Below are 63077 nucleotides of genomic sequence, written 5' to 3'. Positions count from 1 at the left end.
TTTTTTACAAAATATATATCTATAATACTAGTATATATACTCATGGATTAAATATCCTAATAAACTATACAATAAATAGTAGTGCATGGTATGGATTCAAACCTTGTTAAGTCCCTGGTAGTTGCTTTACTGCTTTGGAAAAGGTAACTTTCTATATTTAAAATTGTTTGCATTAAAGTCATAGTCAATTAGCCAAAAATCTTTTTTTTATTTTTTCAACTTTATTTTAAGCATTTAAATTTGTATCAACAGGACATAGTTTACATGAATAATCCATAATGTGCTATTATTAATTTTTAATTACAAAATGTATTGTAATTCACATTGTAAAATGTGGTGCAACGTTATAGTTATTCAATGGTATGGGACAATTTATTCTTTGCAAAAAAATATCAGTCAGTTGTTATTTAGAGGAGAGTATTTAATAATACTCTCCTCTAAATAAAAAAACTCCTACAATATTTAAATAGTTTACAAGATTCTTCATTGTGACTATTTTAACCTTTGAAAAGAATTTAAAGTAGTTCAAAAGAATTTAAAGTACTCTATGTTGCTATACTTCTACTGAATGTTGCAATAAATACTTTTACTGAATGTAATAAAAACTACTGTTTAATGTTAAAAAACAAAGTTCAAAGTGCAACTAGAATGTTACAACACTGTTACATATGTTTTATATAATATTTATATACTATTATCTGTGTGTATGTAATTATATATGTGTGTGTGTGTATATATATATATATATATATATGTATGTATATATATATATACATACTATTACTAATAGTATGTATATGTATGTATGTCATACATACAGCATACATACATACATACATATATATATATATATATATATATATATATATATATATATATATATATATATATATATATATATATATATCAGGGCTTGTGATGAAGCGAGCGCGATCGCGCTCCGCTCTTAAAACGCGCCCGTGAACGGTATTTTCAAACGTTCTAGGCGCGATAAACAACGCTCGTTCAGCTTATAACGAGCGTATAAAACAACGCTCGTCCAATAGTTCGGGATTATTTTTTATTTTTATAAAATATTTAAAAAAGATTTTTATTAAAGATATTCTGTTATCAAAGCACTGATATAAAATATAAAAAGCACAACGTCGTTCTCTTTTGCACTAACGTAATGAGTGAGCAGTTTAAAGTTGTTAATAGTCACTAATTTCAATAATGGAATGTGCACGTGGAAACACAATGTGAATACAAAAATGCGCAAATAAAATAAGAATAGAAAATTAGAAAACCATTATAAGAAAATTGAAACTGCAGAGTATTTTTAATCTTGTGAAAATATCAAGTAAGATTTATTTGATTTATTGTTTGTAATATTCCACACATCGTTTATAATAAAAATAGATATTAATAATAGAGTAATTTTTAAAATTAGTTTTTGTTCATAGTATAGGTTTTTTATTAACTATTATTTATTTTAACTCAAATTTAAAAGGATTCTGTTGTTTAGAATGTTTGCAATCAAGGACATTCGAAAAGGAAACAAAGTAATGATGTTAATATTTATTAAATGGAAAGTTATTATTCTTATTTATTATTATTTCAAATTATTCTTGCGTTATTTTTTTAAGATAAAAAAACGTAATTTAAAAAAGAAATTTTTGAAAAAAGTTAAATAATTAATTTGAATAAAAAATATCAAACAATATAAAAACCATTAATCGTTAATTAAGTTTACAGCGTAACATTTTAAAATACATATATCAAAACAACAAAGCGAAATGAAGTCACTAAATTATACTTCAATACTAAATTAATAAGAAGTTGCGTTTTTGTTTGATATTATTTTTTTATAACATAAATAGTTAAAAATAAAATCGCGATCTGACAATTCACAAGAAGTTTGGAAGTATAAAAATCTGCTTCGTTGAAGAAGTTTCATAAGTGTGATACTAATTCAAACATTTTTTGACGAAAGAATTATGTAACAAATAAAAAAAGACATAAAAAATAAAAAGCTTTTTATGAGCATCACCTTCAGCAATTTTCATGATCGCGCTCGCGGATGTTATCTCGAGCGCATATAATCACGCTCTATGAAAACATATTCTAATTTTACAAGCGCGATATAACACGCTTGACGATTTTCTTCATCACAAGCCCTGATATATATAGGCTTAAGGTACAACATAGGCAATAGATATAGAGTTTTTCTCAAATAATATTTCATTTAATCATAGCATTTCAGGCTTCATTAAAACAACTTATAAATTAGAACATCAACAGAAAAATTAAGTATTTTTATAACAAACCTGTGGCATTTTATTAACAATTGTTTTAAATATAACATATTATTTATTTTATTTTATATATATTTTTTGTGGTTTTTATTTTTCTTATAAATACAAGTATTTTATACTTCAGTTATTATATTTCATTCTGTTTTTTTTTAAATTAAATATAAAGAACTCTGTCAAAAAGTTATAATATCTTCTATTATGGAAAGATTAGACATTCCTGATTATACTTGGTTAGAAAAGGCAAAAGAAAGTAATGAGCAATTAAAAAAGTACAGTCTTACCAATAACTGGGAGAGATATATATTTAAATTGCAAACTGGTAAAATAAGAACTTACCTTTATTTTGGTAATGAAAAAGTATTCTATGGATCCATGTTTTTTTCTGTCAAAGAACAAGCTGCTAAATGGTCTGTAACATACGGTCCATGGTCAAACAATGGAGCAGGGTATATTAAGTTTATTTAAGATATATAATATTTATTGACTTTTTTTATAAAGTTTTAAAACATTTTAATTTAGTTTGAAAAAGTATTTTTGTTAATATTTAATATTCAAAATAGTTCATGGAAGTCTTATTGCTACCCATCATGATGCAATAACTGGTATTTTAACTGAAAATTGTTTTGGTTCATGTCTAACTGCTAGTCTTAATGTCAATTACAAAAGGTATCTTATGTTTTGTTTGCAAAAGGTTCTTATCATACGTTTTGTTTATAAATGTTTATCTGTTAAGTCCACTTCTTTATATATTTTTATTTCACTATTTTTAAGAAACATTAATTGGGTTTAAACCATTATTTTTAAATAGTGACAATTTACATATACTTTTTTGTTATTTTTTAAACTTTTAAAAATAAGAACGCAAAATATTTGAAGCTGTGAACTTTTTTTTAAAAAAATCAATTAGCAAGACTGTACTGTATTAAAAAGTGTTTTTAGAATGTAACAACAAGGATCTTGTTGAACTAAATTTTACATATTTGTGTAAGAGTGTTAGGAGTAATCCATAAATGGTGTCAGTAAATATAGGGGGGGGGGGGGGAGGGAGTGCTGGAAAGTTTGACACTAATTAACAATGGGGAGGGGGTGTTGAGGCCAAAATGATGTCAATATAAATTATTTTTTTAGTTTTAATGAGCAGATTTTAATGGTATTTACATCTACTAAATGGTATAGAAATGATGTTTTGTTTATGGGGAAATTGATATTAAATGCGGGGAATTTGGTATTATATTTTATGAAATTATTTATTATATAAGATTATAAATTAGTATAATAAGTTCCTCAGAGACATTAAATAAATAGCAACTTCTAACATAAAATAAAAATTACTATTGTTTTATTAATATATTACCATTTGACTGCGAATCAAATTATGTTAGAAATATTAACTCTTTGTATATAAAATTCACAATCGTTATTCGCTCCGTAGCAGATTATAAAATGTGGTTCAAAGTAAACTCATAAAAGTAAACTCATAAATTTGTCATTTTTTGAAATTAAGTTGTTGTTATTTCAAATACGAAACTCTAATTGCTCTCTAGTTGATTGTAAAATGGGATGCAATGCAAACACATAAAGTCTATTGAAAATTTGAAACGCTAATTTCTCCCTAGCGGGTTGAAGAAACTCTTTTAAAAAGCTTGAGCAAAATCATTATTCTGATTGTGATCTAAACAATACTAATAAATCGATATTAAAATATGGATAAAACCGCATTACTTAACTTATTGATGGTCTCGTATGGAAATGCTCATCCCGATAAAAAAAAGGCTAATATTCAGAAAGAAGTCCATAGTATATGGAATTCATTAAAAGAAGAGAAACTGGTGCATAAGGATCTTGAGTCAAGAGTAATGTATTTAATCAATTTATTTAATGAAAAGGCAATGAAGTTCAAGAGGAAGCAATTATCATTTTGGGCCAATACTCCAAAACAGTCTGCCCCCACGTATACTCCACTTGAATTTGATAAGAATTCCTCACAGTTTGTTGAGCCCACCAATGAGCGATCTGTGATTGATGATCAACAAAGTGCATGAGTTTGTTAACCACGAAAAATCAAAAAAATGCAAGAACAGTGGCTCAAGATCGACTCAATTCTGAGATTGCAGCTTTAAATTGTGAAGTTGCTGAACTGAAGACTAGAGAGAGAAGTGAATTCATTGCTGAAGCTGAAGAGGATGATTTGAAAAAGAAAAAGAAGAAACTAGCTCATCTATGTAAAGAACTGGCCAAAAAAAAGTATGATCAAGCTCAACAGAAGATAACTAAAGAACTGAAAAAAGCTAGAATGGAGGAAATCTGCTTGGAGCATCCAGAAGTCAAAGAAAAACTAAAAATCAGAAAGAAACCTGGTCGACCGTCATTAGAAGTAGATCAACCTCTTCTTTTGAAGGTGATTATGGATATTGCTCTTCATGGTTTGTCCGCTGATGAAAGACGTCGATCAGAGGTTCTTCGAGTAATGATAGCTTAGCTATGTTTGTTAATATTGTATTTGTTAGAATTTTACTCTTAATTAGTACTTGCACTATTGTAAATATCCTTGAAATGTTAACAACTAATTTCAGGATTTGGTTTGAATATAATTTACGAAACAAATCCCGTTTTCTGTAAAAAAGTTAATTATATCCAAACATATTTCTTTATTATTTAGAGCATTAAAACTCTCGAAGAATTGACATCCGAAATGAAAAAAATTGGATTTGCAATCAGCAATCAATTCTTCCGCACAAACATTACGGAACTCATCTTGATACTAAAAGTAATTACATTGACAAAAGTTAATTTGTAAAAATATTAATATAATTTTTAACCTATAATAATCAACATATCTTTTTAAATCAGGCAGGACAATAGATGAAAATTCAGAAAAACAGAACTTTGGTTTTGCTGGACAGGCTTTGGCTGATATTTTGTCTGATCTACAAGTTGACAGGTATCCAACCATTGCAGAGTATATTGATCCAGACAAATCAGAGCTAGAGTCAAGGAGCCTTTTATTACAAGATCAATGTTGAACTGCCGATCATCTTCGTACAAGTCAATATTTTACTCAAGTTGTGAAATGTGAAAATCGTTCTTGTTGTGGGACTATTAGAAGCTCTTACTTTACTCTAATTAGAGCAAGATTTCTTCTGCCACCTGTCCCTGTCAACCAAATGAGAGACGGGCTCAAAGCAGTAGATGTCTCAGAAGGAGCACAAGAATTGTTTCCATCATCCGTCTTTATGCTCATTGCATCAAACATTGAAAGTATTCTTCCTCGTACTGCCAAAGGATTTCCAGTTTTGCTGTATGATGCGTTTTGTCCATCAATTCAGTCTAGCCTAGCTGATAGAATCTGTAAAAAGTGCAATATCTACTTTTCCTCTCAAGCTATGTTGAAAAGCACGCTTGTAACCATTCTTCTGCTATAACACTCCCTCTAATCAAAAGTGTCCAACCTGTTCGCATCGCTGACAATATGTCAGACAGAATTTTTGGCAGTCATTGCCTTGCGGAAGTGTTCGGAAACTGCTGAATGGTTAGATGAAAATGAAGTTGACGTATTTGATTGTACCTCAAGAATACAATATCCTTTTAGAGCTCGGAGAGCATTCACTACCTATTGTTTCAATTGATGATCACTTCAACAACCCATGGGAAGATTATATTAAAGATATATAATACTATTTGCTTAGTTGATTATTTAATGAGATATCGACTATTATATAATATAATTTGATGAGATCTACTATTATATAAATGTATAATTTAGTCAGAAAAAAAATCAATGGTTTTTAAGCATTTTTATTGTTTTTTAGGGGGAGAATACACAAAAACTGACATCATATATAACGGGGGTTGGCCAAAAATTGACAGTTTAACAAAGGGGAGTCAAAAAATTGAATAAAAAAAAACACTGTCATCATTTATGGATGACCCCTTATATTGCATCACCTAACAGCTTAAACAAAAGAATGAGGAGTGCTTTTTTGAGACATTAAAGTTTACTGGCTGATGTTTATGTACCAAGAATATATTAAAACTTGAGGGCCTTTGGCACAACGTACGTAAAAAAGGTGTGTTTTATGTACATAAGTGCAAACTAATGGTAACTAGGAGACAGAGTAGTGAGGGTCAAAGCTATATTTTTAAACAAATTTTTTTTTATTAAAATTAACAACAAAAATTTTTGACAAATTTAAATTTGTTTTGTAATTAGTATATAAATATACAACAAATAAAAATGAAAATAATAAATAAAAATTGTAACTCTTTTTTAAAATCTTTATTTTTTGTTAATTTTTTGTTGTTTTTTTTTTTTTCGTTGTTGTTATTTTTGTGGTTGTTATTTTTTTGTTGTTATTGTTATTTTTTTTTGTTGTTGTTGTTGTTCTTATTTTTTATTGTTGTTGTTATTTTTTGTTGTTGTTGTTATTTTTAAAATCTGATTTGAAAAAATCAGATTTTAAAGATGAAAGCAAGTTTAAGAGGTTTTCATATACAAAATTTTAAAAACAAATTATAAATGTGAAGTCAAAAATACAAATGACATATACAAAACTACATAAACCACTTCAAAAAGCATATTCTTGACAAGTTTTGATATGCATTAACTCATAATAAGTTACATTAAGAACTCTTATTTAGAAACATAAGTATGTCTAAAATTTATGAGAGGAAAGGATTAATATATATTTTTTTGTTATTCTTGTATTTTTTTTTATTATTAAACATACTGAATTACGGAATACTGCATACTGGGTTGCTACTTTTTTTAGTAGTAATTTTTTTTTTCTTGTTTTGTTTTAGTCCTATGCCAGTCGGATCAACATTTTTGTTTGAGTGCAAGGTTGTAAAAGTGAAAGGGAGAAAATTTTTTCTTGAAAGTAAAGTAATTAGCTTTGAAACTAACAAATTGGTAGGTGATGCATCTGCTTTATTTATATTGGTTGACAAGGAATCATTCTTGTAGCAAAGTTAAAAACAAAACTGCATGAATTCAAAAATTGAAATTGATAACAAATTTTTCAAAAACTAGTATCAGCCTGTGCTTCTGTTAAAGAAAGTATTATTTTATTTTACAAATACTCTATTTGTTAAACGTTTTTAACTAGGTTTTAAAAAAGTTGTTTAAATATATGTGTGTGTTTATGTTTATGTGTGTGTATGTGTGAGTATATTGCAAGTATAAATGCTAAGAACCCAAGTATATTATGTAATTTTAAAGTACAGTCCATTAAACTCTTAGTAATTCACTTATGATATAAATCAATATATGTAATTGTGTGGGGATGCCTATATATATATATGTATATATATTTATATATATATATTTATATATATATATATGTATATATATATATATATGTGTGTGTGTATATATATATATATATATATATATATATATATATATATATATATATATATATATATATATATATATATATATATACATATATATATATACATATATATATATATATATATATATATATATATATATATATATATATATATATATATATATATATATATATATATATATATATATATATATGTATGTATGTATATATATGTATATATATATATATATATATGTATATATATATATATACATATATATGTATATATACATACATACATACGTTTATATCGATCTACTGCATATTTAGGTATGCAAATTAAATTATTTTTAAGTAAGTTCTTAACTTAATCCAATGACCCTTACACCTATAGTTGAAAAACGTTTTTCTCAGAAAAAGCTAAACCTAATAGGTTCCTAATCTATTTAAGCGTATTATTTTGTGTTTAATTTAGAAAACTTATAAATCAACAATTACATGAAAGTATACAATATCACAACAATATATATATATATATACAACATCAAAAAATAACATGAAAGTTTAGTAAAATTTAGTTGTGCACGTTTATAATTAAATGTGTCAAGTAAAATATAAATTATTGTTTTTTACTATTTTTTTATGGTTTGTAGTTTTATTTATAGTACAAGTATTTAATATTGCATTGCATTTGTTTTAAATCAAACTTAAATAGTTCTGTCAAAAAATTATATTATCCTTCACTATGGAAAGATTAGACATTCCTGATTATACTTGGTCAGAAAAAGCTAAAGAGAGTAATTTATTATTAGAGAAGTATGCCCAAAGTAATAATTGGGAGAGATTTATATTTAAAAAACAAACTGGTGAAATAAAAACTTACTTTAACTTTGGTAATGAAAAAATCTTTTACGGATCCATGTATTTTTCTGTCAAAGAACAGGCTGCTAAATGGTCTGCAACATATGGACCATGGTCAAACAATGGATCAGGGTATATTATATTTATTGAATATATTATGTTTATTCAATGTTTTTATTATATTTATTGAATACTTTCAAATTTTTTTTATTTAATTTGTTTAAAATAATATTTTAAATAATAAAATTTAGTATTATGCATTTAATATTTATATATTATTCATTATAAACAATTTTTAAATAAAGAAAAAAATATTTCTTTTTCTTTTTTATAAGAATAGTTCATGGAGGTCTTATTGCAACTCATCACGATGAAATAACTGGTATTTTAGCTGAAAGGTGTTTTGGACCATGTTTAACTGCTAGTCTTAATATCAATTACAAAAGGTATCTTATGTTTTGTTTTAAAAGTTTCTAGTTGGATAGATCCATTTCATAATCTTTATGTATTTATATTTCACTAAGATTCCAATAAGAACACTAAATATAAAATAGTAGGACAAATATAAAGTCTTTGCAGCAAATGCTTTACATTGTTTTTAATATCCTCTGAAGGCATTTTAATGTTGTTTTTTTTATCAATGTTCATACTTAAATAAAGATAATTTTATCGGAAGCGATAAAATTATGGCTGATTTTTTTATACTGTTTGGTTTATTAGAATACTTTCATCATCAGAAGTACTTTTTCAGGGCGTTAATGTTTATGGTCAGATGTTCATGTACCAATGATATATAATAACTCAAGGACTTTAATTACAAAAAGAAACAAAAAATAAAATGATGTTGAAAAATGGTGTAAAGTGGGGGAGGTGGTGATGGTTAAAACAATTTTATATTTTAAAGTTAACAACAACAAAAATTGTTTTGAAAATTTTTAAATTGTTTTGTGATAAACCTAAAATTTCACTAATTTTATTGTCATATTTTCATTTTAATTTAATATTGCTATTTTTTCAATTCTAACTTGAAGTGTCACAATTACAAACTACTTTAGTTTTTAGCAATGCCTGCCAACTCGGCTAAAAATCCATATATTTATGTTTAATTGGCTGTACATTTGGTTATGGGATGTCTTGCGGAACCATATTATAAACAACATAAATTTATTGTCTACTAAATATGTTGTATATTATAATATTATTGAATTTTGCTTTTTAAGAACAAAGTTACTTTTTAAAACACTTATAATATTAAGTATGCCAGCCTTTTGTTCAGTCATCAGTTGTGTGAAAAGAATGTTGGAAGTAATATCTTCTTTTAGATTTCCAAATGATATGTAAGTAATTGTTAATAAAATCAAGTTTATTAAATAACTAATATATCTAAAATTTTTAGAAGCCTTGAAAACAATGTTAAATGTTATGACGTATAAATTTATACATTGTTTGATGCAAATAATTTCACTAAACTAATTAGGTTTAACCTATTATTTAGATGCAAACTTTAGAAAACTTTTGGATGCAAGCGTAATTTGTCGAGATTAAGTTCTTCACGTGATTTTGTATCGAGGTCTTGATTTCGATACAAAATCATGTGAAGAACTTAATCTTAACTATACTATTTGTAGTGAACATGTTAATTCTTCCCAATACTATCTTGCCAATAATGGTGGTAAAAGAGCACTATTAAATTTAAAGAGAAAACAGCCCACAAACAGACTTCATTTACAAAAACTAAATTTGAATTAAATTAAATGTTAAAAATAGTAGTACAAATAATCTAAATTTATCTTATTTATCTTAAGTTAGGATTTTTATAGGTTTTTTTATTGACTTGAAAAATAACTCAAGAATTTAAAGTTGGTTGATTTATCTAAAAAAAAATTTAACTTACACCCAACTTAAAAATCAATTACGTATGAATAATCGTGTTAAAAAAGAAAACGGGCTGTTATAGATAAAATTTTAGCTTTAAGGATCATGTATTGTGATACACAAGCTTTCAAAATGTTTACAAGAGTTTTTTTAATACCTGCCATAAGCACTATTTTAATATTTCTTAAAAAATCTTTTGGAACCCTAGAATCTGGGTCTTCCAATAAGGCAAATAAGGCCTTACTAAAAATGCGAGTAAATACCATGAAAAAATTGGACAGAATTTTTAGGATATTAGAGTTGTATTATTAGAGCTCTCTAAATTTTAGAATATTTATTATTAAATCAACAAATGTCACCATCAAACTACAGGGGCAAAAATTTATATAATATTTGATCCACCACATCTCATAAAAAATGTTAGAAATTATTTAATAAAACATGACATTTTATCTGATGGTAAAATAATATTGTGGAAGCATCTGCAAAACCTTTTTGATTTGGCCAAGGCTAATGTTGTTCGACTTGTGCCAAAATTGACAGATCGTCATTTAGATCCAGGATGTGAGGACCCAGTCATGTGAGTAAAATTAGCAACAAAAAATTTTAGTTGTCAAATTTGGTTGACTACTTTGACTGAATATGCTTCTGAAAAGGAGTCGTCCACAAATTAAGTCTTTGGTGGGGTAGGCGATTTTGTAACGATTTGTTACGAGGGGGAGGGGGGGTCTCGATTTTGTGACGCAACATTTTTTTTTTAGTTTTAAATCTAGAGAAGACTTTCTTTTAGTTAAAAGAGTATCGGACCAAACCAAAAGACAAAACCCTCAGTTGATGTATCTACATGTTGATTGTAAAATCAGCTACGCCTAAATCTTACTTAATTGATGTGAACGGAGTAGTTACAGCCTGTTACGGCTGTAAAAGTCAATGTGCAGTGCACTTTCTGCGCTTTGACTTTATATGGTCTAAGTGCGGAACTTTATTTAGTTGGTGCACAAAAGTGTTCAGCAACAAAAAAAAAAAAAAAAACCTTTGTGCACTAAGTAAAAAAAATTAAAATAATATCGATACCGAGAGGCGAAACTGGAACCCTCGGTTTTCAAGCCTGAAGCAGAATCCACTCGGCCAGGCTAAAGTTGCGTAGTGTGAGAAAATTATATTCATAAAATAATATTTTTGAGTGTATAATATGCTGTTATGTGTTAAAATGTATTATATATTATTTTGCATGTATTATATATTGGAAGAATAGCTTTTTAAAATTGGTATCATGTTTAGGATAGCGAAATTAATTTATACAATTTTACACGGAACTATTGGGGTGAAAAAAAGACTGAAAAGTACTAATTAATTAACTCAAAAAAGCTCGGAAAGTTATAAACATTATATTTAAAATCGTTTTGTATTTTGTAAAATTACCGAATACCGTGATAACGTGATTTAAAAGATTAATGCAAAACATATTTTTATCAAATTTTAACTGCGTTAACGTAGTAATATAGCTGTTATGAAATAGTTTTAAAATAATTTTAGTTTATAAAAGAGAAGTTTTTTTTATGGGAAGCCCTCTGGTAAGAGAATAATGCAAAAGTTTTTTATTTCACTGAGAGTTGTGTACTGTTATGATTACTTGGTCCCGCAAGACATCCCTAATGCTTTGCGGCTAAAATTACATACATTTATCGGGAGTCGGCAGGCATTGGTGTTTAGGTCATTAAAAACATGCACAAAAAATTCGGGTAAATTTTAAAAAAAGCTTACGTTACCTTTCAAATTCTTAAAATGTTTTTCACTTTGGTATATGGTAGTATTCATGGCTTAATAATATTCATTTTAAATAAATCTTAAAATATAATTCTAAAAATTAAGTCTTGAATTCCAAATATATTTTTTTCATTAAAAAATTTTACATTTATTTTTTGTAAAAAAAGATTTCAACAAAAATTACAATATATCTTAGTACAGACCTTTAAAATATCAACTAATATTTATAACTGCGTACTTAAGTTTAGACTGCAAATATTATTAATATTTATAACTGCGTACTTAAGTTTAGACTGCAAATATTATTTAATCATTCTTGGTGAATAGAAAAAGCTTTTGTATATGATAACTAACATAAGAAGAAACTGAAAACTGTTTTAAGCATTAAACATTTCTCTTCTTTTTTTTTTTAAATTATCGATTTTGAAATTTATGGAGTGAGAAGGCTGTATATTTTTGTTGTTGTTTTTCTTTTGCTTTTTTATTGTTATTTAATGTTATTATTTTTATTATATTAATGTTATTAATTTAATTATAAATTTTATTGTTATTTATTTTCTAAACAAATTTTTTTAGTTGTTTTGTAACTGAGTTGTAGTTTGTTTTTTTTAGTCCTATGCCGGTTGGATCAACGTTTTTGTTTGAGTGCAAAGTTGTAAAAGTGGAAGGGCGAAAAATATTTCTTGAGAATAAAATAATTAGTTTTGAAAGTAACAAAGTGGTAGGTGACGCCTCTGCTTTATATGTTTTGGTAGATAAGGAGTCATCCTTGTAGGATGAAAGTTGAAAAAAAACTACACGTAATTAGGCAATATTGAATTAGTTAAATTTTTTTTAAAGTGTACTGCTATCTGCTGCGTCTATGCTGTGAAAAATGTTTTTATTTATTAAATGTTTTTAAGTTTTAAAATAGTTGCTTTGAATATACTTTTGTATTATTAAAATGTAAAAGCTAAGTATCATATGTTGTGTTATTTATATTATAATTAGGCTATCTATTAAACTCAAAAATTAAACTCAAGTGATTCAAACTAATTCACTAGTAATAGGACTTTGTGTGTGTGTATCGTAGATAAACTAACTAGATAAAAAACGTTACAGAACCAGTCCAAATACGACAACAGTATTCCATACAGTAACGAATAAGAGATTGTAGAAAATGGAATCATGAGTAAGAAAATGGAGAGCACGATAAAGAGAAGCAATCTTAGGAAATGCTAACTTAGCAATCGATTGTATATATGGTTTCTATGAAAAGTCAGTATACTGACCTCTCACTGAATCTTCTTCTTTATGCCTTCTTGGATTATCGTTCATTATAATGAGCGATAATCCAAGAAGGCGTAAAGAAGAGGATTCAGTGATAGTCCTTCCTAGCATATGCTTCTTCCCAAGCAATATTTCAGATATGCTTGATTTGACGTGTTAGACTGCTAAAAAAAAATTTAAATGTGACATTCCAATTTTTTTTATTTATTTTAAACATGAGAAATAACATTTTTTTTAAAAAATTGTCTTTATGTTGTTTTTTACCTTCCTAGCAATATTCCTTATTCCTAGTAATATGCTTCATCCCAAGCAATAAGCTTTCTTCCTAGCAATATCTTTCCCTCCTAGCAATATGCCTGCTTCCTAGTAATATGCTGCTTATATCTTTACTCAAACGCAATCTTTTTATCTGATGATTGTTTGTATTTCACACATGTAATACATTGTTTTTTTGGGGGGTGAAAATACCTGAGGTTCTTTTGTATATAAATTTGTTTAAAGGTCTCCTTTGACGTTTTCGATAATACTTTTAGTACTGCATATACATTATATTATTGCTGTACATTATATTAGAGAGGCAGCTATGCATATATTAGCGCATAGATAAAATCCTGTGTAACCGCTCCCATTGTTAGTTAGTGCTTCATGTGGTTTTTTTACAAAATTTATGTCATTTTATTTTTTTTTCTATTTGAAGAATTTTTGCAGCCTCTTGGGTCTTTTTTAGTAAAATCCCTGTAATCATTGCGATTATCAAATGCATTTAAAATTCCAATTTTAGAAGTACATAATGCGGAAGAAAAAAACTGTTTCCAAACCCCTTCTGTAGTTTTTTTTTATCTTTCTTACATCCAAAGTTATTTTACTCATGCTAATGTTTCGTGGGCAAGTACACAGAAATCCCAATTGAATACTCTTTATATAAGTCAAAAGCATGCATCAAGATTAGACACAAGAGCAACAGCAAACAAAATTCTCGCAATCCTCAATTTCCTACTGAGGTGTGTACCTGTATAACAAAGTAATATCCGAAAATATTGGACTCACAGCATTAAATAATCCTGCGACCTTGAAAAAAAAAGAAGTTAAAACATCTTATACTTAATATCAACAATTATATCGACATGTATTAAACTTACCAACAAGATTAATACTAAAATATTTATGTATTATACTGACTATATTGTTTAACCACCTTTAACTATATATAAAAATTGATTAGATTTTATTTAAAGTTTTTGTTAAAAATAAAAGAATCGATTTAAGATTCCATTTAAAGAGGTACTCGGTGATAAGACTTTATAGTCTTCTTCGAGTTTTCTTTTCAACATTATGTTTATATTTGAAGAAACAATAGTTTTCATTTAAGAAATAATATTAATTTAACGTTATACTTTGTTAAATTTGTTAAGTTAAGTATTCTAATGTTATGTTATATATTTTGCACTTAATGAAGTGTAAATATATTGTAAAGAAGTTGTAAGAAAGAAAAAAATTTTTTTTTTGCCGACTAACTTATCTATTAAGAGAAAAAAAAAGGTCCGACATTTGCCGACTGCCAACTATAGATCCAATTTTGCCGACTCCAGTGTCCAATTTGAGATGGTTCATACCCTTATTTTTAGTCAAAAATCCAAAAAACTTTTTTTGGCTTTTTGTTATGCAAAATTTTATAATAAATTCAACTATATTATTGGAATTTATAAAAATATTGAATATGTTGACTAAAAATCATTTTTATGCAACCCTATAAAAATCACACCCCTTAGCAACACCATAGCGACGACTCCTTAATATTGAAATAAATTTCATTACAAGCATGAAAACTTGCATTATCAAGTTGGAAAAAGTGTTATTGAAACTGAAAAAGCAAGATAATACTCATTTAAAATCCATACTTTAAAATAACATTTTTTCCCACGTGAAATTAGAGTTTAATTTACAGTCTTTACATTTGCCAAGTGATTCTCAGTTGTTTATTGCTATTGTTGTTATATATTCCAAAAAAAAAAAAATCAAGGGTTTTTAATTTTAGAGGAAATTAATAAAAGTATGCCTAGATAAACTCTTTCAAAACATAAAAGAACGTTCTGTGGTAACCAACACACTGCAGATCTTCCAAAAAAAAAAATTTAATTAATAATGCTACGAAAATGGACAACCAAAGGATAACATTAATGAATAATAAGTGCACTAAAAAGGGAACTAAGAGAAAAAAGAAACTGAGAGCTATTAGGAAAAGATTTGTGAATGAAGAAAAGCAAAGTGAAACTATACCAGCATATGCAGCTTATTAATTGTTTTATTGCATTTTTTTCTTTGTTTTTTAGTTTTAACCTATTTTCTTTTTTTAATTATTTTCAGATTTATATTTTAAATATCTTTCGCTCTGATAGTCCAAATGGTTTAAAGCTTTCAGGGTATAATTATAATGGTATTTTGAAGGAGTTGAAGCAGAACCAAGGCAAAATTTTCAAAAATGTAGATTTAATAGCTTTTTTTGTATACACCCCTATTGAATTTTTGACTTTTTTTACAATTTTTGTAATTATTTTTCTAAAACAAGTACGAAATTTCTGGATCTGCTTCAACTCCTGTAAAACTACCTAATGATAACCTTAAAATTTTAGGTTCAAAAAGTAAGTCTTTCATGCTTAGTCTCAAATTTAAGTTTCGATTTTTTAAGCATAAAAGTATGAATAAACGAGGCAAAAATATATACATATTTTTATTTGTTTTTTTAATGGAAATTATTCATTGATTTGTATAGGTTAACTAAAAAAAGCACTTAAAAAAACTAGTTCTCTTTGAAATTTAAGAACCATCTTGGCGACTAATAAAATTCGTTAGGGAGGCTAGACCCCCCCCCCCCTCCTCCTATTTTACCTCATTTTAACTTAAACGATGTCTTTGTTATATACTAAAGTTGCTTCCTCGCTGTATTATTCTACTGTATTATTTCTAAAAAAAAGGAAAATTGCATTGTATTATTTAGAACGATGGATAAATTTAATAAAAGTATTTTATTTTATTTTTAATGGCTACCTATAACAATTTCTTGTAAATCATATCTCACAGCTTTATTATTTGCCAGCAACTTCTTGGTGAGAGGTCCGTCAAATGTAAAAAAAAATTATAAAATATTAATGTTGATATGCAGCATTTGGTTTAAACAAGACAATGTCCAAGAAAAGAAATACAAATTAGTGTATTATTTTTACCTATAACAAAATCTTTCAAAGTCATTTGTTTATCATAATCAAAATAATTTTAGATTTCCCAATCATGTTTCATCATTAGCATCATCAGCCCAATCATGCTTCACTCCATCAGGCTGAAAGGCTATATCATCTACAATACAAAAACGATAGCTCTAGTGTTTGTTAAGTTTGTCAACAATAAAGTTCAAGTAAAATTTAAAAAAAAGTTAAACTGCTTAAATTAAAAGTTAAATTTACTCATAACATTTTGCAATCTCACGCGTTGATTATAATGAATCCAGTTTACTTGTCCAATCGTTTTCTTTATAATGACCTTAATGGAAGCCAATGCTGTATATAATAAAAAAAATCATGATATGCCTCCTTACTTAAATCATGGTAATATTCAGTTCAAAAAAGATAATGGATCATAAAGGAACGAATGTCAATTTTTTCGTAATCTTGCTTTCTTCTTTCAAATTTATTTATGTTTCTGAGTGGTGTTTGCCAATACGCTTTTAAGTTGAATCATTGCATTGTGTAACCATTTTTGAAAGACTTGATGCTCATACATGATAAAAAAACTTGATGCTCATACATGATAAAAACACTGTTATGCTACGGCCACCGGTCAATCCACCTATTCAATTTATAGGTTGTATCATAGTTTGTTCGATCGCAAGATCGATACAAAATTTAGTCCTATTTGCTTTGTTTTTTGCACAGTATGGTTGCGATTACAAATTCTTTATTCAAGATGCATTTCACGAAATTTTTAAAATTTATGCAAATACAATCGGGCAACATTTGCGTAATAAATGTGTCCTATTGTTGCAAGCAAATTTAGCATTTTTGATAGAAAATCCAGGTGCAGCTTCCAATGCCTTTTCTGCAAAAATAAATTCTTTAGCAATACTGATATTGTACAAAAGCCGTATTTTAAATTTTTTTATACTTTCTTTCAATTTTGACTTAAGTTTAACTTTTGAACAATTTGTTTGATAATGCCAAACTTTAACAATTCATTTAGCGTCTCCTTACCAGATTTCCAACGGTAAGCGCGTTCGTAAAATTACTGCAAATCTTCGAATTCCACTTTATTTTGTTCTTTAATTTTTTTAACAAATAATGATACCAATGCTGACTCAAAATGTTATCTTTGGTCTTGCAATTGTTTATCCTGACATCATTAAGCATAATTTTCTGAATATACCTTCATGCAAAGATCATCAAGACTTGTACTTTTTTGTACTAATTCTACCTGGAGAACTCATTACCCAACTAGCACACGTACATTGAGCCAGCGTATGTAAAACCATTGCAAAAGTTGGCATTTTATCATATTTTTTATGACCTAAACCCAACTTTGATCCGATGTTATGTATTCTGTAAATTTTTTCATAACGATTACTCCGTTCCATAAAATGTACCTTTTCCTGGTAATATTTAAATATTGTGGTTAACATTATAACCTAAACATTGCTTGAATTCAATTTTTTGTGCTATCATTGTTTTTATTTCTTTTATATATTTATTTTAAGATTTAATGAAAGATTTAAACCCGGCAAATCTATATATACCGAGTACCCGGAAAAACCGGCAAAATTTTCCAAGCCAGATACTGAGCCTATTTATATTTGGGGTACTAGGGAAAACTGTCAGTTCTCCAGGGTAACTAATATATTTGCGTACCTAGTTTACAGCTTAGATAATTACGGCGGTTTTCCCTTGAACTCAGCATATATAGAAGTGTCGGTTGACTTGGTTGACTGTATGTCCTGGAAAAATGGCTACAAAATCGGGACTATACCGGGTGCTCTGCACATCTTTATTTTACGCAAGGACAGATTATGGATTGTTTAGGAGACAAAATTTTTATCAGATAGATAAATGATATCTGCCCAAGTACCAACATAAAGAAACCCACAAAAGCCAGCCTAAAAGTAGTGCAAAGAAACAGTTAACAGAGTTTTTGACCTGTACCCTCGATAAATGATAATAGAAAAAGATGCGTAGCATCTACTAAGGAGGCATAAATAAAAACTCATGGTTAGAAATAAGGAGATCAGGCATTTATTATCATAAACAGGAAACAATATAACACAGATTTACGACTACGCCAGCATATTAAATGAAAAAGAGGTTTGAGAAGACTTTTTACAAGACAGAAGCTGGATGTTAAAATTTGCTTAAGATGAGAATTTTTATTGAGACATTCTCATTAGCCTATACTCAAAGAAGGGTCACAAAGCAGGGAAATGTTTTTTAGCAGAAGTAACTTTTCCTTTGTAGCGTTTCTATGGGAGAAATGCCACGAGCCCCACAGGAGCTAAGGCCCCGACTTGAGGTGGAAAATAAAGCTTGTAAAGAACCATTATTTAATATAAATTTGAGTTCTAAAAACCGAGACGTAATAAATACGTATAAATATATTACTTGGTTCACAGATTTATTAGACGTTACCGTACCCGGCTACCAACCACATCGCAAAGACAGAGACAAGAGGGGCGGTGGAGTTTTACACAAGAGACGATATCATAGTCAGCTCAACTCAACATCAATTGAGCAAATCTGGCGAAAAATAAAACTGGGTCAAGAATCATTTCTCCTCGGCTGCTTATATCGTCCACACGACGAAAATGATCAAGTTTTTACTCAGTGTATCACATCAATCACTACCGCTCAACAGATACTGCCTAATATAAACTGCTCTGCAATGCTACTGAATGGTGACTTTAATTTTAGCCATACGTCTTATGAGTCTATTGAAGTTAACGGCGGAATTGCAACTGTTGCTCACGTGAGAGGTGAGCATCAAGGCGACATCAGGTTCCAGAAGTGCCTTGATGAATGTCACTTAACTCAGCTTATCACATTCCCAACCTACCGTTGTTGTCGACACGTCGAGCCTACTAGCACACTCGATCTTATTATAACAAATGAGCCAGACCGTGTAATCTTCATTAAACAAGACGATTCTCTTGGTGACACTCCAATGGGCCAAACACACTGCTTCATCCAAGGTCAATTTGCTGTTGCATGCCTCAACAACTCGCCTACTTTGCCGCTAAAACCTCGACTCACTTGGAGTTGAGCAAACTACGCAGCAATATCAGCACATATTGCAGCTGTTGAATGGGAAACAGTATTCACTGGACTAAATGCAAACGATGAGTACCAGCTTCTAGCAAACGTGTATAATGAAGCCACTAACCTACACATTCCGTCAACTACCACTCCCTTTACAGAAAAACAGAAGCAATGGGTAACACCAGAACTTGTTGAGGCAGTCAAAGCTAAACTCACCTCTTGGGCCAAATACATTAATGCAGGTCGAGATATGCACAAATGTCTCAAAATATCGCATCGCACTGCCTGCAAAAAAGTTAAAAAAAATGGTCAAAGCTGGTAGGCAGAAGTACAAAGAGCTACTCGTCAGGGATTCCGAAAGCAACCCTAAACGCTTACATGCATATGTAAGAAGCAAGCAGAACGTCAGTAACAACATTACATTGCTTGAAACAGTCAATAGCAACATCACAACCGATACCGGCGATATAAGCGCATCGTTAAATAACTATTTTCAATCAGTCTTTGTTTTAGAGCCCGAAGGTTCAATGCCAGGCTTTGAAAGTCGTACTGAAGCAGTTTGTGTCATCGATCCAGAAAGTTTCTCTATTGATATAGTACAAAAATGCCTAAACAAACTTGATGAAAGAAAATCAACCGGCTACGATGGATTGCATCCAAGAGTCCTTAGTAAATGTTCAGCTACCTTTGCCAAGCCTCTTTCGCTTATCTATAATATTTGCAACTGGTGTAGTTCCTGAATTATGGAAAAAATTGAATGTAATACCTATTTTCAAGAAGGGGAATAGGCTTAAAGCATCCAACTACCGGCCAGTCTCGCTCACTTCCATACCTTGCAAAATTATGGAAAGTATTTTACAAAAAAGAATAATGGAACACTGCGTTGCTAATGGCTTAATTTCTCCAAATCAGCATGGCCATGTTCATCGTAAGGGAAGTGTATCGAACCTTTTAGAAACTCAGGATATCATGACGGAAGCAACTCACTGCAGACACGCTGTAGAAGTCATTTACACAGACTTTGCAAAGGCGTTTGACAAAGTACCACATAAACGCCTTCTTCATAAGCTGAGAGCGTAGGGTATTCAAGGCGCTCTTCTTGACTGGATCGCAGCTTGGCTAAGCAATCGATGTCAACGAGTGGTTATAAACGGCATTACTTCTGAATGGAAAACAGTCACTAGTGGAGTGCCTCAAGGCTCGGTCTTAGGCCCATTGCTATTCGTAATCTTTGTAAACGACCTGCCGGACAGTATTACTCATCATATGAAACTGTTTGCCGACGACAGCAAAATAATAGGGATAATTAAAAAAGAGTCAGACAACATCACTCTCCAAGATGACGTTGACAGAGCAGTGAAATGGTCACATATTTGGCTCTTGCATTTCAACGTAGAGAAATGGAAAGTAATGCATGTTGGGCGCGGATGTAATAAGTCAACGTACAAATACTCAATGTAAACGTCGACGGCACCCGTCGTCGTCTCGAAGAAACCGCAATTGAAAGAGACCTTGGTGTGATGGTCTCGAATGACCTTAACGTTAGACCGCAAATAGAGTCAGCCGCATCAGTAGCAAATAGAGTGCTAGGGCGACTCAAAAAAACATTTCGCAGTTGCAGTTTTTATTTATGGCGCACTCTGTATCTCACTTACATTCGCCCCCATCTTGAGTTTGCTGTACAAGCCCGGTCACCGCATTTTAAATCAGACATTGCCATTCTCGAGCAAGTCCAACATCGAGCAACAAAAACAATATCGAATATTAAACACATGACCTATGAAGATCGACTCCAACGGCTCGGTTTAACAACTCTTGAAGAACGCCGCAAAAGAGCAGATCTTATCGAGCAATTCAAAATCACTCGTAAACTCGAGCTTGTTAGTTTTGTCGTCCCGCAAAAAATTTAAAAAAGTAAAGATAAGTATATTCTAAGAGGCCACAACCATAAACTAGAACGTCAGATTGTAAAAAACTGCGAGGAACGGTATAACTTTTTTTCAAATAGAACTGTCGCCCCATGGAATGCGCTTTCGCAAGAAGCAGTGAACGCTCAATCAATCAACGCTTTCAAAAACAACATAAGAAAGTAACTTTATAGATACAATTGCTGCTTTGTCTGTAGCTTTTGTATCTCCATGTTCGTCAGCATAGGGGGGCCTGGTGTAGCACCTCTTCATCAAATTATAAATAAATTATTGTCTTTGTATTTGATCACTGAAAAAAAAAAAAAAAAAAACTTTATAAGTATTTAAAGTATTTTGCATTTATTTTGCTTTTAAGTACTTTGTAAAAGCTTTTTATTGTTAAGCTTTTCATTTTTTAATAAATTTTCAGATTTTTTAAGAGATTTTCAGAAAGCTTTTATATTTGTTTGAATATTGTTTTTAAAAAGATTATATAAGTTCATCGCATTAAAAAACCATATTATTGTTATTTAATTGTTATCTGTTTATCGTTTTAAACTTCCCACTGTTGGTTGCACTGAGGAAGTCACTAATTATTTCATTTTTTTAATATTAATAGAATTACAGATTAGTTGTATTATATAATTATATATGATTTATGATGTATATGATTTTATATTTAGATTAGAATTAAAAGCAAAGTAAGGTTAGATGTGAAAGTTAGATATAATTATATCTAGTTCTAGAAAATATCTGAGAAGAAGCCAAAAACAATAATGGAAGAAGATATCTAAAGAAAAAAATTGAAAAAGTTTCCTAAAATCAGCGAATACTTTATGAATAATGACTATTGATAAAAAAGCAAGTAAAATTTGCTCCCTAAAAATTGGATATAACTAAAAGTTATAGTATACCAGATACAGGGCTCGCCGCTAGTGTATATTCAGTTCTAAAACAACAACAACGAGGTGAAAGTCAAAGGGAATTATACTTTAGTGTGAACAAATTTGCATTTTCACCATATATAACTGATAAAGTGATATGGTGATGAAGTCGCAAATTTGAATCTTCACCATATATAACGGATAAAGTGAAATAGTGATGAAGTTTCAAATTTGTAAAACTTGAAAGTACTTGCAATTCAACGTGTTATTTAACCTTTCGTAACCACAAAGACAAACTGCGGATAGCAATGATACAAATTCCGGAGGAAATTTTTTAAGTATTGATGAGTTATTAACAAAACTTTAGTACTGTTAAGTAAACCAAACGGCTATATAAAATACATATGTTCGAAAAAACAAAATAAGCATATTTCTGCTCTAATTTTTAAAATAGAAAGTACACTCAAAAGTGAAATAAATGCCACACCGTTTTTTTTAAGACCTTTTTAGCCCCGTCCTCGGCAAGTGACAAAACCCGCCTTTGCAACTCAAGATATTTCAAAAACAGATCAAATGTATCAACATAAGTATCAAAGGTAATGTCAAAACAAATTATTTTATGTATAAGTGGCAAGGGTTAGGGTTTAGAAGTGTTTTCTAAGGACGATAATAGCTATTCTCCTAATATTGTCAGTTAAGTTAATGATCCAATAAATATTGACACAGTTTATTTTTCAGTGGAATCAGTGTATAAAACCTTAATGGGAATTAATCCTAGTACATTGTATTGTCTTTATGGTTTACCTAATGCAATTCTTAAAATGTTAGCTCATATTTTATGCTTTCCTCTTTCATATACTTTTGAGGCTAGTTTTACATCTAACACTTAACCTAAACAATGGTGCTAAGCTTACATATCCCTAATTTTTAACTAAACTACATTGGATCCTATCAACTATAGACCCATCACTTTAATTTGTACTTGTTGTTGAATCAAGGAAAAAAATATCAACTCACATATTGCCAAGTATCTGAATAGTTATTTCATAATATCTCCTAGTCAGCATGGTCTCCTCAATAAACGTACTACGTGTACGAATCTTTTAGAATCTTCCAACGATTGGAATACTGCACTTGACAATCATCTGACAACAGATGTTATATATACTTACTTCCGAAAGGTTCCGTATCTAATTCAAAACTATTATTTAAACTTTCATTATACAATATACGTGGTAATCTTTAAAAGTGGACCTCTGCATTTTTCACAGATCTCAACAGGTAAAGATTGGTAGTTCTTTATCAGATCCAATTCGAATTGTTAGTGGTGTACCTCAAGATAGTAGTACTAGTTTTAATGACAAGTTAGGTGATTGCATTTTAGATTGTTCATCTGACCCAAAGGATCTTGAAGTAAATATGGACTCGCGCCAAAACTACAAACATATTACCAGAATCATTCATGTTGCAAATACAAGAGCATAGCTAATGTTAAAATGTTTTAAAACTCGCAATCCGAGGATATTAGTACTAGTTAATTATTGAATATCTTTCCAGTTTGGTCGCTACACGAAACTATGGTAATAAAGTCTATTAAAAATATCCAAAAAAGATTCACAAAAAAATTACAAATCTTAGTTGTTTAAGCTATTATAGCCGTTTACAACTGCTTGGTTTGGATTCTCTGGAGCTCAGACGTTTAAAACATGATTTAGTTATATGTTTCAAAATTATCCATAATTTGGTTTGCATAGATAAAAGTTCGTTTTTTGAAACTACCAATAATAAATATACCCGTGGTCATACTTATAAGATTCGCAAGCAACGGTATTAATTCGACATTCGCAAATATTGTTTTTCTCAACGAGTAGTAAATATCTAAAATAATCTGACATCAGAAGCTGTAAACACAGATAACATTTTATAAAAGTTGTTTAGACCTGATCAAACTTTAAGCAAAATAAATTTCAAATTTCTTAGATCATCATTAGAACCTTTTATTTTTGGTGGATTTATGAAATAACAAGTGAATTACCCATACCATCTACTTTTAATCCTGATTACTACTAAGCATTAGTGAGCAATTGCAAACAAACCAAAAAAAAGTTTAGAAAAAAAATGGATAATGAATAACTACTAAAGCAAAACTTGAAAAAAGAGCGGGAAAAAAAAAAGCTTCACAAGCTGCCGCTGCTAAACGAAAAAAAAAAAGATTTGCTCTCTGAGCTAAGTAAGCAAAAAGAAAAAATTTGAAAAATGGAAGAAGAATAAAGAAATAAAGACAAAAGAAAAATTAACAAAAAAAGAAACCAAAAAATCTTATATTACCGATTTTGACAATATTAATTTTTCTTATGCTGCTAAAATGATAAAAAAACAAAAAACAATTCAACATTTAAAAGATTGCTAGAGTGTTTGTTAAACTAAGTTCGTCTCATAAAATATACCTTTAGATGTCTTGAAGTATTTCTAAAAAATCGGCTTCCATTTTTTGAATCTCCTGATTGACTAACCTTATGAAAGAGCTGTGTGAAATCGCCAAGTTAAAGGAGTGTTTGGTAAAGACTGAAGGAAAACATCTTCTAACGAAGGAGCCGAAGCTAAAAATCCTTCTTTAATCTTAGGCAGCACTATAAACTAGCGTCATCTATTTCCATTGTTAATATTTTATCATTAGTTTATTGTTCAATTTGCAGTTATATTTCTTTTTTATTTTAAAAACGAGAGCTACTTCAGAAAAACTAATCCTATCAATGGGTTTATATGCAGTTGTTCAATGAGCTAAAAAAAGGTTGTAAAGAGTGTCATTACAAACTCTGTGGCTCCCAAACTTGGTAAGTGCTTATTGTTGGATTGATTTCTAAGCAGAGAGTCTTAAATACTTTTCTTGGATTGCTTTGGTAAAGTGACGCATTTGAAGTTTGTTGCATTCGGTCAGAGCATTACTTATGCTAGGAGAGCAAGGACCTGCTTGCCATATAAAACGTCGCAGAGCGATTTCAGTGTGAATCGATGTTGTTAATGGTACCATTAGAGTGCCGTTGCAGTTGAATTTAATGTCCAACAAACTGTGTGATATTATTAATTTATTTGTTTAATATATAATTTGTGGTATAGCATAATAAGTTGCAATTCCAAATACTACCACACTTGTAAGCTTCTCTTTATGGTAATTCCTATCAATTTATTCTTCGCTGTCAGGTTTTGTTGTTGTTCTATCTGTCATTACGGTTGTTGATTTATCTGTCCGTTTTGTAGTTTTGGTCGTTTACATTGGTTTTACAACTTCTGTAGTCGCTTTCCAAACTGTGTCCGTTGGTTTTGTTGTTAACTTTATTTATTAATATCATAATATTCTTAATATAATAAATCTAAAGAAGCTTTTAAAGGAGGTAGCTGATTATTATATTCAATTTTACTTATTGAGATTTGGCTGGAAAGTTATGTAAATAAAAGGCAAAAAATAAGGCGCATTCACGCAGAGGTTCTGAAATAAATTGTAGGCCGGCATTAGTAAAAGCATCCGTCTCCTCTAGAACTTGGCCAATGCATAAATAATAATGTGAAAATTGTTTTTGTCTTGAACAAGTTGTTGAGGATCATAAGCGTAATTCCAATTTTTCATAATTTTTTATGAATCAATATTAAAATCATTTTTTATTTTTTCAAAAACCTCTTTATTAAAATCACTCTTAAAACGAGTAAAAAATTTTTCATTCGGGAGTGTAACAATAAGCCTCCATAAGATACAGCGAACTGTATAACAAATTTGAAAACGAATTTAAGCCTGTGCTAAAGGATAGTTGCAGTACAGCATCAATGTATTTAAACCACAGCAAGAATTAGCACAGCTGATAGCAAAATCAAGTAAATTAATATAGCTGATATCATTATTTGTAGGGAACAATCAAGTAAAGTATTACCTGATGATACAATAGTTGCCGGGCTAAGATTAACTATTATAATTTGTCCTCTGGGCCCATGTCTTGTAATATGATCACGGTTCGGATTGATATCAATCCTCAGGAACGTAAGACTGCTTAAAAAAGTAATTATAAAATGTGCTCTATACCTTGGTTTAAAGCTGAAATCTTTATTGATAACAATAACAGAATTTTCAATGTCAGTTATAGTTAATAGGCATCAATTTGCTCCTCCCATAGTGTAATAAATTACAAAACTCAATTTTACATTTCCAGCATGGAGGATGTAATTTAGTGCATTTTCAAGAGGTTATAAACAAATCCTTTCTTATACTCCGTGGTTTGTTAACCAAGCTCAGACGTTTTATTTTGATCACTATCTGAGTTGCGATATTTTAAGAACCATTCAAATTGGGGGTCAAAATTTAATGGGAGAGCATAATATTGAGCATCTTTTCTCAATTTTCCAATATCTATTGTGTTATCTCAAACTAGAACTTACCTCCATTCAAAAAACTAATTTCTTTATCTGGTATTAAGTAGAGCCTTGTTCCAGGGTTGTAGTAAGTCATTTTTCATTATTAGTACTTATTTCTAACATTTCGTTTCTTATTGGTTAACAATCCAGCTATTAAAAATCCATAACTACTACCCATACTTTATTAGCTAACCATAAAAATGTGTTTCCAAGATGTGTTAAGAAACGTCAACAAAACCTTTCTTTTTCTGGGTCTGTCTTGTCACTGCCTTCTCCTTGATTTCAAACTCTTTGACGCAAAGGCTTCAAGCTTTTGAGATCAGCTCTCAAGCTTTAGATCACTCAAGATCACTCTCAAGTTTTGTAGATCAGCTCAAATACAAATTATTTTTAGTGGTTGTGCGCAAGTTATCAATTAAACTGATACATCAGCAACACCAAATAATATTGCTCTTCAGTATGACACCGTCTATAACCCACAGCTGGCTAGCCAGATTGCATATAGTAGTGTGAGTTGCTTTGGACTCGCCTTTGAAAGAATAATATGTCATCTTCAAGTTCTACGAGATGCAACTCAAACTCATGGCTTTTTGATGTAAACATTACATTTAAAAGTCTCAAGCACGTCCTCATATAGGGGAAGTTGGGGCACAGTGGATTGGATTTCTTTATTTTTTAAATTGAGCAAAAGTTAAAATATTTATTTTATTTTTTTGTTGTTGAAAGTATTGAGATATATGTCCTTCATGATAATAAATCACTAAAACCCAAATATTTATTATCTAACGGCTCACAGAAAGGTTTAAAGTGAGTTGTGTTGTGTTATCCACTGTGCCCCAGTACTGGGGCACAATGAATAAATGAACACAGCCGTGAATTAATGATAGTGAATAGGGACATAGCCAAATAACTTTGAGGCTGAGGGAGTAAAGACACTGTACACTATACTTTTTGTATACTTTTATTGTTTAGATTAGTATAAAATCGAAAAAATAATTATTTTGAAAATTGTGAAGAAAAAAAAGAATTTTATTGGTAACAAAACTTATAAAAATATTAAAAAACTAAAATGTTTATTCATAACTTAAAACTAATAAATTCATTTTCATGTATTTAGTTTGTTAAAAATGCATGAATTTAATCTTTAAGATCATTAATGGGGCTTAGTAAATCAACCGATTCACTGTACCCCAATTCACTGTGCCCCACCATAACTAATTAAGTTTAAGTCTACTTTCTTGGGACATGAGTGTTGTTAAAATAAAATCTAAACTACTAAAAAGAAGCATAAATATCAATAATCAGAATGAAAAACTTCAACTTTTGAAATTATTTTAACCATGATCTCCATGACAAACATAAAGGTAATAAGAAAATTCATTTTAGTTAGCTAAAAACAAAAATTACCTACCAAAAACCGGTAATCAAAAAATATATGGTAACAACTATAAATAAAGATGGCTGAGATATGAGCACCTAAAATGATTACATTATTAAAATGAACAAAGTTCTAATCTTTGAGAAAATGCCTCTTATTCACTGTGCCCTTCGACCCACTGTACCCCAACTTCCCCTTCTGCCCACAGTCAACCACTTTTGCTCAACAGTCTGAAAAGTCAAGCCCTGTAATGAATATCGAAAAAGTTGGTGTTGTAATCAATAGACAGCCTAATAAACTTTATTCAATTGACACATATATAATACACACATATATAAATTTTTTATCTAGTGGTTTATATTGTATTCAGTTTAGAGCACTTTTTAAAATATTTAACATTTTAGCAGTCAAAGATCATCAAATGTACACAAAAAAGAAAATAAATTTATTTATTAAACACTTGAAAAAAATAAACAATAAAATCCTCGAAGAGAAAATTATAAAAATGTTTTAAATGTCTCTCTCCAGAAGCTGAAGATATGCTGATAACCCTCCCTACATTTGAAACAATTTCTGTATAAATTGACATTAAACCAAGGTCATTCAACCAAGGTCATTCAACCAAGGTCGTTCAATCACTTTTTCAAACATTCTACTTCTTGAATAAGTTTTTAATGTCTAGGTATTGTACCTAGAATTAAATCGTTAAAAAATGTTTAAGATTGTTGGGGGAAACCAGTCATAACTTTTGTCATAACTTTTGTTTAAGAAATACTAGACCGGGGTTTTGTTTGATTTTTCCAAAGAGTCTCCAATAAATCCAATTCTGCATGAGTAGAGGTTTGGTGTGAAGATAGAAATGATAGATCCAGATATTCCTAAAATTATAATAATTATTTTTTTTTTTAAATTTGCCTATCTTATTTAGCTTAGTTGGATTGGAACTGCAAACGCCCCATACAGACCAACATTTTTAAAACCAACAGCTTTCTTAATCTTATATAATTAATAGAATCATTAATAAGATGGTTCAGTAGAGGTAAAGTGATAGAAAACTTAAAATAATCAGATATTAAAAATGAATAATGATTATCATGATTGGATTTGCTTTCCACATTTACTAAGCTTTAGTTTGCCAGTTTCAAGACTAATGTTAAATTGAAAAAAAATTCAGTCATCAACTATAAAGAGCTTTTTGCTAAAAAAAAATGCCCAGACTTTTTTGTTTTTGAACCCAACAAGTACAACAGACATTGATTAGTTTTGCTTGATCAACAGAAAGATTATTTTTAAAAATTAAAAAATATTTCCGTAATTTTTGGGCAAAGAGCACGTTTAATTAATTAAGGACAGTCAACAAACCTTAAAAAAACTTTACGAGTGTTATACTTACTGTCTATATACCTAATAACAATAGACATCTGTTTAAGATTGACACTATTAGACGTTTTATCAACTAAAATTGAAAAGTACTTGCTTTTATTAGTTTCAGAAATAACAATCTCCTCAAAAGTCTTACCAAAACACTCTACAAGTTGATTTTATGTGTTTTCAGAAATGTATGTGGCTTTTTCAGGAGCTGATATTAAATAATCTTATCAGATAGTGTTACCTGCATAAATTCCAAAATAAGATAGTTCAACAATGCTTCCTTCAACTTTACTTCTTGAGGATTCTCCTATATTATAGGAGATTATCCTTGTATTACATTGTATTATAGTTGATTCTACTTGCAAATAATTTTTTTTGCAACATTTTGTTTTGAATGTGAGAAGTATGAATAGCATTTGGAACAGTATTTTTTTAAAACATATCCGCCATCATTACTAACTTACTGAGATAAAAAATAGAGGCGCCTGGGTTATTTGAATATTAGTGTGCACAAAAATGACTGGGAAATAAGTACAGCCACAAGGGAAAAAAATAAACCAGCCACGGGCTCTGAGTATTGACGGCAAACGAGTTTAAAATAAAAATATATTAATTTAAAAAAACCATAATATAGTCAGCCTATGCCGTAAAATCAGATCGTTTGTCGCTTAGCCACAAACTGATCTGCAATGAAAAATCCCTTAAAAATAACCGGAATAAAATTCCGGTTATTTTTAGTTTTAAGTAATCACTTTAAAGCCAATTTTACATAGCAAATAAAAATAAACTGATCTTAATTATTTATATTATTCTTACTTTAAAAATATGTTGGAATATTATGTTATTTTTTATTTCCTTTAATATTTTAAGGTGTAGCCTTAGCCACAACGGCTATACCCTAGATCCGCGCCTGTAGGTTGCTCGTCATACTTTTTTTGTTTCGGGCTTTGAATGTTGCATAGAATATGGTCATGACGCTTTTGCAATATTTATAGACATAGTTATACTAGCGGGTTTACATTGACATTTACATTAACGACAAAAAACGACAAAACTTTCTGCGTAATTTTTTTCCGCGGATTAATATCACACTCAAAAAAATTCACATTAACAAACAAAATGAAAATAACCTTTTTACCTAGAGAACAAAATAAATTTGAAAAATCTTATTGGAATCACCAGCTGTAAGAAGTGTTTTAATAAATATGTCAACAAATGTTTCAAAACATTACAATAAAAATGTTCCTGTAGGTTCCGTATTTTGTCACAATTACCTTAAAACAGAGCGCATTCTTGTTCAAACTAAAACAAGTACTGCCACTAACGAAGAGTTAGTTGAGGACACAACTGATTTTGATTTTGAGCCTAAAGAAATTTTACAAGGTGCTACATCTACTGGTAACAACCTATCAGAAGCACTCCACATCAGCCCTTTTCAGTTTCAGATAAAGAAAAAACTGATAGCTGAAAATTTGAAAGAGCCAAGGTACAGCTTGCAAAGAGATTCGCTGAAGCTGTTACCCCAGATCAGAGTGAAGACTTTATCTCAATTGTTTTAAATAGATCTTTGGAAACTTCAGACAATGATGCAGTACCTGATGATCTAAAAAAATTTGTTAAAATTTATGAAGAAAGTGACTCTATGGGTAAACATATTGCTCTGTGTTTAATTGAACATGAAAAATTTACTAAGAAGTTACTTTTGAAAGTTTTTGGGTGCTCCAAATACAAGATAGACAAGACACGAAAAATGAAGAATCCTAACTTAGGTATAACTATTCCTGTCGAAAAAGAAATTACGCGAAATCGACTAGACCAGAAAAAAGCTGAACAATTTCTCGATTTCATATTTAAAAGCAACCTTCTTTAAGATGTTGCATATGGAGTCACAAAAATTAAATTTGACTCAAATGACGTATATAAAATATCTCGTGCAGTTTTGACAGCTAAAATGAGTCATACAATTGCATTTTATAATGAAGTTTGCATAAGTGAGAACTACTCTCCATTATCGGAAAGCAGTTTGTGGCGAATACTTCATGTTGTTAAACCATCTCAACGAAAATATTTAGCGGGACTGGATGATATTACTGCTGCAGCTATAAATGGTTTCTCTATGTTGCAATATTTATCTTTGAAGTACCAGAATAGAGAGCTGTGTAATTTATTTGAACGCAGCAAACGATATTACAAATCTAATTTTCAGTTTAACTGCAGTGCGACATACCCTAATTCTATCTCCCACTGCCCAATATTTGCTTTGAGTAATTTAACCGACAAGCAATATGAAGGAAAAGTTTCGCAAAGATAGATCACTAGATTTGCTTCACTTTTGCTCTGAGTAAATTTGTAGTGGATCATTCCATACATCAGAAGAACTAGAAGAACACATGATGTCGGGAAGACACATTATCAGCACTTTAAAATCAGGAATGGATAACGTGAGACAGAGTTTCATAATGAAGATGCAAGTTTAGTAAAACTTACATAGTTATAAACCAAACTCACAACAGGAGGTATTTGAAGAAGAATGTTCTGACATTAGCAAATATGTTAAAGGTTGGGCTTTACCTACACGCAGTACCTTCCGGTATAGTATGAGACAAAAAGATATATTATATAAACTCTTTATGGAAGGTGAAGTATCTGGAAAAAAGTTTAGCCCGGAGCAGGTGCACATTTTGATAAGAAAAGAGGTTCAAGTTTCAGAATACGTAAAACTCAGCAAATAAGATCACTATTTTCACGTTGGAGCAGGCTAAAAAAAGACAAAAGATTAATGAACCAATAGATGTTGGTAGTACTAATGCGGATAACGAAGAAGAAGAAGAGACAGCAGATCTAGTTAATAATTTTTATATCTACTCTCATTAATATATATTTTAATTTTATTTTGTAATTATAAATATTTGTACAAGTGTTTGTATAAATATTTATATTTTTCTTTTTGTAGATCAAGAAGAATTAGCAAATGAAAAATTTGAAAAGGAATTTATAGGCATTGCCATTGATTTATCTGGTGCATGGCATGAAAACGATTGGATTGTTGTTATTTATATGGGCAATTGGTATCCTGGGATTATAAATGAGGTACTTCATTTTTATTCAATGTTTAAAAAAAACGTTTTTCATTTAAGTAAAAACATTTTTTTTAAGCATTATTTGATCATATTGAATGTGTCACTAAGTTTAAACGAAGTTTTACTTTTGTCAAATGAGAATCAGATTTTTCAAACTATTTTTCAAATAAGAAAAATCATTACTCATATTAGGTTCTCAGTGATGGTTACATGATGAGCTGTATGAAGTATGCTTCTGCAATCAAGAAACTTTTTAAATGGCCAGCTTTTCCTGATGTTATAAAGTACAAAGACAGTGAAATCATTTGTGGAATTCTACCACCTTTAGCTTGATCAATTTGAGAAAGCCCAAAAGGCATTTCAAACAACAATGCATTAAAATCAAAGATATAGGATATGTAAAACTGATTTATGACGCAAACAATGACATAATAAGATAAGGACATCATATAATATATTGATTAATTCTGCTGCTACATTTGGATTTTTTTTTATATATATATAAAATTTAACTTTTTGCGGTAGAGTTATTTTAACAATGAAATATTACCCCCTAAGTTTTTCTTTCGCATTAAAAAAATTGTAATACGGAGTAATATAAAATCTGTATCTTCAATCTTGGGACCTTTCTCATTTCCCATAATGGCTGATATTTCAACGCTAATTAAAACATTTTTTTGACACTTTGATGACTCCTAAGTTTTTTTGTAAACAATATCCTCTCAGTTTCTTTAGACCATTCAAATAACAATGAGATACTCTTTCAAAAAAGAATAAGATAAGTTGCGGGCACCTTTTACGCTCCGAGATAAAAGCATTTAAAGTAGACCCCAAATTCAAAAATGTGTGATTTCAGCTTATGATTTTTAGACAAAGGAAGGGTTGTCCTCAGGTTTTTTGATTTTTTTTTTTTAAAGTTCTACCTATACTTCCATAATATGAAAAGAAACTTAGGGTGCAGTGGTCTCACTGCTTTTAACCTTAGTTTAAAAATCATAAAACCCCAAAAGTGACTTTCCAAGTATTAAAAGGGCAAAAGTTTGACCGACCATAACTCAGGAACTAGAAATATTTAACAGAAAAAATTTACAGGCTTCTTTTTTACCTTATTAGCATTACTGTATATAAAACTGAGCGCGATTAAAGGATATCACTTTTGAGCCGACAGTACTTTTGCCTGATTTTATCAGAAAATGGCTCTTTCAGTTTTAATTTTATTTTTGCTATTTTAGTTTTAGTAAAGTTATTTTTATTTTGTTTTTCGCTACTTTTTTTAACGAAAATTTATTTGCTTCTTTAACGATAACTTTTTTTTAAGTTTCTTTATAGTTGAGTTAAGATTTTTATAGCGCGTTTATAAAACGCATACAAATCTTTAAAACTTATTAACAGCCGTGGTCAAGTTAAGTAAAATCAAATAGTCATTTCAAATCAAATATTAAAATCAAATATTAAAATCAAAAGGGAAGTTCTGGACAGCATACAGCATTGCTGATGCAACATAGAGATTCCTGTTTTGACCACTACAGGTATCTGAAAATGTAGTAACGTGTTTCACAGTAGAAGGAAGATACCCTAAACAATCTAGAAGAGCAGATCCTATTTCATAATCTAGAAGAGCAAATCCTATTTCATCCTCTTTCACCTTCGGTTTCATCTCACAAGTAGCAGTACCCTTGGTGTGATGCTGTCTCAAACAATGTAAAATTGTACACAGCCAGCTTTCCTTTGTAGTATATCTGAGCATCCCAGGCATGCGGTGTCACCAAAACAGCTTCCAGGTCAAAGGTAACTACAAGAAAGGATTTGTCATCATGAGCACATTGTTTATCAATGTATTTTTCTTCCATTGATTCCTTTTCTCTTTGGTTATGTTGATCCCATGCAACTTTTCAATGTCAACTTCCTTGATTCATCTGCATCACTGTAAGCATTGCAAACAGAGCACTGATCTTTTTTTGGCTTTAAACATCTGAGATTGAAATCATTGGTAAAGATCTGTCTATATTTGTGCTCTTTTACCGGTGGTAAGTTCAGGCGCACGCAGTAGTCATCTCTGTAAAGTCTGTACATTTGTTTTATGTTCAGGTCAGGTGACAAGTACTGTTTGTTAGAATTTTTTCTACAATAATGTGGGAAAACTTTTGGAAAAGTGTTTATATGCTTGTGGACGTGTTTAACAATGTCCTCCGAAATTTTGTTGTGTGCTGGTTCTCCTTTTCTTTTATCAGTTCCCACAAATGCCCCAGAATCACCTTTTCCCGCTAATGCCGAATCAACACATCTGAAAGAAAATGAAAAGGTTTTGCAGAAAAAATCCTGACAAACTCTTTTCTTTAAACCATCATTTGAGAATAAATAATATGCACGACTTTTTATTTTCTTTTTCTTAGGATCACCTAAGAAAAAGAAAACGCTGCACACCTGGAACGCTGTCGATTGATAGGCTCTTCATTGACAAGGCTGCACAAAAACTGTTTTTTAACATTATAATCTTGAAGAGTATATATTACAGAGTTGCATGTAAATCTCATTTGTTACAATCAACTGGTTTGGGATTTTTAGCAGGAACTGTTTTGCCTTTTCTGGTAACATACAACAAACCGTTATTGCGTGCCTTTTGCCTAATACTCCGTATCCATTTTTCAGATTCTCTTTTTCTTTTTCTCCCTTGTCTTTTTCAAGATCAGAAACATGCACATGTTGGTCCAAGATTGGTGAAGAGAAATTAAAAGTATTCCCAATTTGATGATCATTATTGTCAAACTCATTGCCATCCGTATCACTATCAGAATTAGGCAAGTTGAGTTCATTGGAACTAGCGATTATATGTTGATTTGTACTAGTCGAAGGCACTTCAATTTGTTTTTCTACTTGATTATCCAAGCTATCTACATGGAGGATTTGATTAGAGCTACTGGCAACAACATAAGATAAGCCTGCTGTTAAATCATATAAACTATTAGTCGCATTAACCTTTAAAAACACTTGGACAAGTTGATCCGAACTAACTGTTTCAACTAGTTGATCAGAGACTGAGCTAACTGTTTGGACAAGTTGAGAGCTAACTGTAGGCCTATCAATGAGTTGATTCAAAGTAAATGTTTCATTGAATTGATCTGGACTAACTGTTTGGATGAGTTGATCAGAGCTACCTAAAACACAAACAATAATGTGACAGTTAATAATTTTGGCTTAAACATTTAAATAATAAAATCATAATATAAAATTGTCAAAAAGGAATAATAATATAATTATCTATAAAAATGGTTAGTTGGTTTTACTTTCTAAAAATGTAATTTATATTTCACAAATTAACATCTAGATTATTATTATTATTATTATTATTATTGTTATTATTATTATTATTATTATTATTATTATTATTATTATTATTATTATTATTATTATTATATAGACATTCTAGATTTAGTTAAATAATGCCTCCAAGTCTAAAGTAGCTAAAGTACATGCTGTGTAAACTTTAGACTAAGGGCCTAATTCAGCACCTGGCTTTTAATACTTTAATTTTTAATCATGGCCTGATAATAATCAATCATATAGAGGCTATGAGTATGACGTCTATGAGTCAAAAATGAGTATGGTTATTGCAGTTTGGTACTACTAGTCTGCCAGTACACTATTAATAAGTAGTAGTCTACTTACTACTAAGCCTACTAGATCTAGTACGTGTACTACTACTGTTAGTGAACAGTTATAATTGTAATAATAGAACTAGACTCTACTCCTCTAGTCTACTCTGACTCTACTAAAGCACTATCTAGCCTCCTCACTAGACTAGGTCTAGGGAACTAGAACGGCTAGATTATATTGTAGGGCATATAATTTAATATTGTGATAATTATTAATCAATTTAATATAATAATATTCTTCAACATACCTTCTTCAAAATCATCCTCTTCATCAAGGAGCTTTAATACTTCTTAAGCATTGCGAAAATATTTAATTTATTTTTTGGTGGCCATCTTGTTTTGTAATATGTCCGGCAAAAACGAAACAAACCAAATAGTCCAAAAACGAAACAAACCAAATAATAATAAAATTAGGTCATATTTTGATGACCAAACACATATATTTTTTTTGATTTTCTTTCAACTAAGGATTAATTCAATAAAGTAGAGTATTTTCATATGAGATATCATTATAAATTTATGCAAAGTTGTAGTTATTTGCAGTAATAACTCATTTTGTCTTATTACGAAAAAGATTGAGTATACTGGTTTATTTACTTTGCAAGCAAAGAGTTTTTTTTTTAGATCATTAAAGTAATTCTAATTCCTTCAATGATATAAAAAAGAAATAGCTGCAAAATAAAAGTGAAAGTACATTTATGCAAAACAATAAATAGTTGTCAGGGGACAAATGTTGCATGTCCAATACTACATTTGTGCTCTGTTGATTTTGCTAAAATCAAGATATTATACTTGTGTTTTGTGTTATATCTAATGATGGATATCACTTGTGACATATTACAAATGTCCTCTACAAGCTTATGTTACTGCCAATAAGAATATAGTAAAACATTGATTTCATAAAAATGTGGACATACTACGTTTGTGCTCTATACAATCGATATTTATGATGTAAATAAATGATAATAAATATATTTAGTTAGTCAAATTTTTAAGACTTTTTTATTTTGGTAAAGATATATAGTAGACAAATACATCATGGTCGGGTAATATTATAAAGTCTCCCTCAAACCTATTTTATAACTTGACAGCTATGAATAACCTGCAAAAATATAAATTAAATTTAAAGTATCATCTTCTAAAAGTGAATAAAGGTGATTATTATTAAGTTGGATTTTAGATTTTGGAACATCAGGATCTCATTGAAATTGATCAGTTGAATGAAAATGATGTTTATTTCATTCTTTAATGAAATGAACATCATTTTCATTCAACTGATAAGCATATATATTTATAAAAAATTTACATATTTTTTAAAACTGCAGAATTACCATAATACATAATACTTTTTGTATAAATAGGCTCACTAAATTCTATAAGCCATTTACACATTTGTATAAAAGCTAAATTGGTAAGATAGAGTAAGCTTCTATTAGGAACTTTTAGGCAATTAAATTGATTATGAAAGTCATCAAGACTTATTAGAAAATATTCAATTTTTAATCTAAAAAGTTTCTAATCGGTTTCAAAAGTATGTCTAGTGTGAACCAATAACTTGAGATTTCACATTTAAACTTCAACGAGTTTTTGTATTTGATCATTAGTTGCGTTCCAAGTAGTACTTTGTAATTTTTTTATTTTTGTAATAAAACTTAAAGTTTTTTCATGAAATATTTTTTATGGTAATTTTTAAACAGTTTATACTCTCATACTGAAAAAATTACGTCAACAAAATAGGGGGGAGTGGGGTCCGAATTTTTTTGACAATTGTTGACAAGGGGGAGGGGAGGAGAGGAGGTCAAGACAAATTAATGCCGACAATTACTTTTTTAATAAACTTAACTACCTAAAAAATTTGAAAATTAGGCAGCATTTGCAGTCCTGTGTTTTTGTTCAGAGCAAGCGTTCGCAATTTAAAGGTTGGGTTTGGGTTTTAAAGGTTGGTTTTGGGTTCGTAATTTAAAGGTTGGGTTGGTGTAATGGAATGTTGACATAATTTTATAGTGAGGTCACTGGAAGTTTGACAAACTGTTGATAAGGGGAAGGGGAAGTTAAAAATTGTTAAAAGATTGTTGACGTAATTAATGGACAGCCCCTGATTAGATTACATGCAATACTGGTAGGTATGGTTAGATAACATGATGGTAGGTGTGGTTATTTTCTTTGTTGTAACAGTTAAACTCATATTTAGGTAGTTTAAATTTTTTTTATTTATACTATTATTTTCAGTGTCTTCTTTTATTAATACTGCTGTTTTCATTGTCAATATTATAATCATTGTTTAAAAGTATATTTTCATGCCAGAAAGTGTTTACCTTTCTACCAATGTTATTTTTTTGTTAGGACAACCAGGATATCCCCGGACCAACCAGGACATTAACAGTCAATTATTAATCTGATTGTTTTTTGTTTTTTTATGATAAAATAGTAATATATTCTTGTTTTTATGGTTTCTATTGTGAGAATTGCATTATCAACAGTATGGAGGCATTAAGCATTTCTGATTGGTCAGAAAAAGCTAAAGATAGTAATACTTTATTAGAGAAGTATGCCAAAAAAAATAATTGGGAAAAGTATATGTTAAGGGAAGAAACTGGAGACAAAAGAAATCCAAATTACTTTGAAAATGAAAAAGTTTTTTACGGCTCCTTATATTTTTCTGTTAAAGATCAAGCTGCCAAATGGTCTGTTACATATGGACCTTGGTCAAACAATGGAAAAAAGTATGTTAAAAGTTTAAAAAATTTTTAGATTAATAAAATATCTGAATCTTTTTTATCATAGCTGTTGTTACTACTATTACTATTGTTGTTATTATTTTATTGTCATTATCATCTTCATTATTATAAGTATATTGTTTATATTCAAGCATTAGTTTTAAAATCATTTTAAAAAATTGTTTTAACTGATCAAGAACAATAAACTTTTTTATCAGAATAGTACACGGAGGTGCGATTGCTACCCATCATGATTCAATTGCTGCTATTTTAATTGAAAAATGTTTTGGTCTCAAATATGCAACTGCTAGCCTTAATATCAATTACAAAAGGTTATCTCATGTTTTTTAAAAAGACTTTTTTTTCATTAACTCTCATTCACTAATACTATTTTTTTATATAAATATATTCATATATTTTACTGTGGGTTAAGGTCTGCACAGATTCATGTATGTGAATATTTAAAAATGCAATAAAAAATAACTAATTTTAATGCAAAAAGTTACAGGATGTTGGTTGATAAATAATTTTTAAGGTATTGAAGATAAAAGTTATTTTGACCGCAGTTATAGTAATTCATGATACTCTTTCCAATTTGGTTCTTCTAATTAAGCTCAAGATGAAGTTTCTACTATAATTAGAGAGAGTTTATGAAATAAATAATTAGTGTGAGCTCGTGGAACAAGTAATTGTTTTCATATAAGAGATAGTTGTCTCAGTATAACATTGTCTCAATATATTTGTATTGATAATAAAACAGTAGTTGTCAATGCAGATAGACCTTTTGAATGGAGTAATATCAATTCAGGTGGACCATTTGAGTGGAGGAACTTTAGTGTTCACCTATTTGGTTAATTTCATAAGGTTTTAATACATCTTGTTGTTTTTTAAGCATTTTTTCTGTATTTAGTATCTATGCTACAGCTCTTTGGTCCAGCTCTGTTATCCTCAAGATCTATAAACTGATGAAAGCTAAATATTCCAAGATATAGTTGTTATACCTATGTACCTTTCTTGTAACCCTTTCCATTCCAATAGTAAGTAATGGAAATTCAAACATAGCTTTTGATGTGAGTATTTATTTTTGGTACAGTTTTTTAAAACTTTCTTAAGCTGTTAACTTTTTTGCAGTACTTTTAGTTCTTATCAATACTTGATATATAATAACTGTTAATATGTAATTGTATTACGTTTTTGAAGAATATAGATTTTTTATTTTCTTTTAAAGTAACCTTTCGTATAAAATAATGTTTATTAGCAATACATAGAAACCCCATTAACAGGATTAATTAATAGATTAAGAGAGATGTCATATATATATATATATATATATATATATATATATATATATATATATATATATATATATATATATATATACATATATATATATACATATGTATATATATGAATACAATACAAATAGTTTACTAATGCTTGTAGTTTATCTCAATATTATCTTTATTCTCTCACACACTTACATCAGAACATTAAAGTCTCGCATGTATACATGGGAACAGTTATTAACCGGGACAATCATCACAATGTGAAATCATTCATTCTTTGCTTATTGAGCTATCAATTCTTGAAAATAAATTCTTAGACTATTTATCAATGATGAATGCATTCATTAGTAATTTAAAATCACACCACTTTGGTCTGTATGAAGCAAATTTTAAATAGCTTATTAGAATTTCTTGATTGTGGTATTTGTAAAACACATAGCTCCTTTAAATAAAAGCTGTTCTATTTCCTTTAAATAAAAGTTGTTCGTTTCTGAGTGACAACTTTAATAGCATGGTTAATGCAGCAATTTAAAAATATTTCGAATGGTTTTTTACACACGTATTTAGTATACACACACACACACACACACACACACACACACACACACACACACACACACACACACACACACACACATTCTTTTCTTCCCATAATGCAAATTTAAATGTTGTTATTAAATATATAATAAGTATGTATTATATAATTTAAATTTAGTCTTTTTTTTTTTAGTCCTATGGCAGTTGGATCAACTTTTTTGTTCGAGTGCAAAGTTGCAAAAGTGGAAGGACGAAAAATATTTCTTGAAAATAAAATAACTAACTTTGAAAACAACAAAGTGGTAGGCGACGCTTCTGTATTATATATATTGCTTAATTAGAACTCAAGTTTTATTAGAACTCATCTATCATCAAATTAGAAAGCTTAACAATACAAAACGATATTGAATTAAATAATGATTCGATTCCTGTTTTTTTGCTTCAATTTTTTTTTAAATTGTGTATGTGTGAAATTAAAAAAAATTATATTTATTAAATGCGTATGGGGTTAAATTAATATTATTAAGATAAAAAACTAAATAAGACAATATTATATGGAATTAAATAGTAAACGATACAACACATCGCTTTCATTATTATTTTTTTTATATTTTGATTGCTAGTTTTTTGCACACATAATTTATGTGTGCAAAAAATTGGTATTGGTGTTTTAAATTGGTATATTATCCAAATGTGTTACCGACACTTTTTGGTTGATATCACTTGATATAAAATATGTTACCGATACTGATATCGAAATGCGTTACCGATACTTTTTTCGTTGATATCACCTCAATTTTTTTCTATATTTCTCACCTCGGTAATTGCATTCTAAAAATTCTTTAAAATTATGTCCATTCTTCTAATACTAGTAAAAAAAAAATACTGATATATTTAGTGTGGTTTTCAACTTCATGAGACTAGAACTGCTTTAGTATATAATATATAACTTAGTATTTAGAACCTAAAAACAATTAATTTTGGTATTTCATAATATAATACTCCCTCTGTTCCGAAATACTGTTCCGATAGCATTCAACGTAAAAAAATATTTAGAATAATTTTTCATTAAAAAAACAACTTTTTTAAAAAGGAATGGTGTGCGGTAGTAAACTATAATATCGGCATAAAAATGTTTTACATATTTGTAATGTTTATACATAATAGAAAAACGTCTAAGTTTTACATAAAAAAAAATAATAACATCGTAATTTGTTTTCAATAATTCTTTATGTTGAACGTAAACCGGAACAGTATTTCGGAACGGAGGGAGTACACATAATATAAAAAATAAAATATACAATCAAATGAATTAAATTGGCGTTCTTGTACACCACTCTCCCAATAACTAGAAACACGCTATTTGATTCTACTTTACTTTGAAAGCCTGTCCTCACCTTTGAAACCCTACTCTTTACTCATCACCTAACTTTTTTTGTCAAATCATTTTATTATTATTTTTTAAAATGCAAACCTGCAAGGTGTTTTTATTGATATATATATTTTTTCTTTTTTCATGTATCTGTTTCAGAATAGAAATTATTGCAATTTTTTCTTGATAAAAAAAAATTCATACATGCCAGATTTTGTAATAAATTATTAGTTCCTTTTGTTATAAGCGCATTTGCATCGTTAGAATGCATATACTAAACATTTGCATTTTAACGATGCATTCTTTTTTTATGAAAAAAATATTTTTTTCAAAAAAGAAAAAAAAAAATTTTAAAAAGAAAGTTTTTTCTAAAACAAGTTTCTATATCAAACCGCATTAAAAAAATACTATGGGGGTAATTCCGCATCAAATCGCCCAAAATTTAGAAAATTTTGAACCATGGGTCTTCAAATTTTTTAAAAACCTCTTTGGCTGTTGCATCTTAAAAAGAAAAGTTAGCATATAAAATTTTAGCTAAAAATGTTGAGAGGTTGACAAGATACTGCAATTTTAATACTGACCTGGTTTTTTAAAATGACCCGGTTTTCATAACACTCTGAAAAAACATTTTTCTTAAAATGATAAGAAATAAAAATGGCAAAAACATGAAAATGAACATATATGATGTTTTTTTGATGCTGAATTCAATAAATGTACTTAAAATGCTAAAATATAAAAGGAACACGCTTAAAAATTAATAAAACAACTAGTTTCTATAAAACAACTTTGGGGCCCAATATCTCAAAACACCCCCATTAAAAAATATTTTTTTTTGCTGTTAATATTTTCAGCTGTTTATAATCTTACTAGGCACTAAAAAATCTAACCAATATCTCAAAACACCCCCATTAAAAAATTTTTTTTTTTGCTGTTAATATTTTCAGCTGTTTATAATCTTACTAGGCACAAAAAATCTAACTGGAAAAACGACTGAAACATACGGAACTTTAATTTCAAAGATGTATCAAATTTTCAATAAGCTATTTTAAAAAACTTTCAAATAGAATTCTGTAAAATATTATATTTAGTTAAAAGACTCCTTAAAAAAAACAAAACAATTTTGTTATATTTAAGGAAGTCTTAATTATACGATAATTTAGTTATTTGAACTTAACAACTGAAAAAAACATCCTGTTTTGTTTTAAATAAAAACTGAATTAGTGTGATATGGATGTGCATTTGTTTTTAAAATTTTGACAACTTTTGTAAAAGTTTATAATAACTAGTTTATAAAAAGTTCAGTTAAAAAACAGCATTCGTAAATTTTATTTAAATTTTAACAAATTAACAATTTGATATATATATAAATTGTATATATATATAAATATATCTATAAAGAAAATTAACAATATCTATCAGTGTAAAAAATTATACAACAGTGGGATTCTGAAAAGGTTTGAATTATTTCTATATTAAATTTTTTTTTTTACTAAAAATGAAGTAGGAAAATTCTTTTATTTAAGTAGGAGAATTCTTTTAATTAAGTAGGAGAATTCTCCTTTTTTTTAGGAAATACATTTATACAAAGTAGTTTATTATAAGATGTGTTCTATTGGGTTAATGACATCAGATGCATGCAAAGGCCAACAAGATGTTATTGGAACTTTAGGCAACGATGAAAAAATAGCTATATCATTACGCTGTAACATTGAACTATCAAACTTAACAACATTATGTGAAAAACATGCTACAAATTATTTGAAAATGTATCCTATATGGCAGAAAGCATGCTGTGATCCATTCAAAAAACATACAAAGAAAATTACAAGTAAGTAAAAGTGGAATTTAAGTATTTTAATACATATTTTTTTTTAATATGTGTTTTCCAAAACATAAACAATGTTTTAAACAATTGTGCAGATAAGCTATATACAACTATACATACAAATATAATATATACAAAATACATAAAGCTATATGCAATTATATATACAATTCAATTACTTTTAGAAAATCTTAGAGTAGTTACGATAAATGAGTCACAAGACATGATGAGAAGTAGCGTAAATATTGCTCTTGGGAAGAAACTTCGCAAACCCTGTAAGCAAAAGATTGCCAAAAAAGCAGATCTTAAAGAAGAGAAGCAAAGTCAGGGTGAACAAAATGAAGATTTTCTAATATTATCATTCAAATCAAAAAGACAGGAGATCAATGAAGAACTTGAAAATTTTAATATATCTCCTCTAAAATCTCATTCAAAGTCATCAAAACATATACTCTCAGAAGGAAAGCGAAAAGTTGCGCGCATCAACGAAATGGTAAGTAACCTCAAAACTGTGTTATGAACCAAATGACATTAAAAAGAAGGCTGAAAACTTTGATGAAATTATGAGCTTGATAAAAGAAAAAATTCTATGTTCTGACAAAAGAACTATTGTTCAACTTCTAACACTGGCACCCCCAAGTTGGTCAATATTAGAAGTACAAAATAACTTTGCAGTTACAGAATACCAAGCAAAAAAGGCTAGACAACTTTTTAATAAAAAAGGATTGTTGGCTATCTCACCTTTGTATAAAGGGAAAGTCTTACAAAAAGAAATAGAAGATTCTGTTAAACTTTTTTATGATTCAAGTGATTTATGTAAAACTATGCCTGGAAAAAAAGATTATGTTAGCATTCAAAAGAACGTCCATAAACAAAAAAAACTGCTTTTGTGTAATTTAAAGGAACTATATTTATTATACAAAGAAAACAATCCAGAAATACAAGTAAGTTACTCAAAATTTGCTTCACTTAGACCAAAGTGGTGCATTTTGTCAGGTGCAAGTGGCACACATTCTGTTTGTGTTTGTTCTTATCACCAAAATGCCATATTGCTAGTAGATGCTTTAAATATTGGACTAAAGTATAAGGACTTACTTTCAAAAACCGTTTGCTCAGTAGATAACAAAGAATGCATGCTTGCACAGTGTGATGATTGTCCTGGTAAAGAACCCCTCACCAAATATTTGTATGAGATTTTTGGAGAATACGAAGATGATTTTGAGATACATTACAAGCAATGGCAAACTACTGACCGTGCAACACTATTAAGTTTAACAGTTGATGTTCCAACGTTTGTTGAACTATTAGCATCTTGTTTTGAAAAGCTACAAGATCATTCTTTTATTGCTCACTCTCAATCACAGTACCTTAACCAACTGAAACAATATATGGATCAATTATCATTATTGGCGACTTATATATATATATACGACAAATATATCATATATCATATATCACAATTTATATATACGACAAATATATCATTATTGGCGGCTTTGCTGAAAAGTATGTTTTTGTTGTCCAAGATGAAATACAGAGCTATCATTGGAACACCCAACAATGTTCTTTACATCCATTATTCATATACTATAAAGATGATAAAGGTGAACTGAAACATATTTCTTACTGTTTTATATCAGATGACATTATACATGATGTAACTTATGTGTACAAAATATTCCAACTAATCATACCAATATTAAAAATAAAATTTTCCAATCTGTCCAAATTACATTTATTCACTGATGGTTGCGCAGGACAGTACAAAAATTGTAAAAGCTTTTACAATCTATGTCAACTAGAGAGCGAATTTTGCCTTAAAATTGAATGGAACTTTTTTGCCACGTCCCACGGAAAGTCACCATGCGATGGGATTGGTGGTATTGTAAAAAGATTAACAGCACAAGAAAGTTTAAAACGACCGTACAGAAACCAAATTCTCACATCAGAAGCTATGTATGAATTTTGTATTGATAAAATCAAAGTTGTTAACTTCATTTACATAAAGGGATTGGACTTACAATTGCAACGTGAAGAGCAAAAAGAAAGGTACACTGGTGTAACAACTCTACCTGGTACTCGTAGCTTTCATCAATTTATACATCTTGGAGATAACAAGGTTGGGGCAAAGAGGTGTAGTACAGACACTAATTATACAATAATCCACAATCTTAAAAAGAAACAAGACATATCTCAACTTGATACTGTCACTTTAGGTTGTTATGTCGCTGTAGTCTGTGATGATAAGTGGTGGAAGGGCATTGTAACTAAAACCAACTTAGAAGAAGTTGATGCTAAAGTTAAGTTTCTTCATCCAAATGGTCCATCAATCTGTTTTAACTGGCCTGAAAGAAACGACTACTGTTTTATTCCAAACACCAACATATTGAAAAAACTATCTGTTCCACAAGCTTGCTCTAGTTCTGGTAGATTTAAGTAACTTTTTAAATTACGATTAACTTTATTTTATTTACAAATATTTTTATAGAATTTCTTGAAAAAGTAAATCTTTGAAATTAAAGTTCCGTATGTTTTAGTTGTTTTTCCAGTTAGATTTTTTGTGCCTAGTAAGATTATAAACAGCTGAAAATATTAACAGCAAAAAAAATTTTTTTTTAATGGGGGTGTTTTGAGATAATGGGCCCCAAAGTTGGTTTATAGAAACTAGTTGTTTTATTAATTTTTATGCATGTTCTTTTTATATTTGAGCATTTTAAGTACATTTATTGAATTCAGCATCAAAAAAACATTATATATGTTCATTTTCATGTTTTTGCCATTTTTATTTCTTATTATTTTAAGGAAAATGTTTTTTCAGAGTGTTATGAAAACCGGGTCATTTTGGGAAACCAGGTCAGTATTAAAATTGCAATATCTTGTCAACCGCTAAACTTTTTTAGCTGAAATTTTGCATGCAATATTTTTTTATAATTAGGAATAATGTGTCAAAATGTAACACAAAAGGAAGACACATGGTTCAATGGACTGGGTGATTTGATGTGGAATTGCCCATGGACTTTTTTTTCAAGAAATCACTATCTTCTTTATTACATCAAAGTTGAGGTTTTTTTCTTCTAGATTTAACTATATATTAACTTTAAACTGGGTTATGTCACTGTGTACCCAACGAAATGGACTGCAGCACCATTTCCGCAGCACTAACTCCTACAAGATATAAAAAGTGTAGCACATAGAAAATAGAACAGCATAGAAGAGAAAATAAGAAAATAGAAAGTAGAAGTAAGAAAAAAGAAAATAGAAGCACATAGAAATATAATAAGCTAGCGGACTCTTTGTTTTCTTTGATTCAAACCAGAGTAGGTTCCAGACATATTACAAGCTTTGCCAAATAAATTTCAAATGTTGATCACATGCACACTTATCTTTTCTAAAACGGTTTCAAGCATGGTAACGACAAAATGTCTTTGCGTGGGAATGGATAACAACCGCTCAAATAGTTCTAGAAATAGAAAGCAGAGTCGATAAATCTGTGAAACATCAGGAGTAAAATCAACAACGATTGAGAAATATTTTGCAAATTTGATATTGCAAAATAAGAAATTATGTTAAATGTAAATAAAAAACTAGTATTGCATTATATGTATTTTCGTATGCACTAACAACAAAATTGGTACATATATCTTATAAAACCAAAGACTTCTGTACATCTTATAGCCTCGCGATAAATTCGTCAAAGACACAGTTTATAATATTTAAGAACCCTAGAAAGAAACTGCCGATAGAAGAGAAAAGCATGTAGCTAAACTTGTTCGTTCTATTATAAGTAGATATTGTCGTCCAACCTTTTACAACCTATTTGGAGATCGTGCCGAAGGGGAAAATCATAAAGAAATCCACTCTCGTATTAAAATCGGTAAGAGACGATTTGTTGTAATTGGCCATCGGATACTGAATAATAGTTGAGCGAACTGAGAGAGAAATACAAAAGGACAAAAATTACATAAAAAAAAAAAAAAAGAAAAAAGAAATACATAATACAAAAAAACAAAATAGAACAACAACAACTCGGGGAGCGGAAAAAGGATCGGTTATCTAAACTATTGTAAACAAAACTCTTAACTTAACGGCATTTTATCCAGCTCTTATCGAGTATAAAAAAAAATGTATATAATAATAATAATAATTGTAACATGTTTAGGGATTATTATGTATTAACTTTAAATTCCACAACTTTTGTGGCTATTAAGTGGATGAACTCATCAAGAATATTTTTTAAATAAGTAGATTATATAATAATACAATGCTTCTCTTTTTTTTTCCACGAGGGATCCAGTGTTCGGCGCAGAATAGATTCTTTTTTCTTTTTTCACATTTTTAAAACTAAAAAGTTCCTTCAAATGCGATAATCGTTTATTATATTGTCGCAAACATCGAAAATCTACGGAAATATGTTGGGAAGTCATAGATAGAGGTCGAAAAATATGTAAATCCTCGTTTCCCAAAATATATCGGTGTTAGGAATGGGTTTAAATTTAGAGAGGCTTTAATGTATTATTTGGAAAACACTTTTATTTAATATCTGCATAAAGTTTAAAAACCTTCCAGTTTAACTTTGTACTTTATGTTACTTATATAAAATATTGTAAAAAACATGATTACATTTTTACATGTATATTATTCTTCACATCTGTATTATATTTTAACGCATTAACGTGAAGAAAAATATACACGTAAAAATGTAATCATGTTGTAACGGTAACATATAACATATTAAAAACAGAATACCTCAAACCATTTAAAGCTTAGCAATTGCTTTTAACGTTTCAACAAAAGTTTAATGCTTATTGTTTAACACTTTGTTGCAGCCGGACGAGTCTTCAGTTTATTTAAAAAAACTTGTTTGTACATGCGCGAAGTTTTGAAAATCAGGTCGAAAAGCAAATGGATCAAACGCTTTTTTTCCAGAGCGAGGAGAAAAGAGTATAATTTAGTGGTTAACTGATGTCTTCTTCTAGTGACGTAAGATTCCAACAATTATTTCATCCTTATAAGCATATTTTAATGATTTTAAGCAGCAGAAGTAAAGTTCTTCCTTGTAGCAATATTATATATTCAGTTAATTTTTTTAAAAATAGATTGAATATAACATAATATTGTTTGTTGTTGCTACCGTAAGACGCTAAAAATACCCGTGTGCTCAATGAACGATAACACTTAAATATTTACATTTAAATAAGTTATATTTACAAAAAACAAAACAAAACAAACACTCACAAAAATTATTACCAAGTTGAATTTTTTATATTTAAAAGCCTCAGTAAATTATAATCAATTAAAAAAAAAAAAAAAATTAACACTCATTTACCACTAAAGTGGAAACTGTGTCACTATAATCCTTATTTTATGCTAAAATATATATACTTTTTATGTATTAGCCTGACTGTTTAGTCATATCAATATCTGTGTTTGTTGCAAGCTTTTGTCTTCAACTGCTTCAAGTATAAAGTTTGGTTATACCATTATCTGTGTTTGTTACAAGCTTTTGTTAACAATTGTTCCAAGTATAAAGTTTTGTAATCTGTCAAATAAAAATAGAAAGAGTTTTAAAACATTTTGCTTTAAACAACACTTAAAAAAATGTTTTACTTTTCTGATTTTATTTTCCATTAAAAACTGATATCTTAATATCTTGTAATGCAATTTTATATCCTGTATTAAAAGTTATTCATTCTAGCTTGGTTGGCATTTTTTTAATGCCTAATTGATTTTTTTAATTAATCTAATATTAACATGTTAAATGTTGGCAGTATTTAGTTCTTCATCAAAATGGTAGTTCAATGAGTCAGTTTTTTTTGTCTAGTTTTTTGTTTAGCTGCAAATTGAAAGTAATTCTATTCTACCGTAAGTTGTATTACTTCCATTTTTTTAAATTCTCAAAATTTTTCACAAATAGATTTTCATTGATCTCCGTTGAGTTTCCTCCATTAACTATGTTAGAGGTAAAACTATGAACAAAATGCATTCAAATGCATGTGTCTTAAAAAATCCAAGTTTAGACAAACAAATCAACTTGCCAAATCAATACAACCTATTTACAAACAGTACAATTCGCAACTTGCAAATCAATACAACTTGCCATCCTTTTAATAAATCATCTTACACATATATTAATTTATCGACAACTATAAAAGATAGAAAATTGTGTTTCTATATTACATCAAACTCATGCAAATTTAAAGAGACTATATAAAATCTAGTAGAACAAAACACAGTTATCTTTCAATGTTTTAAAGAAATGGAACTGTAACACTATTGTCAAAATTCTCCTGTGTATTAAGTAGTAATCATTTAATAAAGTAATGAAAAGGGTAAACTGTAATGGTTAATTTATTGTTTGAAAACAGTTCATTAGATATTACTAAAATTAAAAAATTTAGGATTATAAAGTTTTAAAACAAATAAGCTACTTAAGGTTCATGTCAGGCACAAATGTCTTTAATTAGCAATTATGCATTCATTTGATTTTCGTACAATTAGTATTAGTTTATTCTGTGACTGTCATTGCTACCAGTGAGTGTGGTTTTAAAGCGCACTATGACAACTGAGTCTTGTCATGGTTTGACTCTCATTGATCAAGTCTTGCTTTAAATGAATTCACTGAATTAGTTTTAACAACATTTTCTGGCAGTGCATTCCAATAATTTGTAGGTCGATTTAGTAAAATATTTTCTCTATTGGTATATACAGAACATTTTTTAGAATATTTTAGGTTATGGCCACGAGTACAATTCAATTCAAGGGGTTATTTTCTTTAAATTCAGCATTATGGTAACCTTTGAATTAACAATTTGCTCTATTTCCCATGTTTGTATCGAACCCTTAACATAATTATTTTTGCAAAACAGTAACTTATCTTTTATTAATCTTTTTATTACTTATTAAGTTTAAATAAGTGTACAGCATAAGTTTGAATAACATATATACTATTAGCCTGGTATCTATATTGGGTTGTGATTTTTTTGCTGTTTTTATTTGTGTTGTATTTTCATTGCAACTATTTTGTAAATAAATTTTATAAATATAAATTTTTTATAAAAGTTTTTTTTTACTAGAACTGATTTATAAGAAGTTACTCAGTTTGTAAATGTATTTTCTTTGTTATATTGTTTATGTTTAGTTCAGTGAAATATTATGGAAATTAATAAGTGAATAAGTATTTTGGAAGATAGTAATAGCTAAATTAAATATGATTCCCAAGAACGTCAAAGTTGGGATTAACTTGGTTTGGTATGTTATGTATTGGTAGTATGCATTGTTAATGACCATTTTTTAATAAAAATCAATAGTTTATTTTGAGAAGACTATCAGACTCAGATCATTTAAAATACTGTCAATCGGCAGCTACGACCTTCTACCATCTTTCAGGTAGCGTGCGGATTTCACGCTGGAAAATGTTGTAGTCTTTTAAAGTAATCCAGTCATTGACCCATTTTTTGGTATCATCATAAGAAGAAAATCCCTGCTGAGTCATGTGTCTTTGATCGGAACAAATGATAATCAGATGGGGGCAATCTCTAATGAATGCAGTAAATGGGGTAGGGCTTTCCATTTTAGGTAGTTTTTTACAACATTCGCAACATGAGGTTGTATATTGTCATGTTAAAGAATAAACTTGTCATGTATTTTCCCATATTGCAGCCTTTTATCCTTCAATGCTTGGCTCATTTTGATCAATTATCGTAGGTAGCGGTCTACTGTAATGGTCTTATTTGGTTTAAGCAGCTCATAATATATAACCCTGAGCTGGAATCACCAGATACAGTGCATGAGCTTGGAACCATGAATGTTTGTTTTCGCTGTTGATGGTTTGCTAGGCTTGACCCATGCTTTTCTGTGTTTAGAGTTGTCATGATTGTCTAATTTTCATCACCAGAAACAATTATGTAAAAGACTTCCCTGCAAAAACGGTTTTTTAGTCACAAACTCAGCCATATTTAAATTTTGGATAAAATTGTCTTTACACTCTTTCAGTTAAAATTAGATTGATGTTTGCAGTCTAGCGTTTTAGCTTTCAAGAAAAATTTATTTCAGCCTGTTCAAATATATACCTGCCAAATTATGAGTCTCAATACAAAATGCTTATTTTCAATGCATACTCCCTATATGTTCTACTAATTAGCTTGACTTCCCTTTTTTAGGATATCAGTTTTTTGGGGCACCTGACAGCACTACTGAAACAGCTTGATGTTTGGGATATTTTCAATTATTTTTTGATTTGTCCACATTGTTACAGATGAATTTAAAAAACAGCAGTAAGAACCAACATCAAGGTTATGGCTGTCAGTTATTGTTGCAGTTATGCATGTTTTTCTTAAAATACTTCAAGGGGTTATAAGAATATTAGAGGAATGAATGCACTGGGTAACATTTGTGAGTATGTTAGAAGAAATAATATACTGGGCAACATAAGAAGTGTTTGAAACAACTACTTTCTCTAAGATTCTCACAGAAGAAGATACTGCAACAATCAAAATAATTCAGACTTTGATAAACTGCAATATTAAAACAAATTCATCCAGTCTAAGCCATAATATATGAAGCCTTCCTTAAGGCCATATATAATTAATTTTCATTTTATATTTCTGAAATAAATCTTGATAAAAATCTCATGTTTTATAAAGGTCATCTTAATTTGGTACAATATATCACACTTAGAAGATTATTTGGAATCAAACTACACTGAAAGGAATATAAATAATAATGAATTTACCACTTTAAAGTATGGGATATCGCTTAGCAATTGACAATTTCTGTACATCAGGTTTACTTATTAACCAAAACCATATATAATGGCGTTTATTTTGGGTTGAATTAAATTTACTCTATTCAAGTTAGGAGTTACCAGAGAATAAAGAATATTACTAAAAAGAAAGAGAAGGGCTGACAAAAGACTTAAGATACTGTAAATAATGAGTCAGAAAAACATGAAGATGGAAAAGAGTTCTAAAGAATTGATGCATGAGAAAAGAAACTAGATGCACAAAAATTTTTAGAGCATGAACAAATCATGCTCTAAGGCCTGGAAGATCTTTATTGTTATAACAGTTAACATGTCAAAGTGTTTAAAGAATGTCATTTTCCAGCAGGCAAAAAAAACAAGATTCAGTTATTAAATAGTTTACATATAGTAAAGAGAGGTCTGGAAATACTTTAGTAAGACTATGAAAAGAATGATGTCTGGACCACATGTAGTGCATACATGCCACATGTAGTAGAGTTTAAAAGAGAAATAACTTAAAGAACCCTAGAATAATGTGAACATCTTTCAATGGGTTAACCTGTTTCTCTTCAATGACAGGAAGAGTGTGACCATTTGATTTAAGAAAGAAAGAAAGATATTAAAGATAAATATCAGAAAGCACCTTTTTACATTAATTTTTTGCTATAGTAAAATGACACTTGTTCCTAAGAGAGTTGTTCTTGTGAAGAAGACGAAAAAAATAATTGGCTTAGTTGATTAGATTGGAAATAACATCAAAAAAGAGTACAGTCTTGAGAAAAAAGGAGAATGATAAAGAACATCGAGACAGGTTATTGAGAACATCGAGACAGGTTATTGAGTGAAGAGGTATTTGAAAAAAGATTTGAAATCAGTCCTGCTAATTAACCCAAAGTTGCATGGTATAATTAATACATGGTATTATTAACACTCTGAAATTTTAAGCTGCTGATGGAAAAGCCTCTCTGAGAGCTACCACAGAGTTCAGGAAAACTTATTGGCTGGCCTCAGAACCAATAAATGAGTTTTAGAGCTGTTTCCTTATTAGAAGATAGTTGGAAGAGTAACATAGCCACTTTCATGGAGATAAACAATTTTTTTGTTGCTGTATAAATAACATTTAAAGAACAGTCGCCACTTTCAAATTTAATCTGCGATATGAAGGTCTTTGAAACTCTTGTTAACATACTATCACTTGGAGAAACAAACCTATTGAATAAATAATTTTAGCGCTGGATTTTTTTAAAATTAGGTGCAATAGAAAAATCTTTGTTTAATAGGCATCTCTGACAGTCCAATGGATTGGACTCCATGACATTTTGTTATTGGATTTTTAATCATCCTTAAATAAGAGGGTTTTTTTCTTACTTAATGTGTAAGACCCACATACATAAAACCCCATATACATATAACCTAACATCTATTTCAGCTATATTTATATGTATCACATATTAGTCTTTAGTTGATTGCATAACAAAATTGCTGATGCTGGCAAATTTTATTGATTTTGGTTATTATCCATTTGCTATTTTTGGTATTAAGTTGCTTTAAGCTGGAGTAGATAAGAATAAATCTAAAGTTAACTAGTAGCTATCTTATTTGAAAAATAAGTTTAAAATATCTACATAAATAAACTGATAGGTACAATTATCAGTGCAAAGCAGATTGGCTGAATAGATTATTTATATGGTACAAACGGCGAATTATAAAATCAGAACTATAAAATTTCTATAAATAATCTGCTATATAATTTTGGCAGATCACATCCACACAAAGCAATCTAAATATAACAAATTATTCCTAAAAAGAAGCAAGCGTTTAGAGGCTTAAGTCTTGTGTACAAATATTTTTTGTGTTGGGTAGTAAATGCCTTACCAATAAAAAAAGGGAAATATCGTATTCTAATATGTGATCTGTCAAATGATTTGGCAGATCATATGCTGGTTTAGGTTGTTCGGATTTCAGCAAGTTCAGGTACAATGTTTCACAATTGATTAAAGGTCAATGATAAAATATAAAATAACATCAGTAGTTTTATATTAACTATTAAAAGTATATCCTTTTTACTATAAACTTTCAATCAAGCTTGACAAATTGTATATTTATATTGCTTTTTTGTATTATTAAGTTTTAATATGAAGTGATTGTTTTTTATAGCATATTTAGCAGATCACAATAAAATAATTTCAATGTTTTTTCTGCTGAAATAATAGGCAAATCACATATAAGAATTCAGCTTATTTTATAATTCAAAAGAATATCTCTCATAAAAATTTAGCTAACTTTATAGTCTGCTGATCTGCTTAGCAAAAGTCTGCTCTGCTCTGTCGATCGTACCTACCCTAAATAAACCGCTTTAGAGACACTATTTTTTATAGAATTACAAAGAAATGGGTTTATAAGAATAAGTAAACATAAACAAAACTTAAACTTTCTAGCAGATTATTTATTTTTTAGGCTTTAAGTTAAAGTTTTCAAGCTGAAAAGATGAATGTTTTTTTTTTCTTATTTAAAAACAAAAACATGTTAAGTTTTTTTTTGTTGGCTATCTATCTAAACTAAAAACTGGCGAATATTTGTTAAAATTCAGATTTAAATATTTACTAAAAGGCGAAGTTGACTTAGGCTTCAACTTCAGTGCCAGTTTGAAGCATAAGTTCTGTAACAATCACAAGATTTCATTTAACTGTTAAACTCAAAGTTTCAAACCTGTTAAATTCAAAGTTTATTAATTTTTTTCCATTAAAAAAGAAAAATAGTTATGAGATATATTAAATGTTTCATGCATATCAACCTGTTTTTGCGTGCAGCAGCCTTGAGCAGAGTTAAGAGAGGGTTGCAACCACTATTAAAAAAAATAATAAAAAACTAAATTAAAAATGAGTAACCTCTGAAGTATGCTAAAGCAGGGGTGCGGAGTCCCAAAAAGGACTCTAGATTTGAAAGTCACAAAAAGATTATTTCATCCTAGTTTTTGGTATCCAGGAGCTCTAAAAATATAAATAAGTTTATGGATTACTGATAGGAAAAAAATTAAGACTTTTAGGTTAAAGGAACAATAATTTTTTGAACCCGGAGTCCGTAGGTATAATGGCGGCCAGGACTCCGGGCTTAAAAGCAATAAGTTTCAAGTCATTAAATCTCATGAATTTTTTTCTTATAGCAGATCATAAGTCAACAAACATGTTTAGAGCTTCTGGACACTACAGACTTGGAAAAAGTAGAGATATAAAGCCGGAGTCCTTTTGTGACTCCGCATCCCTGCACTAAAGTGACCTTTGGAAAAACTTTTCTTTGGAAAAACAAATTTTGTAAAAAAACAAAACAAAAAAAAACAACATTAGAAATAGATTTGTCTAACAGAATCAATAATCAAAAACTCTTCTTTACGCACAAAGTTTTTCATCACTTATTAAACCTTATTTATAAAAAATCTTGAAGGTAAAAACAGGTAAATGTTTAAACATAATATTCTTTACAATCTTCTTCTTTTATATAATTGACTTTCAAAATTTTTCAATGAACACTGTTAATGTTCTTTTGTTAAGGATCATTTAATAACATTAGGATTTGTAAAAGTTGCATAACTTTAAATTTTCTTTATAGCTGCATTTTTAGGTTTTAGATTTTTTTTTGGACACAAATTGTTGTTGTTTTTTATGTGTGTATTTTTTGTTTCAATAAATAAAAAATTACTTTGTTTCACTTCTGTTTTGTCATGTTTTGAAGTATGGTTAATTACGAGCTTATAAAGAATATTTTTGGTTTATAAAATCCAAACTAGGCTTTCAGTTAAATTTGTTGTAAAAGTTCAAATTTGTCTTTCAGTTTAATTCAGTGTACATAGCCTAAATTTGTCTTCCAGTTAAATTTGGTGAATGCATATGTTCTAAATTTGTTAGTCTTGAATAGTTAAATTTAGGTCTTGAAAAGTTGGTTTTGCCGATTGTCAGTCTAAACCCAAATAAGTTGTGAAATTTAAAACCATGTTTTTTAATAAATGTTTTATTTACATAAATTCATTTAATTAAATAGCTTTTATTTAAAACTACCCATTTTTACAGGGCTCAAACATTTTAAAAAAATTATAAAATTAAAAAATGTATTATTTAAGTGGAAAATCGCATGGCGTCTCAGGGCTTGTGATGAAGCAATCGCGATCGCGCTCTGCTCGTAAAACGAGTGTATAAAATAACGCTCGTCCAATAGTTCAAGATTATTTTTTTATTTTCATAAAATATTTAAAAAAGATTTTTATTAAAGATATTCTGTTATCAAACAACTGATATAAAATATAAAAAGCACAACGTCCCTCTCTTTTGCACTAACGTAAGGAATGAGCAGTTTAAAGTCGTTATCGTCACTAATTTCAATAATGGAATGTGCACGTGGAAACACAATGTGAATACAAAAATGCGCAAATAAAATAATAGAAAATTAGAAAACCATTATAAGAAAATTAAAACTGCGGAGTATTTTTAATCTTGTGAAAATATCAAGTAAAATTTATTTGATTTATAGTTTGTAATATTCCACACATCGTTTATAATAAAAATAGATATTGATAATAGAGTAATTTTTAAAATTAGTTTTTGTTCATAGTATAGATTTTTTATTAACTATTATTTATTTTAACTCAAATTTAAAACGATTCTGTTGTTTAGAATGTTCGCAATTAAGGACATTCGAAAAGAAAACTAAGTAATGATGTCAATATTTATTAAATAAAAAGTTATTATTCTTATTTATTATTTCAAATTATTCTTGCGTATTATAGTTTTAAGATAAAAAAACGTAATTTAAAAAAGAAATTTTTGAAAAAAATTAAATAATCAATTTGAATAAAAAATATCAAGAAATATAAAAACCATTAACCGTTAATTAAGTTTACAGAGTAACATTTTAAAATACATATATCAAAACAACGAAGCAAAACTAAATTATACTTCAATACTAAATCAATAAGAAGTTGCGTTTTTGTTTGATATTATTTTTTTATAACATAAATAGTTAAAAATAAAATCGTGATCTGACAATATACAAGAAGTTTGGAAGTATAAAATCTCTTTCGTTGAAGTAGTTTCATAACTGTGATACTAATTTAAACATTTTTTGACGAAAGAATTATGTATCAAATAAAAAAAAGATATAAAAAAGAAAAAGCTTTTTATGAGTATCGCCTTAGCAATTTTCATGATCGCGCTCGCCGACGTTATCGCGAGCGCCCATAATCACGCTCTATGAAAACATATTCTAATTTTACGAGCGCGATATAACACGCTTGACGATTTTCTTCATCACAAGCCCTGGTGTCTGCAGCATTGTCACCCAAATTTTCCTGCCTTAGCTGGCATTAATGAGATAAAAGAAATTCATAGCACATAAAGTTTTACTTTTTTAAAATTAAAACAAGCTACAGCAATAGAACCAGTTTATTTACACATTAAATCTGTTAGGGATTAGATTTTAATTTGACTAAATATTAAGTTATTTAGTCATCCATTCTCTTTTTTCTAAGAAACTTGAATTAATTGTGTTGAGTATTTATAATTATTTCCAATTTTTTAAGAAACGGGTTCAAGTCAAAATTGAAGTTGGTCATCAGTCTGTATGCAAAAATGTAGTAACACCAACTGGTTTCACACATGATTGGAATATTTTTGTACGTGGTGCTGAAGGAAATGATATTTCTCATTTTGTTGAAAAAGTTGTGTTTTTATTACATGAAAGTTTTCCAAAACCAAAAAGAGGTTTTCTAAACTTGATTTTATTGATCAGTTTTTTGTTCATTATTTATATATATTTTATATTCTTTTAGTTTATAATATAATTTATCGTAAAAGTTATATTATTATTTTTAGACATTTTTAGACAATTTCATAAGTCGTTATTTTTTTAGTATGCAAAGAACCACCTTATAAAGTCGCTGAGTCAGGATATGGAAGTTTTACTCTACCAGTTGAAATTCATTTTCGTAATAATAAAGAAGAACCACGCAAATATCGCTTAGATTATGATTTATTCTTACAATTATTAGGTAAACCGCCAGTAAACCATATTAAAGTTGAAGCATTAACATTTTTGAACCCATCAGATGATTTTGAAGCTAAACTTTTGCGTGGAGGTGCATGTATCCTACCACCAGCGACAAGGTATCTTTCCTTTATAGTTATTTTTATTGATAATATTCATATGTTTGTACTTTGTTTTTATATTTTAAAAATTTAGAAGTTTAAAACAGGCTGTTAAAATCAGACCCAAAGTTTATTATTCAATTACAGTTAGTCTTGAAAATATATAAAAAAAAAATATTTAAGAACCATATTTAAAAAGCATAAAAGATTAAACAACTATTAGTGATTTTTGCAGTTGCAGATTGATATGTTGCAGTTGTTATAGCTACAAATCAATTTATATTAACATTTATAATGATAATAACAGCATTTTATTTTCTTGTTCCTGTGAAATGATAAAGATTTCTTTGTGACAGGTGTTTGCTATTTTGAGTTTTTTTTGTTTACCAATTTTATACTGGTTAGTTCATTTTAACATTTTCAATTAAACTAATTTCCTTTACTCATTATAAATTAGGCTTTTTATATTAAAATTTTTTTTATAGTTCCTTAGGTTCTGTAACGAAATCTGAAACTCAAGTTTCAAAAAGTATTGCATCTCCATCTCTAGACTTTGTTGCTAATAGTCAAAATAAGTCATCTATGAATGCAACAAAAACCCCAAAACAAAGCTTACAACAATCTCTAAGCATAAAGCGACAATTGCACCCTGATGACGAAACAAAGTTAAAAAAAAAGAAACTTGAAAAATCTGATGTTGGAATGCAAAATGTCAAGCCCCCAAAAGATGTTCCAATTTTATCGAAACCAATTTTGTCGAATGCTAATTGTTCTGAAATGAGTGATATTCAAAAGAGCAAAAATTTTCAACAGACTCACAAAAAACCAAAAGAAGTTAAAAAAGAAGTACAATCAGCAAATAGTAATTCAACTACCAGTAAACCTAGAGAACACAAATATAGAGGAAAAGAATTAAAAACAAAAAAAGAAAAGACTTCTGAGCCTCTACATTCTTTGAAAGACGATTTGCCAAAACTTCCAAAATTGTTATTTACACGAACACCTGATGATGTCTATATTAAAAAACCATCAGCAACAAACACTGGAGTTTCTAGTAATGGAGGTAACACAACAAATGTGAATCATTCATTAAATCATGAACCTGCAATGCAGATTGAATGCAAAAGTGCTCTTTTGACTGAAAATAATTTAGATGGCCATAGCTCTGATGATGGTATTCATGCAGATCTTTCAAGCGACTTAACAAAAATAATAAAAAATGAAATATCAGTTTCAGCAACAACTCAGCCCCATTCTTCTGAAAGTTCTCATACACATATTTCAAAACCAAAGAAATCAAAAGTTCATAAATCTATCCTTAATGATACTGGAAATTTAACTCCAAAAAAAGAAGTTGTAAAGTAAGTTTTATTAAATTAAGTTTAATTTTAAAATAAACAATAATAAACAAAAGCCTTGTTGATTGGTTATCCTGGGATCCTAGGTATAGGGTGTAGTGGTATTTTTTATAAGTGGTATTTTTTATAGTGATATTTTTATAGTGGTATTTATAAGGTATAGTATTTAGAAATCTGATTTTAGAACTAAAGAACAACACTTTAATCAAAAATTAGTGAAAATTAATCAGTGAAAATGTAGCCCTTCCTTTACCAGGAAATATACAAATTGAAGTCTTTGAAAATTTTAAAAATAAGTGTAATTTTTACAGTAATTTTAGAAGAGTGTATTTTCTTTAGGTTTCAAATTTAACTCTTGATTTTATAAAAGTACTCTGGAATTCTTTTCACAGTATATTATGCTTTTTACATTAAAAATATAAAATCTTTTCTCAATTACTTAATCTAATGTTTGGTTTGATATTTCAATGTATAGAAATATTTTTTACATTTTTTTTATATAGTTTTTAATTATTTTAATTTTTATACTTTTTTTTGTATAAACTTAGAATGAGAGCAACAGATGCTGGGAAGACACTACCCAAACCTTCGCCAGTTTCAAATGATTTATATGAGCTGTACAAAGCTCTTAACAATTGTCAAGATGATGATAAATTACAGAGGATTGTTGATATTGTTGAGGAGTCTGGACATTTTGACATTACATCAACAACGTTTGATTTTAATTTACTGTCGTTAGATCATGAATCAATAACACTGTTAAAACAGCTCATTCTTTCATAGTTTTATTTTTATATATATATATTTTGTTAAAAAGACATTTGTGTTTAAATTTTTAAAATATTTTTTATTTATTATAGAAGGCATTGTGAATATATTAAAATATTTGTTACTTGTATAAAGAGTTTGTTCTATGATATCCTACCAAAGCAAGTTTTGGTATGACCAAAAATTTTTAGAAAGTACTTATTTAAGTTAATTATTATCTGGCTTTTGAACAGTTTTCGGTTGTCTCAGTATCATGGTCAATTTGACAAGTTGAGCATATTTTATATGTATATGATTTATTATTTCAAGTATTACTATACAGATTTATATCCCAGTCCTTATTTTGTAGCTTTGTTAATGGATTCTTTGTTTTTATCTCAATTTTTTTTTTCCAATTTTTTAAAAACAATAATAAACAACTTCCATTGAAGTCTTGTTATAATTTTGTTGAAAAACTATCTATTTTTAAACATACACTTTATAAAAACAAAAAAACAAAATCTACTTTTATTTTATATTCTGTATGTTTATGTTTTTGTAAAAAAAAAATGTATATACTATTTTTAATATTATGTTTCCTTTGTTACTGATCAAAGTCTTTTTAGAACTAGATATAAAATCATTTTAATTTTTGAGATATAGAAATATCTTTTTGAAAAAATGTTTTTATATTGATATATTCATTTATTAAACCAATGGCTTTGTTTTTTCTACATTTATTAGCCCTTAAAGTAAATATATTTTTTTAAGTTTTAAATTTAACCCAACAATCACTAATTAAAAATTTAATTAATGTGTTAATCTTTAATCCATTAATGACTGATGTTCATACAGATGGAGTAATAATAGGTAAATGATTTTTCTGTATAATATAATTAGTATTTTAAAGTTTTGTTTAACTTAATAGGTACGTTAATTTAATAAAAAGATATAAAAAACAGACCAGATTTTTTTTTTTAATCTTTTTAGTTTTATTTTTTATTTGTAATTCGAACTGCTCTTATATTTAAAAAGATTATTTTCTTTTTAAATATAATTCTTTTCTGTAATTAAAAAACCTCCATTCAACAAACTTATGAAATTAAGAAAGAAAAATAATAATAATAATAATATAGAAAATTATGTTAAAAAATATTTTAAACTATTTAAAATTTATAAACCTAGGACTATCAACTATTATAATATCAAATATCATAATCAATAAAAATTGTTATTTGATAAAAATAGTTTTATTTTTGTTTAGCTTGGTTTTCAATAGTTGTAGAAATTATGTACAACAGTTGTGCGATTTTGTTGCACAATTACTGTTGCAGAAATTCTTTTGTTTCCAAACTTTGCAACAGTTGTTTTACAACAAATTTTGTTATACAACTGACATTAAGTTGTACAACTTACACTAGAAAATTGTTCCATTGTAAGAGTTGTTACACAACAGTTGTACAGTCCTACAACTATTGGTTTAGTATAAAAAAGCATAAAAAGATTTAAAGAACTAAGAGGAATGACTAACATTTTCAGTCAATTAAGTAAAGCAATTTAGACAAGCATCATAAATTTCAAAATGTGTTTAAAATCCAAAAGTATATATTAAAAGCTATATATTTTTTACAATATTTATATCAGGGATGCAGAGTCCCAAAAAGGACTCCAGATTTGAAATTCACAAAAAGATTACTTCTTCCTAGTTTTTGGTATCAAGGAGCTCTAAATATTCAAATAAGTTCATGGACTACTAATAGAAAAAAAATTAAGACATTTAGGTAAGAGGAATAACCTAGAGTCTTTAGTTATAATGGTGGCAAGGACTCTGGGACTCCAGGACTCTGGGCCTAAAAACAATAAGTCATTAAATCTAATGAATTTTTTTCTTATAGCAGATCATAAGTCAACAAACATGTTTAGAGCTTCTGGACACTACAGACTTGGAAAAAGTAGAGATATAAAGCCAGAGTCCTTTTGGGACTCCGCATCCCCGAT

General features: G+C 28.9%; 5 protein-coding genes across 6 annotated transcripts; all 5 read left to right on the top strand.

Moving 5' to 3' along the window:
* Positions 1 to 2457: 2457 nt before the first annotated feature.
* LOC101238603 (acyl-coenzyme A thioesterase THEM4) lies at positions 2458 to 7540 on the top strand. The gene is made up of 3 exons (XM_065816462.1): positions 2458 to 2740; positions 2855 to 2960; positions 7095 to 7540. Exons 1-3 carry the CDS (start codon positions 2731 to 2733, stop codon positions 7255 to 7257), a joined length of 279 nt encoding a protein of 92 aa, XP_065672534.1. The 5' UTR covers positions 2458 to 2730; the 3' UTR covers positions 7258 to 7540.
* Positions 7541 to 8267: 727 nt separating this feature from the next.
* LOC136090238 (acyl-coenzyme A thioesterase THEM4-like) lies at positions 8268 to 13094 on the top strand. The gene is made up of 3 exons (XM_065816461.1): positions 8268 to 8620; positions 8824 to 8934; positions 12743 to 13094. The coding sequence occupies exons 1-3, from the start codon at positions 8373 to 8375 to the stop codon at positions 12903 to 12905; spliced, it is 522 nt and encodes a 173-aa protein (XP_065672533.1). The 5' UTR covers positions 8268 to 8372; the 3' UTR covers positions 12906 to 13094.
* Positions 13095 to 36691: 23597 nt separating this feature from the next.
* Positions 36692 to 41406, top strand: LOC136090237 (acyl-coenzyme A thioesterase THEM4-like). 2 transcript variants are annotated; one of them, XM_065816453.1, is made up of 4 exons: positions 36692 to 36777; positions 38707 to 39086; positions 39299 to 39412; positions 41097 to 41406. In XM_065816453.1, exons 2-4 carry the CDS (start codon positions 38845 to 38847, stop codon positions 41242 to 41244), a joined length of 504 nt encoding a protein of 167 aa, XP_065672525.1. In that variant the 5' UTR covers positions 36692 to 36777; positions 38707 to 38844; the 3' UTR covers positions 41245 to 41406. The 2 variants fall into 2 exon arrangements, 1 of the variants encoding a protein (XP_065672525.1); XR_010643282.1 differs by lacking the exon at positions 36692 to 36777 and adding an exon at positions 39991 to 40150 and having other exon boundaries at positions 38713 to 39086.
* A 2158-nt stretch (positions 41407 to 43564) lies between these two features.
* Positions 43565 to 45507, top strand: LOC136089493 (ARL14 effector protein-like). Its single transcript, XM_065815518.1, has 3 exons — positions 43565 to 43729; positions 43845 to 44103; positions 44286 to 45507. Exons 2-3 carry the CDS (start codon positions 43878 to 43880, stop codon positions 44618 to 44620), a joined length of 561 nt encoding a protein of 186 aa, XP_065671590.1. The 5' UTR covers positions 43565 to 43729; positions 43845 to 43877; the 3' UTR covers positions 44621 to 45507.
* A 3424-nt stretch (positions 45508 to 48931) lies between these two features.
* On the top strand, positions 48932 to 61234 carry LOC100197688 (protein AF-9). Its single transcript, XM_065816452.1, has 5 exons — positions 48932 to 49080; positions 58410 to 58590; positions 58740 to 58992; positions 59460 to 60335; positions 60881 to 61234. The coding sequence occupies exons 1-5, from the start codon at positions 49063 to 49065 to the stop codon at positions 61113 to 61115; spliced, it is 1563 nt and encodes a 520-aa protein (XP_065672524.1). The 5' UTR covers positions 48932 to 49062; the 3' UTR covers positions 61116 to 61234.
* The last annotated feature ends 1843 nt before the right edge of the window (positions 61235 to 63077 follow it).

The sequence above is a fragment of the Hydra vulgaris genome, chromosome 13, assembly GCF_038396675.1.
Source record: "Hydra vulgaris chromosome 13, alternate assembly HydraT2T_AEP".
Lineage (NCBI taxonomy): Eukaryota > Metazoa > Cnidaria > Hydrozoa > Anthoathecata > Hydridae > Hydra > Hydra vulgaris.
The sequence above is the reverse complement of the archived record's forward strand: the minus strand, read 5'-3'. Positions and strand labels throughout refer to the sequence as shown.

What these genes read in the sequence shown, in the direction of transcription:
- LOC101238603 (XM_065816462.1), top strand. An exon ending in CTTAATGTCAATTACAAAAG is followed by an intron (nt 2,961 to 7,094) that starts GTATCTTATGTT and finishes GTTTTGTTTTAG; the next exon opens with TCCTATGCCAGTCGGATCAA.
- LOC136090238 (XM_065816461.1), top strand. Translation starts at nt 8,373, where the DNA reads ATGGAAAGATTAGACATTCCTGATTATACTTGGTCAGAAAAAGCTAAA. An exon ending in TGGTCAAACAATGGATCAGG is followed by an intron (nt 8,621 to 8,823) that starts GTATATTATATT and finishes CTTTTTTATAAG; the next exon opens with AATAGTTCATGGAGGTCTTA. An exon ending in CTTAATATCAATTACAAAAG is followed by an intron (nt 8,935 to 12,742) that starts GTATCTTATGTT and finishes TGTTTTTTTTAG; the next exon opens with TCCTATGCCGGTTGGATCAA.
- LOC136090237 (XM_065816453.1), top strand. Translation starts at nt 38,845, where the DNA reads ATGGAGGCATTAAGCATTTCTGATTGGTCAGAAAAAGCTAAAGATAGT. An exon ending in TGGTCAAACAATGGAAAAAA is followed by an intron (nt 39,087 to 39,298) that starts GTATGTTAAAAG and finishes CTTTTTTATCAG; the next exon opens with AATAGTACACGGAGGTGCGA. An exon ending in CTTAATATCAATTACAAAAG is followed by an intron (nt 39,413 to 41,096) that starts GTTATCTCATGT and finishes TTTTTTTTTTAG; the next exon opens with TCCTATGGCAGTTGGATCAA.
- LOC136089493 (XM_065815518.1), top strand. Translation starts at nt 43,878, where the DNA reads ATGTGTTCTATTGGGTTAATGACATCAGATGCATGCAAAGGCCAACAA. An exon ending in ACATACAAAGAAAATTACAA is followed by an intron (nt 44,104 to 44,285) that starts GTAAGTAAAAGT and finishes AATTACTTTTAG; the next exon opens with AAAATCTTAGAGTAGTTACG.
- LOC100197688 (XM_065816452.1), top strand. An exon ending in TTTTCCAAAACCAAAAAGAG is followed by an intron (nt 58,591 to 58,739) that starts GTTTTCTAAACT and finishes TTATTTTTTTAG; the next exon opens with TATGCAAAGAACCACCTTAT. An exon ending in CCAAAAAAAGAAGTTGTAAA is followed by an intron (nt 60,336 to 60,880) that starts GTAAGTTTTATT and finishes GTATAAACTTAG; the next exon opens with AATGAGAGCAACAGATGCTG.